We start from the raw sequence: 72,089 nt of genomic DNA, 5'->3' as shown, positions 1-72,089 counted from the left end.
TTTCTTTTAGAAAGGGTCTAAAGAAGCACCCTTTCTTTTAGAAAGGGTCTAAAGAAGCACCCTTTCTTTTAGAAAGGGTCTAAAGAAGCACCCTTTCTTTTAGAAAGGGTCTAAAGAAGCACCCTTTCTTTTAGAAAGGGTCTAAAGAAGCACCCTTTCTTTTAGAAAGGGTCTAAAGAAGCACCCTTTCTTTTAGAAAGGGTCTAAAGAAGCACCCTTTCTTTTAGAAAGGGTCTAAAGAAGCACCCTTTCTTTTAGAAAGGGTCTAAAGAAGCACCCTTTCTTTTAGAAAGGGTCTAAAGAAGCACCCTTTCTTTTAGAAAGGGTCTAAAGAAGCACCCTTTCTTTTAGAAAGGGTCTAAAGAAGCACCCTTTCTTTTAGAAAGGGTCTAAAGAAGCACCCTTTCTTTTAGAAAGGGTCTAAAGAAGCACCCTTTCTTTTAGAAAGGGTCTAAAGAAGCACCCTTTCTTTTAGAAAGGGTCTAAAGAAGCACCCTTTCTTTTAGAAAGGGTCTAAAGAAGCACCCTTTCTTTTAGAAAGGGTCTAAAGAAGCACCCTTTCTTTTAGAAAGGGTCTAAAGAAGCACCCTTTCTTTTAGAAAGGGTCTAAAGAAGCACCCTTTCTTTTAGAAAGGGTCTAAAGAAGCACCCTTTCTTTTAGAAAGGGTCTAAAGAAGCACCCTTTCTTTTAGAAAGGGTCTAAAGAAGCACCCTTTCTTTTAGAAAGGGTCTAAAGAAGCACCCTTTCTTTTAGAAAGGGTCTAAAGAAGCACCCTTTCTTTTAGAAAGGGTCTAAAGAAGCACCCTTTCTTTTAGAAAGGGACTAAAGAAGCACCCTTTCTTTTAGAAAGGGTCTAAAGAAGCACCCTTTCTTTTAGAAAGGGTCTAAAGAAGCACCCTTTCTTTTAGAAAGGGTCTAAAGAAGCACCCTTTCTTTTAGAAAGGGTCTAAAGAAGCACCCTTTCTTTTAGAAAGGGTCTAAAGAAGCACCCTTTCTTTTAGAAAGGGTCTAAAGAAGCACCCTTTCTTTTAGAAAGAGTCTAAAGAAGCACCCTTTCTTTTAGAAAGGGTCTAAAGAAGCACCCTTTCTTTTAGAAAGTGTCTAAAGAAGCACCCTTTCTTTTAGAAAGAGTCTAAAGAAGCACCCTTTCTTTTAGAAAGTGTCTAAAGAAGCACCCTTTCTTTTAGAAAGAGTCTAAAGAAGCACCCTTTCTTTTAGAAAGTGTCTAAAGAAGCACCCTTTCTTTTAGAAAGAGTCTAAAGAAGCACCCTTTCTTTTAGAAAGGGTCTAAAGAAGCACCCTTTCTTTTAGAAAGGGTCTAAAGAAGCACCCTTTCTTTTAGAAAGTGTCTAAAGAAGCACCCTTTCTTTTAGAAAGAGTCTAAAGAAGCACCCTTTCTTTTAGAAAGGGTCTAAAGAAGCACCCTTTCTTTTAGAAAGGGTCTAAAGAAGCACCCTTTCTTTTAGAAAGTGTCTAAAGAAGCACCCTTTCTTTTAGAAAGAGTCTAAAGAAGCACCCTTTCTTTTAGAAAGGGTCTAAAGAAGCACCCTTTCTTTTAGAAAGGGTCTAAAGAAGCACCCTTTCTTTTAGAAAGGGTCTAAAGAAGCACCCTTTCTTTTAGAAAGGGTCTAAAGAAGCACCCTTTCTTTTAGAAAGGGTCTAAAGAAGCACCCTTTCTTTTAGAAAGTGTCTAAAGAAGCACCCTTTCTTTTAGAAAGAGTCTAAAGAAGCACCCTTTCTTTTAGAAAGAGTCTAAAGAAGCACCCTTTCTTTTAGAAAGGGTCTAAAGAAGCACCCTTTCTTTTAGAAAGCGTCTAAAGAAGCACCCTTTCTTTTAGAAAGCGTCTAAAGAAGCACCCTTTCTTTTAGAAAGGGTCTAAAGAAGCACCCTTTCTTTCAGAAAGTGTCTAAAGAAGCGCCCTTTCTTCTAGAAAAGGTCTAAAGAAGCATCCTTTCTTTTAGAAAGGGTCTTAAAAAAGCACAATTTCTTTCAGAAAGGGTCTAAAGAAGCTCCCTTTCTTTCATAAAGGGGTCTATAGAATCATCTTTTGTTTCAGAAAGGGCGTATAGAAATGGTCTATGGATGCACCCTTTCTTTCAGCTTGATCCTTTCCTTGTTGGTTTCTTTTAAGGATGGGGTATTAAACCGGCGGTCTGTGGTCTGATATACATATACCTTTAACGCCTGTTAAATGTTATCCAAATTTGCGATTTAACCCAGATTTGTTACATTATTCTCAATACAACTTTATTTTACTGTTCCGTTTTTTAGGTTTGGGATCCTCGGGTCAATGCCTCGGATCGTTATCATTTAATGCCGATTATAACACCAGCATATCCCCAACAAAATTCCACATTTAATGTATCTGAATCAACAAAGAAGGTTATTTTAATGGAATTCAATAGAGGCATGACCACCACTGATGAAATCATGTTGGGTCGAGCCTCCTGGGACAGATTATTTGAAGCTCCCAGTTTCTTTTATAGGTAAGTTTTTAATAAAACCGGCACACATTGGTAAATAATTAACTAATTTCTTCCCCCCTTTTCTCAGATATCGCCACTTTATTGTGCTCCTGGTAAATTCACAAACCGCTGACGATCATTTGGAATGGTGTGGTTTGGTCGAATCTAAAATTCGTTTACTTATAGGCAACTTAGAACGTAATCAACACATTTCATTGGCCCATGTCAATCCAAAATGTTTTGAGCACAAAAAGGGCAACAGTAACAACAACAATAACAACAGTTCATGCTCACAGAACAGCAGTGGCAATGAAGAGGACAAAACCGGTGGTGGTGCTTCGCAACAAACATCAACGGTTACCAGTTCACCATTCTGTTCAATGTGGTTTATAGGTTTAGAATTTGAACGCACGGAAAATCTCAATGTAGATTTAACGGAAAGTATACAAAACTTTACGGAACATGTTATACAGCATGGTGTAAGTATACAATATAAGGGACCAAAGAAAAGCAAGAGGAGAGGGAGATGATGCAATATTAAAAATTATTAAATATTGTTTGATTTTTTTTTGTAGGTAAATATTAAAATGCTTAAGGAGGGCATGTCCATTGAGGCACGTCATGTTAAACGCAAACAGTTGTCGCAGTATTTGGATGCCGATTTCCTTAAGAAGGAACGGAAGTCCATGGAAAGCCACAACAATTTCAACAATCAGATTATGGCCAATCGCAAAAGGCTTTCCACAGAAATGCAAAAGGATGGCAGTAATGGTAGTACCAATGTCAAGAGATCGCGTGTCAGTGAGTCGGTATGTACAGTCAGAAATATATCAAATATATTTGGTTTAATAAATCTTTACTTTATATTTGTGTTTAGAATGAGGAGAACTCAAATGCATCAAGTGATGCTGGTGGCGCAACAACTCCCACAACACCCACCTCTACCCAACAGACGCCACCAACATTTAGCAATGCCAACAGCAGCAAACAGGCCACACCTGTTGAGGATCATTCAGACAACAGCAACAGTGGTGGTGGTGGTGGCAGTGCTAATGGCAACAGCACACCTAGCAGCAACACAGCAGCAGCTTCAGCTCAACCCGCAACCGAAGTTGCTTGTTCGTGACCGCCGCCGCCGCTTACGACGACAGCGACACCGCATCCGCATCTCTATCCTCCCACACATACATTGCTGACCCATGGCTCTTCACATCCTCTGCTACATCATAATACACAGAAATTTCGTAAAAACAACAATGCCGCTGCAGCTGCCAATTCCAATAGCATTTTTTGCCAACGTCTAACATCCAGCTCCTCGTCAGTGTCATCGTCGTCGCCTTCATCTTCGTCATCAGTGAATCCCACGACATTGTACAATCGTCATGCAAGGCGTCTCTCCAACTCTTACAGCAACAGTAACCACAACCACAATCACAACCATAGCCACAGCCATAAGCAGCAACATCTACAGCATCTCCACCAGCAACATTTATCCATCAATAAAAATGCGAACAGCAACAACAACAATAGTAACAACCACAATCTGAATCACAACTTATCTGACCACGAAACTTCGGGAAGTACTATGGCAACAACTCCAACACCAACCACTACCATAACTTGTAAGTTTTTATTTCAAATCAATAATAATTTCTCATTTTCATCATTTTTTCTCTCTGTCTGAATCTTTTATGGGCTTTAATCTTTAAAAAGAGTACTGATATTACAAAAAAAAAGTACGCCCATCCTCCATCTCCTACCTTCTTTACATCATCAAAATTCATTAACTTGCATTATAAAAAACAGTCTTCGCTTTTACTAGCAGCTTTATAACTGTCAATATGTGTGTTTGTATAGCTGGCAGCACTATACATCCACCCTTTTTTAATTCTACTTTACAATTTTTTAGGAAAAATTTTTACATACTATTTTTATAATATATAACTACTACTACCTTATAGATATTTATACAATTTTTCTTTATTTTTTAGAAAAAATAAAAATAAAAAAAAATCAAAATTAAAAAAAAAAAAGAAAATGATAAAAAGAAAAAGAAGAAAGCAATATACTATTTAAAAATAATTTATATATTTTATAAAACAAAGAACCAACAAAAAAATAAAAAGAAAATCTCAAAAAAAAAGAAAGAAAAAAAATTATAAAAAATATACAAAATGATTCAAAAAAATATTTATTTTTAATTTAAAAGTCTTTATTTTTTTCTTTCCAAATTTACACTTTTTTGTTTCTCACTTGGTTTTGGGTTTCTTCATTCTTTCTATTTTAGAAAACGAAATTTTTTGAGTGGCTATATTTTCTATGCTTGTTATGGGCAAATTATGCAAAGACATTTCGCGTTGCTTTGAATTAGTCATTAGGATTGAGAAGTCTTTTTCATAGATTTAAGGGGTCGATTATGGATAGCAACTCAACTTTAGTTGCGTTGCCAGAAGAGAAAATCATGCGACTAAAACGAGCAAAAAGACGGAAATTTTTGTCAAATTCAATCAATATCAGTGTTTTAAACCTTCAGCTATTAATTTATTTGTAAAAAGTATAAATTTTAATGCGGAAACAGAAAATTCTATTACTAAATTTGCTGTGGGCAACGCAACTGGAGTTGGGTGGCTATCCATAATCGACCCGTAAGTTGTTGGGGGGTTCACTTTGTACACAAAATGTGGGCGAGTAAAGAAATAGAATACACTACATATAAGGGGGATTTTGATGTTTTATCAGTTCGAATATTAAAGAGGGCAAAGTTCACGTTTAAGCGAAAATTTGAAGACGTTTGTGAGGAGGGGTATCAGAAAGATTAAATCTAATTGTTCCACCTAGAGATCCTCCATTTATATCCAAGTATATTTTTGTTATATTCATTACGAATGGACTTTGACGAAATGCAATTTTATTATTTTAACACAAGAACGTCCTGCAGTACAAATTCCAAGAATATCCAAGACATGCAATTAAACTTAAAACAGGCACAAACAATTGGTACTTTTGTGCCAGAAATTTCGAAGCCTATAGCTGCGAAAGTATACAGTTGCAATTAGGACCGAAGGACCAAACTCCATCTTGGTCTATGCTGTTAAGACAACATCACTTTTGCAACGATGACAAAATACACCCATCGGCCACATTTCCTGAGTATTTCAGCCATGTGAAACAACTATACAATGTCTTAAGACACATTGTTCGGATGCGGTCATGAAATAACTATTCCCTTGGGGTAATAAAGAGGCACCCATGTTACGGTTGCCTTAAAGTAGCTACTTACTTTGAAGACCTTAGGTCCATTTTTTAATCGTAGAGTAAAGTACTACAGAATGATTGAAAAAGAGAGAATTTATGGAGACTTATGAACTATCAATTAGTAAAATGTTGTAAAAAATAATTGTAATAGAATTCGATATCGTACTTACCAAAAAATTGACACACATTTGCCTTTGAAACACGGCACCTACGACTAGAGTATGTACAATTGTCTCCAACTTTTCTCCATCTATGCTAACGAGGGTATAAACACTTTAGTACGGTCAAAATGTGCCTCAACGAAATAATGGTTTTAGATCCCAAGTTTATTTGGACAATTTGTAGTCCATTTACCAATGACCGTCCGTCCGTCTCCTTGTCTGGCTGGCTGGAGCGCACGGTAATTCTCGAAAAGTTCAAAAATTTTCGCAAAAATTATGCGCACGATAACTCTTCAAGGGACTTATAGATTCGCCTCATACTATGCACATCGTAATATGTCTACCAGACATAGATCAAGTTCGATTATGAACTATATCGGTCCATTCCTTCGGGTAAGCCCCACACAAAATGTCGAAAAAGTGCAGTTTAAGACCTCCTCTCGAATAGTTATACCCTCACCATTTATGCTAACGAGGGTATATACACTTTCATACGGGCAAAATGTGCCTCATCGAAATAATGGTTTTAGACCCCAAGTATGTTTGGACGAAATGTGTTTCAGACAATTTGGAGTCGATTGAGCAGTGTCCGTCCGTCCGACCGCACGATAACTCTCGAACGGATCAATCGATTCGATCCAAAATTTGGCTTTCGTAATATTTTGTCCAAACTTAGTTTAAGTTCGAAGATGGGTTATATCGGTCCACTCCTTCCGGTACCTCCCCCACAAAAGTTCGAAAATGTTCGGAAAATTTGTACGTACGATAATTCTTGAAGGGAGTAACCGATTTATTCCATACTTTGAAAATCGTGAAATGTCTACCAGACTTAAATGCGTTTCCAATATGGACTCAATCGGTCCACTCCTTGGGGTACCTCCCACACAAAATTTGGGATAAGTTCAGTTTAGGACCTGATCTCGAATCGCTTTGATTTTTGTTTTAGCAACTTGTATTCACTGCCCCCTATACGACGGTACAAGTTTCATCAGGGGCAAGTCCACACTTCCTGAGAAAATAGACCTAAAGTGGCAAAAAAACCCTATGACACCGTGTGAGGTGGTTGGAGCGCAAGATAACTCTCGAATGGATCTGCCGATTCGGTCCAACATTTGGCGTTAGTAATATTTTGTCCAAACATAGATTAAGTTCGAAGGTAAGCCATATCGGTCCACTACTTCAGGTACCTCCCCCACAAAAGTTCAAAAATGTTCGGAAAATTTCTTCGTAATATATCTACCAGATATAGATCAGGTTCAAATATGGACTATATTTGTCCACTCCATCCGGTACCTCTCACACAAAATTTCGGATAAGTTCACTTTACGACCTGCAATCGAATCACATTGATTTTTGTTGAAGCAACTTGCATTCGCTGCCTCAATTACGATGTTACGAATTTTTTTCAGGGGCAAGTCCATACTTCTTGAGCAAACAGATCGAAGGGTGTAAAAACCCCCTATGGCACCATATGTAGTGGCTGAAGAACACTATAACTCTCAATCTGATCAACCGATTTTGTCCAAAATTTCGCTTTCGTCATATTTTGTCCAAGCTTAGTCTCAGTTCGAAGATACGCAACAACTTCCGGTACATCCCCCTCAATATTTAAAAAATGTCATTAAAAATGCAAAATGGAATGCACGATGTCTCTTGAAAAGGGCAACCAATTTGTTCAAAACTTTGGATCTCCTAATATGTTGTCCAAATTTAGTTTAACTTCCCAAATTACCGATATAGATTTTCTGGTCCAAAATGTATGCGATGACCCTCTGAAATGACTAGTGGGCGCGATATCTATCAAAAATAAGATCAACTTTCAGAATGGACTATGTCGGTCCATTTCTTTTAAGTACCTCCTCCCCCACAAAAGTTCAACATTTGTGTCCAAGTGCAGTTTAGGGTCTGTTCGGAGATCCTTTGGAAATTTATACCGATGATGTACAGCCATATTATGTTTTCCGTGGACAAGTCCATGCTTCCTGGCATACTATTCCAACAGGTGTACGATAACACACAGAAATGACTAGTGGGCGCGATATCTATCGAAAAGATATGACTCTCAAAATAAGATCAACTTTTAGAATGGACTATGTCGGTCCATTCCCTCCTTCGCAAAACTTTTGAACTTTAATCCTAATCCACATTTTTGTCGGCAAGTTCAAATGTCCAAAAAGGGCCACAAAATTCGAAAAGACCATAAATACATTCGATCTGACCGTAGATGATAGATTAAATACAGATAGGCTGAGGGTATATCTCTGTCGGCAAAGCCGACGGATACTTTTTTACTTGTTTTGATTATTTTTGTAAAACTTGTATTCGCTGCCCCCATTACAACGGTACACATGCAAGTCCCCACTTCCTGAGAAAATGACCCGAAAGCTGTAAAAACCCGCTATGACACCATGAGGTGGATAACTCTCGAACGGTAAACCGATTCGGTCCAAAATTTGGCAGTCGTAAAATTAAAACAAGTTCTAAAATTTGCCATATCGGTTCACTCCTTCGGGCACCTTCCCCTGAAAAGATCAACATTTTTCGCTAAATTGGTTCGCACGATAACCCTCGAAGGCAGTAACCGACTTGATCCATACTTTGCACATTGTAATATTCCTACGAGACATAAATCCGGTTAGAATATGGACTGTATATGTCAACTCCATCGGGTACCTCCCACACAAAATTTTGAAGAAGTGCAGTTTAGGACCTCTCCTCGAATCGTTTTTATTTTTCTTGCATGACCCGAAAGCTGTAAAAACCCCCTAACGCCAGCAAGAGGAAATCCGTTTCAGACAATTTGGAGTCGATTTAGCCATGTCCGTTGTTCAAACTTAGTTTAAGTTCGAAGATGGGCCATATCGGTCCACTCCTTCGGGTACTTCCTTCACAAAAGTTCAATTTTTTCGTTCTTTTCTAACTAACCGAATGGATCCATACTTTGCACATTGTAATATTTTTACCAGACATAGATCAAGTTCGCGACGGTATAAGGGACAAGGCCATACTTCCTGAGAAAGTGACCCGAAAGCTGTAAAAACCCGCTAAGGCGCCATGTGTAGTGGATGCAGCGCACGATAAGTAATTCGTTCCAAAATTTGGCGTAATGTTCTGCTCAAAATTAAATCAAGTTCTTAGATGGGCCATATCGGTCCACTCCTTTGGGTACCTTCTCCACAACAGTTCAAAACTTTTCGCTAAAATGGAGCGGACGATAACTCTCGAAGATAGATTGTGATATTTTGCAGAACGTGATATTTCTACGAAACATAGATCAGATAATGTGGACTATTTATCTGAACTCGTTCGGGTACCTTCCACACAAAATTTCGGAAAAGTGCTGTTTAGGATCTCCACAAGAATCGTTTTGATTTTTCTTGCAACAGGTTGCACTCAAGGACGCTATTACGATGGTAAATGTTTTTTTGTGTGGCAAGTCCATACTTCCTGAGAAAATGACGCGAAAGCTGCAAAAACCCCCTACGGCCAGCAAGAGTAGCAGCTGGTGTGCACGACAACTCTCGAACCGTATATTACCTTTGCATATCGTAATATTTCTTGGAATATTAGATCAAATTAGAAGGTGGTGACTATAGGTCCACTCCTTCCGGAATAAGACCAACTTCCCAAATGGACTATGTCGATTCATTCCTTTAGATACCTCCCCTGCACCTTTCGAGCTTTAATCCAGGTCCATATTTGTGTCGGTTCATATGCCCAACATTTTGAAAACCCCCTAAATACATAAGTTGTTAGGGAAAAAGTGTTTCAGTTCACACAGGCTGAGGGTGTATCTCTGTTGGCAAAGCCGACTGATACTGTTTTACTTGTTTAGATATAGACCTAATCATGCAGAGCCTGTAATGATACCATTGTGATTTCCATATCTAGCTTATCAAGGGGAGTTGGGTGCGTTTTATAAAATGTGAAATCACACGCCTGGGTATTTTATGTCCATTGGTGGCTTGTAGGCGGACACATAGGTTGGTAAATCTGTCGACTAAGAGAGTAACGCGAGTTATGCCGAGAAGCCAACAAGGCTTGCAAAATTGAGCATATCACGTAGATCCATTCTGCAATCATGATTTGCTCTCGAGTTTGTGGTCATAACTTGATATATGAAGATGGTAACAATTATGACTCCCAAATCCTCCAAGGGCTGGAATTATACAGGGCAATCATGAATTTCTCGCTCGGAAATTTTTTGCATGAACATTACACTGTACAACACAAAAAATAATTACAAGATAATTCGACCAGATTATGAAAGAATACCGAAAAAAAGAAGACACGTGTATCGGCGTTTTGAAAGTTTACGTCGGGAAGTAACCTAAATAGGCGTGGCAAATTCCGCCCATTTCTACAGGTTTTGAAATATTCGACATCAGATTCCTTGGAATCCTTGCATTTTAGGTATAAAGTGTCTTTGGCAATATTACTGACAACAATGCGGGGTATCTTTTTATGATATAAATTAACCCTCATCCGAATCACTAAAGGGGTCTTTTTGGCCCCTTTTTTAAAAAATTTAAAAACTCATTTTAAATGTGATCGTATCAGGTCAAAATATTCTACAAAATTATTTATCATAAAATTTTACTATAGGTCCCCGAATACACCAAAACTCTAAATCGTACCTAAAAGCCAGGAATCTGCCAAAAGTAAAATCACGTTTTAGGGTTAATGTTGTACTTAATTTGAGTTTATTAAGTTTTGTCCCACAAAGCTTCATTCTAGATAGAAGATGTCAAAGACTAAAATATTCTCCATTAAATTTCAATATAAGTCGCCGAATAAATGAAATATGTATTTGCAATATATATCAAGAAAATATATACATCAATTTTGGCAACAAAACACCCAATTATTTTTTGAATAAATTTGTTTTGTTCTTTTTTCGAGTTGATGCATGAAAGTAACATGAAATTTAGTCCAAGGCGAAAGATGTTAAAAGAAGAAATATTCTACACAAAATTTCATTGTCCTAGAACAAACTAGATATCTGAGTAAAATACTTTTTTAAGAAAATAACTTAACAAAATTAGATATTATAGGTAGAAATTATTTGTTAAACTTTTAGACTCTTAATTAAAATTTATTCCATACTGAGTCAAAATCTCCTAAAATACCTCACTTTTTGGGAGTTTTGTCAAAAGAAGAAATGTTCCAAATCAAATTTCATTATGAGTCTCTAAACAAAAGAAATTTATAGCTATAGTATTTAACATCTACAGAAGCATTCGCTTTTTATATATGATTTAGGACCATATTCTACCGTTTTTATTCACATTTTCGTTATCTGCGGTCACAAAATATATTTTATAGATGTTTTTCATAATAAATTCTTTCAGAAGATTATGTGTGCTCGATCCAAACTGTTTTTGAAATATCTATGGTGAATATATATAGGGAAAATATTGATAACCCAGATCGGACTTTGAAAAATTACGTATTTTAGTACTATAAACTAAAATAACGTCATCAGGATAAGTCATAGGTTCCTGATATTGTATGTGAAAATGCGGAGATAGTCTACGGCTATTGTCCAGTGAATATATAACTGACATACGAGTCCTAACATCCATGGTTTTGGCATGGTCCTAAATACTCTAATGATGGCAGCTACTCCTGCTCTGATAAAATTGACTGAATTATTGACTGAAAACGTGATTTTACTTTTGGCAGATTCCTGGCGTTTAGGTACGATTTAGAGTTTTGGTGTATTCGGGGACCTATAGTAAAATTTCATGACAAATAATTTTGTAGAATGTTTTGATCTGATACGATCACATTTAAAATGATTTTTTAAACGTTTTTAAAAAAGGGGCAAAAAAGACCCCTTTAGTGACTCGCATGAGGGTTAATTTATTTTATAAAAAGATATCCCGCATTGTTGTCAGTAATATTGCCAAAGACACTTTATACCTAAAATGCAAAGATTCCAAGGAATCGGATGTCGAATATTTCAAAACCTGTAGAAATGGGCGGAATTTGCGACGCCTATTTAGGTTACTTCCCGACGTAAACTTTCAAAACGCCGATACACATGTCTTCTTTTTTTCGGTCCTCTTTCATAATCTGGCCGAATTATCTTGTAATTATTTTTTGTGTTGTACAGTGTAATAGAATATTCTCGCCTAATCGACAAAAACATTCCCTTTTTCGACATAAATAGGGAAATAAAAAATTGTGAAATTTGGGAAAGGGAACAAATTCCGCACGGAATTTTTATTCATGATTGCCCTGATAGAATCACTTTCAGATCAGTCTGAAGATGGATTTTGATTACAACTCAGAATCTTGCATGCTTAGAGTGTCTAGAGTTTAATATGGTCTCGTTACATTTGTTTGCTCCTCAATATTTTGTCACGATAAACATTTAGTTGTTGGAGTTTTAAGGAAACAACTGTGACCGACGTTTGTGCAACATTTAGGTTATGCGCTCACTGTAAGTGTGAGTGGATGTTTGCTTTCAGGTTTAAAGCTCGGATTGATTGATGTGTAATACGCAGTTGTTTTCGAACTGCTTTATATCCACAAAATCTTTTATCAGGCACTGCTTGAGAGTTTTCTTCTAATGAGATATAAGAAGAGGTTGAAAATATTGTCATTATGATTTGAAATTCTAGGCATATGAACCCAACTTAAATACATCATTAACCTCACTTCTAAATATTAAATATTCTATTTGCCCTTATTATATGTGTTCTTTTACTATCTGATGGATTTGAAAACGCAAAATAAATTTTTACATTGAAAGTTATTGCCATGAGCTCCCCCTTGAAATTCGATCATCACTTTTAACTTTATGTTAACCGCAAAGCCATAAATCTGTTCGGTAAATCCAAACTATAACAAAAGAAGACTTATAATAATGGGAGGTATCAATAACTAAATTCCAATTTACAATAGTTGCAATAGGTCTTCCTCAGATTTTATTAAAATATCCTAGAACTGCATTTTATTTCTTCTACTCATTCCTTTCGCCCATATAGATTGTAAATGGTGCTCAATTGTTTGTTAATATACAGTAAAAAATACATATGTATAAGGATATTATACAAAATAATAGTAATAATGTTTTGTAAGTAAATTTTGAAACAATAATTAACCAATGTTTTCTTTTTTCGTTTTTTTGTGTCTTTTCTCTCTCTCTATTTCATTCTCCCCCTTCTTGTCCTCTTGTCTTTTTTTGCATAATCAACAGTGTTATAAGGCCTATATACCCTGTAAACATCATACTCCACAAACAACCAACCAACCAATCAACCAGACCCAATTTCATCTCCATCTCCTCTTCCTCCTCGTCTATAGTTTTAGGAATTTTAGTTATAAGGACGATTGGTTTAAAGCCACGCAAATAAAAATACAAATAAAAGAAAAATTGAGAAAAACAAAAGGAAAAAGGTTGGTAGCCAGCAACAATGATTGTGAATTATAATAATCCAATAATTTTTTACCTAAATTTCAGAATATCAATAATCAACTATAAGATGGGCACTGTTACATTGAAGAAAATCCAAAGCGCGGTGCAAGGGGAAATTGCCGGCAAACATGTGGCCACAGCAGAACAGTCCAGGATGCCAGAATTACACAATCTAGATACGACCAAACAAACAACAAACAATCCCATTATCAACATTTATGACAACAACAATATTATCTTCACAATAACAATGGTAACAAATAATTGTTATTAACATTTATATATTTTACAGCTTTCAAAAAGCTTATAAATTTGTACCCCCTCCCCCACTCGTCATCCATGATTGGTCATCATCCTTCATCTTAGATAAGTAATCTGATTGCTGCCGCCTGCTGCTGCTACTGGCATTTGGTATCATGTGTCATGAGTACATCCACCAAACTGGACATGGACGGACGGCCATTCCTCTTAGCTGCCCCCGCCCCAATCAATGCAAACAACAGCAACAACAACAACTTAAGTAAAATATCTTATTTTAATTTTTTCCACCATTAGATCTTAAAAAAGCTAAACTTTTTTTGATGGTTTATTATATTTACAACAATGAAAAACGAAAAGAAAGAGAAAAGCAAGAAAACTGAAAAAAGGTAAATCACAAAAATTTTTAAAAATAACAACCATTCTTTTTTTCCAATATAAAAACTAATTTAACCAAGAAAAAAAAAAAAATAAACAAAAATATAAAAATAAAAGCAAAAAAAAAAAAAAAATAAAGTGAACAAATAATACCAACAAAAACAAAACAAACCAAATGAAATGTTTTATTTTTATTCAGTTTATGTTAATAATATTCAACATGAAGTAAATAATTTAATGTGATTTTGGGTGTTATGTTGGAACAGCTTGAATTAAATTTATGTTTTTGTGTTAAAACTCCAAAGAACAGTTTGAGGTCATAGAATTCTGAACCCAATACCGTAGGTACCGTAGTACCGTAGTAGGTATTTTTTATAAAACTGCGATTCGTCTTTTAGTTGTGTGAATTAAATTATATTTTTCATAACTCGTACCCCCACTAGCAGTGACTTTGACTAGAATTTGTAGTAGTAGTTATCCACAGTCTATGGTTAGGGTCATCTAAGGCAGATTCTAATATGATCCCCTTACATATTGATCACAGCTCTAGAAAATGAACATCCCATAAGGGACAAGGAAGACTTCTCTCATATCAATGAGTGCACGCCGATTCATATTAGCTCAATGATATGGCGCCTACAGTTTATCGCCGAGTCCGAACGGCGTGTCTAAGACACCACTTTTGTAGAGAAGTTTTACATGGCTGGAATACTCAGGAAATGTCGCCAACATTACTGAGAGGTGTTTTGCCACCGTTGAAAAGTGTTTTGATTTTGCCTGGCCGGGAAATCGAACCCACGACCTTATGTGTGCAAGGCGGGTGTGCATACCATTGCACCACGGTGAAGATATCTATTCAAAAAAATATGTCAACATGGAAGTATCGAATTCTTTACCCCTGTGTTCGTCGTGTGATGTGATAAGCAAGCCTCCACTCAGCATTCGATCGTATAGAAGGACATAATTAAATTGTTGTTTTAATTGTTTCACCCCTCGCTAACAGTGAGCATATTTCTGAGTATTTTTATACCCTCCACCATAGGATGGGGGTATATTAAGTTTGTCACTACGTTTGTAACTACTCGAAATAATCATTGTAGACCCCACAAAGTATATATATTCTTGATCAGCGTGCAATTCTACATCGATATAGCCATGTTCGTCCGTCTGTCCGTCCGTCTGTCTGTCCGTCTGTGGAAATCACTCTAGCGTCAGAACGGATTGACGTAGATGGATGAAATTTTGGGAAAATCTATTATATGTACGTAGGACTTTTGGTATTGAAAGCGGGCGATGTAGGTCCACGCTTTCGTATAGCCCCCATACAAAATGACGCGTGACGCGTCGTCGTTTTAAGGAATTTTTAAGATATTTGTCCCATTTTACCACCGAATTGGTTGTAATTTGGTATTTTGTGTCTCCAGAGGCCAAAAAACATTCCTACCAAAGTTGGTTTATATAGGTCCACGTTTTGGTATTACCCCCATATAACGCCCCATATAAAGTACGCGTCATTTTAATATATTTTGAATGTATTAGTCCCATTTGACAACAGAATCAGTTGTCACTTTGTATTTTGCATTTCCAGAGGCTAAGAAACATTTCTACCATAAAATGTTTATATAGGTCCACGTTTTGATATAGCCCCCATAGGACGATATCTCCCGATTTTCGGTATTTTGAAGGTTTTGGCCTCATTATCACACCGAGATGGCTGAAATTTGGTATTTAGTCTTCGTTTGGGGTATAAAAATTTGTGGTGGAGGTTATAAAAAGTTCGGCCCGACCGAACTTAACGCTTTTCATACTTGTTAGCTATAAAAACACTTCTATAAAAGTTGTATCGAACGATGTTCTGTATTACACCGAGCTATATATTTTCTTTATTGAAATCGTGGGAGAAGAATTTCGACATACGAATTTTGCAATAACATATTGACCATCTTCTTTTTTATCTTCTTCCTCTTCTTGGTGTAAATGCATCCATCTTGTGGTGGTAATACAAAAACAATGCTAAAAGAAACATACCCGGAAGGTCATGGGAATATTTCTTCCATATCAATGAGTACAACCCGATTCCACTTGTTACTCAAGGATGGTGTCACCTTGCGATGGAAGCATACTACAATCGGCTTTGACTGGGAGGCAACCCACATGGGCGTCTAAAGGTTATTCGTGCTTCTTTGTCCATATTTACATTAGGCAATTTTCCTTGCGGCGAATGTCAGTTTGAAGGTGAGGCATATGGTAACCCTTTGCCTCTCAACACCCTCCCTCACCAAAAAACTGACAATTGCCTAATGTAAATATGGACTATGGATCTAAAAACAAAACTATTTCCAACGAACATATCCGAAAGACATGGGAATAAATCCTTCATATCAATTATTGCGGCCCGAATATATTTTTAGCTCAATGATTAGGACCTTCCGAGGTTGTTGCGTAACATAGCAGCAAACCCCTTGCAGAGTAGTTTCACAAAATGCTCAGGAAATGAAATATACAAGGATTTAACTATCTTAGAAAACTTTAATGTTGCATTTCCTGGGACCAAAAACTAGGCACGGCGGACATTTTTACCAAAGCACCAAAGCTGCATTTTATGAGTGCGAATCACTTGATAATTCTTTATGGGGGTTATCATGAACGGCAATTCCCCGTGAATTTTTTCACTTTCTCCCTTAAGTTGCAACGGCGGAAAGACGAAATTCACGGGGAAATTTCATTTATGATAACCCCCTATATCTGAGACATTTTCTTCACTAGAAGAATCAAATGGGTTTCAATTGCTTGATGGGTGTTATAACTCAATGATTGGGGCCGCATCGATGTATACAGCCGGTTCTGGGTTATTTATGACCTCCGCGGAAGGTTTTATGATCTTCAATTGGAATTTCTAGGGGTATTTGGATTACGGCCGGCTTAGTAGGGCCCGGATGAGGATCATATTGATATGTTTACCACATATAGTCTCTGGATTCCTGATGGTCTACTTGTGATCTTCTACAGGTTGCTTTATTAGTCATTTTCAGAAAGTCCTTGTGGTCTTCTATAGGAAGATCTGGTAGTCTTCTGGATTTTCTATAGGAAATCCTCTAGGTTCTATAGGGAAAACATATGGATCTTTTTTTATTTTATTCTGAAGGTATACCTCTGTGGTATACCTATTCTATATAAAAGCTAAGTAGGTTTTTATAGGAGGGCCTTAGTGGTCTTCTTTATGAGTCTTCTATTGTAAATACTTGTGGTAATCCATATGAGAGAATAATGATATGTTTTAGGGAGACCAAGGGGTCTTCAATAGGACATCTTTTAAATATTATTAAAGAAGTTTCTTGAATCTTCTATAGGAAGGCTAATGGGCCGATTCCGTACAGCGAGGCGAGTCGTGTCGCGTTGTCAAATGCAATTTTTCGATTCCGTATGGCAATATCGCCTGACGTCGTCAAATTTTGTCGCCGAAATGTTCATTTTCCGGCGACAACAAATTAGCTGTCGCCATACATTTTTACTAACGAATAAAAATAAAATAAAAAAAAAATAAAAATAACTTGTTATCGACGATTATTTTCTATCGCTGTACGTAGTGCATTTTTTAAATTTTGTCACAGAGACGATAGACGACGCGACATGACTCGCCTCGCTGTACGGAATCGGCCCATAAATTGTGTTTATGGGTCTTAGGATCACCTAATTGTATTATTTAGACAGGTTTATTGGGCTTCTAGAGGCCAATATGTTCGGCCTTCTTTAGGAAGACCTTTAGTATTTTCGAAACGTCAGTTTCTTTGTTGTCATGAAACAAATCTTATGAAATTAGGAAGGTACTTGTGGTAATCCATATGAGAGAATAATGATATTTTTAGGGAGACCTAGGGGTCTTCAATAGGACATCTTTTAAATATTATTAAAGAAGTTTCTTGAATCTTCTATTAGGATGGCCTAGTGGTATTATTTAGACAGGTTTATTGGGCTTCTAGAGGCCAATATGTGCGGCCTTCTTTAGGAAGACCTTTAGTAGGAAGGCTTATTTTCGAAACGTCAGTTGCTTTGTTGTCATGAAATAAATCTTACGAAATTAGACGTTCTTAAATCGAGTTCTATACTAGGGTAATTTTATGAAATTGCAGTAGTGGGGGAACTCGATCTAAGAACGCCTAATTTTATAAGATTTGTTTCATGACAACAAAGCAACTGACGTTTCGGAAGTCAGACTATGATATACAGTTTAATTACACTGTGCAACCAAATGGAGGTGAAAGTCTGGGGCACGGAAAATTCCTCTTGGGGAAGAAAGGCCTTGGTGATTATATTAAGCACCCCGAAGGACAGATTCGCCGTGAGTCGAACTTCCGCGTTATGGTGTGATGACGCGACAAAATCGATTGGTTCTCAATGAGAGTCATACCTAAAATTTTCTGAGCGACATTTTTGCAGAACATTTTGAAGCTAAAAAACGCCATCTTGTGGTACTTTTATAGCGGCTCTTAAAATAAAGGACGAAAAGGACATTGAAGAAAGCGAGTTAGAAGGTCGAAGTGCTCTACGAAAATAATCCTCATTCGATTTGACTGAAGACATGTTATCTCAAAAATAAGCTAGAGCAACAGTGAACAAAGATATAACGCTAATTCCTGATGGCTTAGAGGGTCTCTAGCAAAAACTTCGTCACGCCATAACGCGGAAGTTCCACTGACGGCGGATCTGTCCTTCGGAGTTCTTACTATACTCACCAAGGGCTTTCATCTCCAAAAGGAATTATCTCTGCCCCCAAATTTGTGTTCACAGTGTTATAAGTGTTCATTTGTGCGAGATTTCTCACTTCCGCTATTTCGTCATATTATAAAGGAACAGGGAGCTACCGTGGTGCAGTGGTAAGCACGTCCGCCCTTGCGTTTAGAGCATCAACAATTTTGGCGGTGGCAAATCCCCTCTGTAATGCCGGCTTACGTTTACTTCAGCCATGAAAAATTCCTCTACAAGTGGTGGCGTCGCAAAAAGTAGGTTCCATATTATTGAACCAATATAGATCGGCGTGCACTCATTGATTTGAGAAAAGTCTCAATTGTCCCTTCGAAGATGTTGTGGGAACATGTATGTATATACAAAAGAACAGGGAAAAGCCATAATAGAAACCAAAACATTTTTGAGATTAAAATATGGAAAGTGGAAAATCTCGCTTCCGTGAATATTTATAATTGTCTTTCGATGACGTCTCAGAACTGGGAACAATACAAAGTTGAATTGTATTAATTCTATTTTTTTATGTTAATAATTTATTAATGTAATAAATTGCAAAAAAAACATTTTTCAGTTTTCTTACTTTGCATTTTGTTATGGCTTTTGTTTTGAATACAGAAATTACCATTTTAGGTAGGTAATTATATAAACATATGATAACTAACTATGTATATTCCCAATATCAATTCAGATCATCGCTCCTAATACCACAACTTCCTTTACATTAAATAACTTTATTTATCATCTGACATAACGGAATGTAACTGAACAGAATAAGTCGCAATTTAAGTATTCGCAACGATCAGGACTTTTAAAAAGGAGTCTCTAAATAATTACTACTGAACATTAAGACATTAATAATAACACTGTACAACACAAAAATAATTACAAGATAATTCGACGAGATTATGAAAGAGGACCGAAAAAAAGTTTGATAGTTTACGTCGGGAACTAACCTAAATAGGCGTGGCAAGTTCCGCCCATATCTACAGGTTTTGAAATATTCGACATCAGATTCCTTGGAATCCTTGCATTTTAGGTACAAAGTGTCTTTGGTGATATTGCTAACAAAAATACGGGCTATCTTTTTATGAAAAAAATTAATCCTCATGCGAGTCACTTTATGGTCCATTTTTTCAGAAACGTTTAAAAACTCATTTAAAATGTGATCGTATCAAATCAAAATATCAAAATATCATAATTCAGTAAATTTTATCAGAGCAGGAGTAGCTGTCATCATTATAGTATTTAGGACCATGCCAAAACCATGGATGTTAGGACTCGTATTTCAGATATATACTCACTGGACAATAGCCGTAGACTATCCCCGCATTTTCACATACAATATCAGGAACATATGACTTATCTTGATCACGTTATATTAGTTTATTGTACTAAAATATGTAATTTTTCAAAAGTCCGATCTGGGTTATCAATACTTTCTCTATATATACACCATAGATATTTCCAAAAAGTTTAGATCGAGCACACATGATCTTCTGAAAGAATTTATTATCAAAAAACATCAATAAAATAAATTTTTTGACCGCAGATAAGGAAAATGTGAATAAAAACGGTAGAATATGGTCCTTAATCATATATAAAAAGCGAAAACTTCTGGAGATGTTAAATATTATAGCTACAAATTTCTTTTGTTCAGAGACTCATAATGAAATTTGATTTGGAACATTTCTTCTTTTGACACAACCCCCAAAAAGTGAAGTATTTTAGGAGATTTCGACTCAGTATGGAATAAATTTTAATTAAGAGTCTAAAAGTTTAACAAATAATTTGTACCTAATTGTATTTTGTATCTAATTTTGTAACGTCATTTTCTTAACAAAGTGTTTTACTTAGATATATAGTTTGTGAAATTTTGTGTAGAATATTTCTTCTTTTAACAACTTTCGTCTGAAACTAAATTTCATGTTACTTTCATGCATCAACCCGAAAAAAGAACAAAACTAATTTATTCAAAAACAAGTGAGCAAAGGCTATAGTCGGGACGGGGCATAAGCTTTTCATTGGTAAACATTTCTTTTAGGGAATATAAAGCGACTACCACCAAAAATAATATGCCTCTCTGTCTCTGGGACCCCCATAAGCAACCAAAATTTAGTGACCATCCGATCAAAATTACGACCTGTAGCTTGATTGCAAAAAAATGGAAGAATTGGATGCATTACCGACTATTGTGGTATCTCCCTTGTTTGACCACCTTCGCCAACCTGCTTTACACCAATGTAAAGGTAATATTTTCTTCTTCCATTGACAGGCTTTGTTGTTGGAATACTCCTACTAGAAGCCAATATATTCACAAAGAATAAAACTTTGAATTTGTCTCCAAAGGAGTTTTTCCCCATTCCGACCCTAAATATTATCCGGCTATCACCAAAATCAATAGGCTTCTTCCTATGTGGGACCCGCATCAACATCCAACAAAATTCGTGACTATCCGATTAAAATTGCGACCTGTAGCGTGATTACAAACAAATCGGAAAATGGGATGCATTACCGACTATTGCGATATCTCTGTTGTTTGAGTAGCTACGACAACCTACTTTACATCGTTGTAAAGGTGATATTTTCTACTTTCCTTGCCAGGTTTTGCTTTTGATATACCTCTTAAAGAAACAGAGATATTGGCTCTGAAATAAAACGTTGACCTTTTCTCCAAATAAGTTTTTGCCCATTCCGACCCTTGAATATTATCCGACCATCATTACAATCAGTAGGCTTCTTCCTCTGTGAGACCCCCATTAACCCCTAAACTTTCGTGACGATCCGATCAAAATTGCGACCTGTGGCGTGATTACAAAAAAAATCGGAAATGGGATGCATTATCGACTATTGCCATATCTCTGCTATTTGACTACCTATGACAACCTAATTTACATCGTTGTAAAGGTGATATTTTCTACTTTCCTTTCCAGGTTTTGCTTTTGATATACCTCTTAAAGAAACAGAGATATTGGCTTTGAAATAAAATGTTGATTTTTTTCCAAATAAGTGTTTGCCCATTCCGACCCCTAAATATTATCCGACCATCACCAAAATCAAAATGCTTCTTCATCTGTGAGACCCCCATTAACCCTGAAATTTTCGTGACGATCACATCAATATTGCGACCTGTAGCGTGATTTCCAAAAAAATAGAAAAATGGGATGTATTACCGACTGATGCGATATCTCCGTTAGTTGGTCACCTACGCCGACCTAGTTTGCATCATTGTAAAGACGGGATCCTCTACTTTCATAGTCAGGCTTTGCTTTTGGAAATTTTTCAACCAAAGCTGTGATATTTGTCAATATAATTAAAATCGCAAAAATGAAAATTGGGGTTTTATTTGCTACTATTGCGATATCTTCGTTGTTTGATCACCTGCAGTAACCTACTTTACATCGTTAGAAAGGTGATATTTTCTGCTTTCATTGTCATGTTTTGCTTTTGGTATACCCCATATAGAAGCTGAGATATTGGCTTTGGAAAAAAACGTTGTCTTTTTATTCACCTAACGTTGTCTTTTTATTCACCCATCACCAAAATCAATAGGCTTCTTCCCCTCCGGGACCATCATCAACATCAAAAATTTCGTGACGATCCGATCAAAATTGCGACCTGTAGCGTGATTACAAAGTTTAGATGGACAGACGGACGGACGGACGGACTGACGGACGGACACACATAGCCAGATTCAGCTCGTCGAGACATTCATTTTGATATATATAAGTATGGGTCTACGACCATTATTTCGATGCGTTACAAACTTTTTGGCCAAAACCAAATTATAATACCCTCCCCACATAGTGGTGTAGGGTATAAATATTTGGGTGTTTTGTTGGCAAATTTGATGTACATATTTTCTTGGTATATATTGCAAGTACATATTTCATTTATTCAGCGACTTATATTGAAATTTGATAGAGATTATTTTTGTCTTTGACGTCTTTTATCTAGAATGAAGTTTTGTGGGACAAAAGTTAATAAACTCAAATTAAGTACAACATTAACCCTAAAACGTGATTTTACTTTTGGCAGATTCCTGGCGTTTAGGTACGATTTAGAGTTTTGTTGTATTCGGGGACCTATAGTAAAATTTTATGACAAATCATTTTGTGGAATATTTTGAATTGATACGATTTCATTTTAAAGAAGTTTTTAAACTTTTTTGAAAAAATGGACCAAAAAGACCCCTTTAGTGACTCGCATGAGGGTTAATTTCTTCATAAAAAGATACCCCGCACTATTGTCAGTAATATTGCCAAAGAAACTTAATACCTAAAATGCAAGGATTCCAAGGAATCTGATGTCAAATATTTCAAAACCTGTAGAAATGGGCGGAACTTGCCACGCCTATTTAGGTTACTTCTCGACGTAAACTTTCAAAACGCCGATACACGTGTCTTCTTTTTTTCGGTCTTCATTCATAATCTGTGCGGGGTTTCTTGTAATTTAAAAAAAAGTTCGATTTTGTTGTACAGTGTTATTTATCATCTAACATAACGGAATGTAACTGAACAGAATAAGTCGGAATTTAAGTATTCGCAACGATCACGACTTTTAAAAAGGAGTTTCCAAATAATTATTACTGAACATTAGGAAATTAATATAATCAGCGCAATCATGAATATTTCCCTCTGAATTTTCCGCAAGGAAAATAATTTTAAAAGTGAAATTCTTTTAAAAAGCAACATTTTAAAATTCGAGAACTACTAGAATAATTTAATTATGGAATATTCTTACTGATTGGACAAAAATATTCGCTTTTTGGGCGTAAATATGGAAATAAAAAATTGTGAAATTTGGGAAAGGGAACAAATTCCGCTCGGAATTGTTTCATGATTGTCCTGAATTTCTTTAATTAGAACCTCACACTTAGAGATAAACTTTGTTACATATTTAACCTATCATGTGGACAATTTCCACCCTTTCAGGATGTATGAATCAACATTTTTAATAACAAACCTAACCTCTATCAAAAATTTCATTTCGTTTACACTTATATGTATGAATATTTGTTATATTTCTTTTTCCATATATTTTTTCACAAATAATAACCAGGAAAAGATATAAAATAAAAAAATAAAAAAAATATCATCAAAGCAAAGATCGGTAGCGGTGGTCACTGCAAAAAAATGGAATGTGTTTTTATTTAAGAAGGTCTTGAATAAGGTAAGTATTAAATATATATGTATAACATACTGTACCCCCACTTAATGCCAAACTCCAGTCGCATAGAAACCCCTCTACAACGATCGTTACGCTGTTGGAATCCGAATCCGATCAGGGGTGCAATATTGGGGATTTTCCTTAAGCCATTTTCTTTGTGCGTCCACACCAGCAAAAATGTAATAAAATTACGTCTCCACATTGCCTGAGTAGGTAGATATGGAATGTTTTTATTTCGTGTCATATGACATTGATAGATAGTGTAAACTACCTCTAAGTGATTGTTTGCATATGACAGAAGCAATATTTTAATTAAACCGCTCTTTTTGTTATGTCTGCCATCGGACGTTTATTGGAAATATATAATTTTTCAGAAAATAATACTTCACGAAAACCTTTCGACATTTCAAAGTCTCACAATTAACTACCTATTTGCTTCGTTTTGAGCTCACTTTGCCCTCAATTCTACACTTGCCCTCAATTTGCATTTAGGTAAACAACACTGTTCAAACATTTTTGGTATACCTGTGATTTTCGTAACGGCTGACGATACTTTTTGTTGTTGTTGTTTTATGCAAGATGTTTTTATTTGCGAGACCCTTTCGTCAACATTTAGTTAGCGTTAACCTCGCTACAACCGTTATGCACATTAATATCATGTCATACAAAAATACCTAGTCCTAGTTGTAGATTTACTTAATCCAAGTCATAAAACCGTCATAAAAGGAACATTGTGTTGTACCTTTGTTATTTCTATGGAAAAAGGACAAGCAAATAAATATATTGGGTTATTCCAAGGCTTTACTAATACTGCCTAGCCTGGCTGGCAAACAGCGACGTAGAAAATACTATGTATTTTGTCATATGCTTAAACTAAGTTAAACTAAGGTCCCAAAGAGAAGACGAAGACTTGGTGAGATTTGTTTCTTTTGCCACAATCCTTGTTGTAATCACTACACATGGGCATTGTATGCTGCTCAACGCGATTTCAACACCCACGGTTTGGGTCTTTTGTTACAATTGTGTTTGGACAACGTCAGCATCCTATGCCGACAATGATGAGCTGTTGCTGCTCATTGTCCACTGGCCTTGTTGTGTGTTTTTTGTTTTAACCTTTATTGAGCTGAGACATTTTCCTGGAATTCGGCTCATTAACAACAGCATGAGCCAGCCAGCAAACAACTAGCCAAGCTTTGACAGTCTTAAGATTTTCTTTGTGAATAATATTTGTTATTTTGTTTTTCTTGTGGCTCATAGTCTCAAGCCTCAATGTGGGAAATTTTTGTTGATTGTCTGTCTGTCTGTCTAGCTCAACAATACTTGATTTACTTTGTTTTTCTTTTCCAGTTACTAATGCATGTGAATTGCTGACTGGCTGCTTGCAAGGATGTACTAAGTTAGTAACGCTTAGTTGGACATTGTCGGTTAGGGGTATGTTAAGCAGCGGGTATTTTTTTGCTTAAGTAAAATGAGGGAGGTTAACAGCGACTTGGTGTGGCAAAAACAAATCTATTAGTTTAAGACATAGGTACATACATAACTACGTACATATTCTAGAATTCACGAAAAAAAACATTTAAAATTTAAATTGAATATTCCTTTGGAAAATGCAAATTGCGGAAATAAAATTTCATGCATAAAAATATTAGCACATGCCCCATTTTGCTAGGCGTATCAAGGTGATTCAATAAAAATAGTTTTTGTTATCATTAGTAGAAGTAGAAGTACATGCATACAAACATAAATATCAAATATTTAAGGCAAATATCTACTATTTAAAACATCTGTTTCAGCTGACCGTATAAAATTATGATTGAAGGAGAGAGTTTGATAACTTTTTTGGCCGGAGGTTTCTTCAAAAAAGAATTTCGTTTCTGAAATTTGATTTTCCAAAAAAACAAATAATTAAATCCGACCTATTAAGAATCCTTCCTTATTTCAATGAGAGTACCTTTCGATACTATAAACTAATCATGTGAACAATGGTGGATTTCCCAGTCTAAGGCCGCATTAAAATTGCCCAATTATTTGACCTATACATAATTGGCTACAATTTTATATGCTATTGGGAGTATACTTATTTCCATTTTTTTCGAACGGATCCACCGTGTTGTCCATCATACGAGCAACACTAAAAAACCTTCTAGCCTAGGCAAAACGCAGTGTCGCCAGGCGTCATTTGACATTTTTTACAGTATTTAGCCTAAGTGTACTCAGGACAGTTTGACATACGACCATGTATTGGGTTGTTTACAGTGACTTGAAAAAATCACTTTGCAAAAAAATGCACTTACGTGTGAACATTTTCGTCCGATAATTTTTCACAACATTCGACGTGAATAAAATCGGCAAGAATGCATCGATCAAACAAGTGAGCCAAGGCTATAGTCGGGTCGGGGCCGACTACGTGATACCCTACACCACTCTCCCTGAGTATAAGTTTTTGACTGGTAAAATTCATAATATTAAAATTGGGATAGCTTAGCGCCTTTCATCTGAATGTCTTCATTAATACAGTAGTGTGATTCTCTAACTCATTTTTTGAGTTACCGACAATTGTCGGTAAAATTAATATGCTTATAATTTCGGTAATTACCGATGTTTTTCGGCAAGTTAGCGACGAATAAAAATCAGTTGTAAAGTTCTAGCGATAGCAAGAGTGTTGTCAACTTTAATTTGAACTTTTCATTCATAATTTTGTGTTTTAATTTTACCGATTTTTGTCGGTAACTCAAAAAATGAGTTAGAGAATCGTACTACAGGTCAATTTTGTTGAAACGCAACTCAAATAAAACAAGTAAAAAAGTGTCAGTGGGCTTTGCCGACAAATATACGTATACCCTCAGCCAATGTGAAGCGAAACTTGCACCTCCGGACTGACCGAATGTATTTAAGGTCTCTTCAGAACTTTGTGGCCCTTTTTGGACATTTGAACTTGCCGACAAAAATGTGGATTAGGAATTAACTGCACTAGGACACAAATGTTGAACTTTTGTAGGGCAGGTACCCTTAGGGAGGACCGATATGGGCCATTTTAGAAGTTTAACTAAATTTTGATAAAATATTAGAAGATCCAAAGTTTGGACCAAATTGGTTGGCCCACTCAAGTGATATCGTCCTAGCATTTTAGTGACATTTTTAAATATTGGGGAGATGTATCGAAAGTTGTGCACCGGTATTGCCCATGAAACTAAGTTTGGTTATAATATAACGAACTCCAAATGTTGGACGAAATCGGTTGAACAGTTCGAGAGTTATCGTGCTCTCCGACCGCCACATGTGGTGACATAGGAGTTTTTTACACCTTTCGGGCTGTTTTCCCAAGAAATATGGACTTGCCCCTGAAAAAAACGTTTACCGTCGAAATGGAGGTAGCGAATGCAAATCGCTTCAACAAAAATCAAAGTGATTCGAGAGCAGGTCTTAAAGTGAACTTATCCGAAATTTTGTGTGAGAGGTACCATATTCGAACCTGATCTATATCTGGTAGATATATTAGGATGTGTAAGGTATAAATTACATCGTCCACTCCCTTCAAGAGTTATCGTGCGCAAAATTGTTCCGAACATTTTTGATGTTTGGTGGGGAGGTACCTGAAGGAGTGGACCGATATAGCCCATCTTCGAATTTAAACTATGTTTGGACAAAATATTACTAAGGCCAAATTTTGGACGGAATCGCCAGACAAGTTCGAGAGTTATCTACCTCACGCGGTGTCATAGGGTTTTTTTTTGCAGCTTTCAGGCTATTTTCTCAGGAAGTATGGACTTGCCCCTAATGAAACTTATACCGTCGTATGGGGGGCAGTGAAAACAAGTTGCTAAAACAAAAATCGAAGCGATTCGAGAGCTGGTCCTAAACTGAACTTATCCCAAATTTTGTGTAGGAGGTACCCGAAGGAGTGGACCGATTGGGTCCATATTAAAACCTTATCTAAGTATGGCACACATTTCACGATTGGCAAAGTATGGATCAAATCGGTTACTCCCTTCATGAGTTAGAGTGTGCACAAATTTTCCGAACATTTTCGAACTTTTGTGGGGGAGGTACCGGAAGGAGTGGACCGATGGGCTATATCTTCGAACTTAAACTAAGTTTGGGCAAAATATTAGGAACGCCAAAATTTGAACCGACTCGGTTCATTCGCTCGAGAGTTATCGTGCGCTCTAGGCAGCCAGACAAACAGACGGACGGACATTGCTCAATCGACTCCAAATTGTCTGAAACACGTGATTACCAAAAAATTAAAAAATGGGATGTATTACCGATTATTGCGATATCTCTGTTATTTGGCAACCTACGCCAACCTACTTTGCATCATTGTAAAGATGGGATTTTCTACTTTCATAGTCAGACTTTGTTTTTGGAAGGTTCGCAACCACAGCTGTGATATTCGTCATTATAATTAAAATCGCAAAAATGAAAAGTTGGGTTTTATTAGCGACTATTGCGATATCTTCGTTGTTTGACCACCTACGACAACCTACGTCACATCGTTGCAAAGGCGATATTTTCTACTTGCATTAGCAGGTTTTGCTTTTGATATACATACCCGTTATAGAAGCGGAGATAATCGCTTTGAAATAAAACGTCGACTTTTTCTTCAAATAAGTTTTTTGCCCATTCCGACCCCTGAATATTATCCGACCATCACCAAAATCAATAGGCTTCTTCCCCTCCGGGACCCTCATCAACACCCATATTTTGGTGACGATCGACGGACAGACGGACGGACGGACACACATAGCCAGATCGACTCAGCTCGTCGATCAAGTTCGAATATGGACTTTATGGGTCCACTCCTTCGTGTACTTCCCACACAAAATTTCGTAAAAGTGCAGTTTAAGACCCCCTCTCGAATCGTTTTGATTTTTATCGCGACGGTACAAGGGACATGGCCATACTTCTTGAGAAAGTGACCCGAAAGCTGTAAAAACCCGCTAAGGCACCATGTGTAGTGGATGCAGCGCACGATAACTCTCCAACGGATAAAATAATTCGATCCAAAATTTGTCTGTCGTAATATTCTGTGCAAACTTCCTAGAATGCCATGTTTAAGAAGACAGCAAAGCCATTTCATAAAAGACAAGAAGGTCTTCACATGTAAGACCAACAGGTCCTCTTATAACAGGCGTAAAGGTTTTTTGAGGACCTGACAATTAGCTCAACGGACATAAGGCCCAACATTAATAGTGGGCGCTACGACCGTTCAGAACGCAGGCATAAAGTCCAATTTAGGGCACCCGTTTTTAGTGAAAATAATACTATGATACGGTGATTTTTGAGCGTGTCCGAATTTGAATTTAAATAAGGTTAAGGATGTTTCACACACGTCGCCAGGTTTGCATCTGTCCAAAACACTTTATGTTATAAACCAAAATATTGGGCACCGTCTTCTATTTAATTTGGGCTTTGTGAATATTGATAGAAGGTCATAACGTCCAAAGTGATTTGGGCCTTATGAACGCAGTTTAAAGGTTCATAACTCCCAAATTTTATTTTTGCCACCCTCAGCCACTGACCAATATACCAAATCATTGACCAGACATTTTTAGTAAACAAACTTCTTCATAAAGGACTCGAAATATGAAATTACGTTAAACAAAGTTCGGAAGAAATTTTTGAAAGAGTTATCTTGCAAAATAGCCATTTTTGTATGTGCCGGCAGGGTTTTGGAGCTTTTGGGCCATCATCTCAGGAATTATTGACTTACTCCTGAAAAAACTTGTACCGTTGAAAATGAGGCCGCCAGAAAACTAACTGAAAAAAAACCATGCAAGAGGAGCTCCTAAACTTCACTTTTTTCGAATTTTGTGTGGGAGGTACCCGAAGGAGTGGACCGATATAGCCCATATTCCAACCTGATACATGACTGGATAAAATAATATGATGTGCAAAGTCTGCACCAATCAGAAACTCAGGGTTTCTTAGAACCTGAAAGCCAATATCTCAGGATGTATGGATTTGCGCAAGAAAAAAAAAATTATACCACCATAAAGGGAGTCGCAAGGACAACCTGCTGAAAAAAAATCAAGGCGATCCGAGAGGAGCTCTTAAACTTCAGTTTATCCAAATTTCGGGTGGGAGGTACTCGATGAAGTGGTCCGATATAGTCCATATTCTAACCTGATACATGACTGGATGAAATATTATGATGTGCAAAGTCTGCACCAATCAGAAACTCCCTGCGAGAATTACTTGCGGATTTGCCATTTTGGTTGGTGCCGTCATTGTTTCAATATTTCAGGAAGTATGGACTTGCGCAAGAGAAAAATTGTACTCTAGTAAAGGGAGCCGAAAGGACAAATTACTGAAACAAATTTTAAAACGAGCCGAGATCAGCTCTTAAACTTCACTTTAACCGAAAATTGTGTGGGAGGTTCCCGAAGCAGTGGACCAATATACTTCATATTCGAACCCGATCTATATCTAGAAGGAATAATACCATGTGCAAAGTTCGGACCAAATCGATTGCTCCCTTCGAGAGTAATCGTTCACACCATTTTACAGACAAATTTTGAACTTTTGTGGGGAAGGTACCCGAAGGGGTGGACCGATGTGGCCCATCTTCGATCTTAAACTAAGTTTGGACAAAATATTACGAAAGACAAATTTTGGACCGAATCAGTTGATATTTTCGAGAGTTGTCGTGAGCTCCAGCCAGACAGACAGACGGACGGACGGACATGGCTAAATCGACTCCAAAGTGTCTGAAACTAATTTCGTCCAAACATACTTGTGGTCTAAAACCGTTATTTCGATGAGGCACATTTATGGTCGTATCAGAGTGTATACTCTTTCTAGCCTAAAGGCTGAGGTATAATGCAAAACCATATAAAAATATATATAAATATATACAAGGATTTGTGGTCTAAATATCCCACCGAAATGGCTGAAATGTGGTATGAAACTTAGGGGTATGCAACTTTACACCTGAAATTTGTCCGCATGGGTTCATGTCTTCATATAGCCCCCATAGAACGCTACCTCCCGATTTCGATATTTTGAAGGTTGTGACCTCAACATGACACTTAATTAACTGACATTTTGTATAAAGTCTTCGTTGGGAGTATAAAACTTTCCACATGAAATTTTTTCAGTATAAGTCCACGTCTTCATATAGCCCCCATAGAACGGTACCTCCCGATTTTCGGTATTTTGAAAATTGTAGCCTCAATATCCCACCGAAATTACTGAAATTTGGTATTTAGTCTTCGTTGGGGGTATAAAACTTTCCATCTGAAATTTGTCGGAATAAGTCCACGTCTTCATGTAGCCCCCATAGAACGGTACCTCCCGATTTCTAGTATTTTGAAGATTGTGGCCTCAATATCCCTCCGAAATGGCTGAAATTTTTTTTCGGGTATCTCCCACACAAAATTTCGGAAAGTTTAGGACCTCCTTACGAATCGTTTTGATTTTTGAGAAAATTACGCGAAAGCTGCAAAAACCCCCTATGGCCATCAAGTGTAGCAGCTGGTGCGCACGACAACTCTCGAACGGAATACTGCGTTGGTCCACACTTTGCATATCGTAATATTTCTTCGAATATTAGATAAATTGCGAAGGTGGTGCTTATAGGTCCACTTCTTCCGGTACCTCCCCTACAAAAGTGCGAAAATATTTCCTAAAGTAGTATGGGCGTTATTTCATAAACGGAGCAACCGATTTGGTACAAACTGTGGATCTCAAAATATTGTGCCCAAACTCAGGGACGTACTCAAAAGGGGGGGGGGGGGTCACTTTTGGAACATTTTGCTTCGAAAGAGTCATATTTGGTTTAGTGCCCCCAAAATAAGACCCACTTCCAAAATGGACTATGTCCTTCCATTCCTTTAGGCACCTTCCCTACAAAACTTTTGAGCTTTAATCGAAATCCATACTTTTGCCGGCATAGTTCATACGCCCAAAATTCTGAAACCCCTCCAAATACATATTTTTTTTAGGAAAGAAGTGTTGTAATTCGCACAGACTGGGGGTATATATCTGTTGGCAAATCCGACTGATACTTTTTTACTTGTTAAAGGCTAGAGGTCTATCTCCTATGACTTCTGGCCATCTATAGTTATGGAGATGCATCCATTTCTTTAAAAATTAGATCTTCTCGTCTTCCACAAAATTACTTCGATTTCTTCTATGAAAGAATTTTGAGAGCTTCCATGAGAGGATCTCTGATTTTTTGGTATCCTTTAAGAATTTCGTTTGTTCTTTTAAAAATGCCTTGTGATCTTCAAGGTGAATATTCCCAGGTCTCTTTATTGTGTGAGAAAATTTATTGTCTGATATCGGTTGTTCCATACAAACACCTCTGATCTACTCTAAGATGTTACCTAAATTAAGGTCTAAAAGTCGACTAAGAGCAGTACTTCTTCTAAAAGAATACCAAAAGGACTTCCTAGAATGCCATGTTGAAGAAGACAGCAAAGCCATTTCATAAAAGACAAGAAGGTCTTCAGACGTAAAACCAACAGGTCCTCTTATAACAGGCCGAAAGGTTTATTGAGGACCTGACAATTCGCCCAACGGACATAAGGCCCAAAATGAATATTGGGCGCTACGACTGTTCAGACCGCGGGCATAGAGTCCAATTTAGTTTTGGGGGCCCGTTTTTAATAAAAATGTTACTACGGTATGGTGATCTTTGAGCGTGTCCGAATTTGAATTTAAATAAGGTTAAGGATGTTTCACACACGTCGCCAGGTTTGCATCTGTCCAAAACACTTTATGTTATAAACCAAAAATATTGGGCGCAGTCTTCTATTTAATTTGGACATTGTGAAAATTGGTAGGGAGGCCATAACATTCAAAGTGCAATTGGGCCTTGTGAACTCAGTTTAAACGTTCCAAAAATAAATGTTGGCCCTTATGTCCGTTGGGCACCATCTCAGGTCGTTGGTTTTATTACGTGTAGGGAGACTAGGAATCATTCTGAAAGAAAACCAGAAGGCCTTATCATAGGAAACTGGAACGCCTTCTTATGGAAGTATGGAACTTCATACTATAGAAGACTAGAACATTTTCTTATGACTAGGACACATCCATAGAGGAGATTAGATAGTTTACTAATTAAAGATAAGTTTGTTTCCATGTGAAGATCAATAGGCCTTCTTATAGGCCTTACTAAACATCAATTTATAGAAAACTGGGGCCTTTTGATCTTCTATGGTTATGAGGATACCTCCAGTCCTTTAAAGATAAGATATCGTGACCTTGTAGGGAAATTGAAAAAAATATTTTTTTATTTAAAAAATCCACGTTGCTGGAAAAATATTTTAAAAAAGCTTGCTTAAATATTTTTTTAAATATCCACGTTGCTGCAAAATATTTTTTTTTTAAATATCCACGTTGCTGGAAAATATTTTTTTTTAAATATCCACGTTGCTGGAAAATATTTTTTTTTTTTAAATATCCACGTTGCTGGAAAATCTTTTTTTTAAATATCCACGTTGCTAGAAAATATTTTTTAAAAAATCGACGTTGTCTGAAAAGGTATTTTTTTTTTTTTAAAATTCACGTTGCTTGAAAAAATATTTTTAAAACAAGTGAGAAAAGGCTATAGTCGGTACGGGGCCGACCATGTGATACCCTACACCACTACCACTGTGAATAATCTTTTCACTCGAAAACATTTCTTTTATGGAGATACGAAAGTTTTCACCTATCTGGCTTTTATACCAAATGACTTAAGGCGAACTGAACCAAAATAATAATTAATATTTAATTTTATATTTGCCTACTGTCGACATCACCAACATCAATAGGCTTCTATCTCTCTGAGAAAATTTCGTGATGATCCGATCAAAATTCCGACCTGTAGTGTGATTGCAGAAAAAGTGGAAAAAGGGATGCATTAACGACTATTGCGATATCTCTATTATTTGACTACCCACGCCAACCTACTTTGCATAATTTCAAAGATGGGATTTTCTACTTTCTTAGTCAGGCTTTGCTTTTAGAAGGTCCCCAAACCAAAGGTGTGATATCCGTCATTATTATTAAAATCGCAAAAATGAGAAGTTGGGATTTATTAGCGACTATTGCGATATTTTCGTTGTTAGACCACCTACGACAACCTACGTTACATTGTTGTAAAGGTGATATTTTATACTTTCATCGCCAGGTTTTGCTTTTTGTAGACCCCTTATAGACGCCGAGATATTTACTTTGGAATAAAATAAAATAAAGTTTTTGCTCATTCCGACTCCTAAATATTATCCGACCATCATCAAAATCAATATGCTTCTTCCTCTATGAGACCCTCATTAACCCTCGAATTTTCGTGACGATCCGATCAAAATTGCGCCCAGTAGCGTGATTTTCAAAAAAATGGAAAAATGGGATGTATTATCGAATATTGCGATATCTCCGTTATTGGGTCACCTACGCCGACCTAGTTTGCATCATTGTAAAGGTGGGATCTTTTACTTTCATAGTAAGGCTATGCTTTTGGAAAGTTTCCAGCCAAAGCTGTGATATTCGTCATTAGAACTAAAATCGCAAGCATGAAAATTTGGGGTTTATTTGCGAATATTGTGATATCTTCGTTGTTTGAACACCCACGAGAACCTACTTTACATCGCTAGAAAGGTGATATTTTCTACTTTCATTGTCAGGTTTTGCTTTTGGTATACCCCTTATAGAAGCTGAGATATTAGCTTTGGAAAAAACGTTGTCTTTTTATCCAAATAAGTTTTTTGCCCCTTCCGACCCCTAAATATTATTCGACCCTCACCAAAATCAATAGGCTTCTTCCTCTTTGAGATCCCCAATAACTCTCTCCTTCGTGACGATCCGATGAAAATTGCGGCCTGTAGCGTGATTTCCAAAAAAAATGGAAAAATAGGATGAATTATCGACTATTATGGTATCTCCGCTATTTGGTCACCTACGCCGACCTAGTTTGCATCGTTGTAAAGGTGGAATCTGCTACTTTCATAGTCAGGCGATGCTTTTGGAAAGTCCCTAGCCAAAGCTGTGATATTCGTCATTAGAGCTAAAATCGCAAACATGAAAATTTGGGGTTTATTTGCGACTATTGTGATATCTTCGTTGCTTGATCACCTACAAGAACCTACTCTACATCATTAGAAAGGTGATATTTTCTACTTTCATTGCCAGGTTTTGCTTTTGGTATACCCCATATAGAAGCTGAGATATTGGCTTTGGAAAAAAACGTTGTATTTTTATCCACATACGTTTTTTGCCCAATCCGACCCCTAAATATTATCCGACCATCACCAAAATCAATAGGCTTCTTCCCTTCCGGGACCACCAACAACACCCAAAATTTCGTGACGATCCGATCAAAATTGCGACCTGTAGCGTGATTACAAGGTTTAGATGGATAGACGGACAGACGGACGGACGAACGGACTGACGGACGGACACACATAGCCAGATCGACTCAGCTCGTCGAGACATTCCTTTTGATATACATAAGTATGGGTCTACGACCATTATTTCGATACGTTACAAACTTTTTGGCCAAAACCAACTTATAATACCCTCCCCACATAGTGGTCCACGATGCTTCAAAATTTATTTTTTAAAATATCCACGTTGCTGGAAAAATATTTTTTAAGGAGTAAGAAAGCATCAGTCAGCTGTGCTGACTTAGATATACCCTCAGCCACTAACCAATATACCAAATCATTGAACAGAAATTTTTAGTAAACAAACTTCTTCATAAAGGACTCGAAATATTAAATTACGTTAAACAAAGTTTAGAAAAAAATTTTTAAAAAAAGTTCAAGAGTTATCTTGCAAAATAGCCATTTTAGTACGTGCTGGCAGAGTTTTGGAGCTTTTGAGCCATTATCTCAGGAAGTATTGACTTACTCCTGAAAAAAATTGTACCGTTGAAAATGATGCCATTTTGATTGGAGCCGTCGAACATGAAGGCCAATATCTCAGGAAGTATGGACTTGCACAAGAAAAAAATTATACCGTCATAAAGGGAGTCGCAAGGACAACCTGCTGAAAAAAATTCAAGATGATGCGAGAGGAGCTCTTAAACTTCACTTTATCCGAATTTTGTGTGGGAGGTACACGAAGAAGTGGTCCGATATAGTCCATATTCTAACCTGATACATGATTGGATGAAATAATATGATGTGCAAAGTCTGCACCAATCAGAAACTCCCTGCGAGAATTACTTGCGGATTTACCATTTTGGTTGGTGCCGTCAGGGTTTCTTGGAACTTTTAAGCCAATATCTCAGGAAGTATGAACTTGCGCAAGAAAAAAATTGTACCGTCGTAAAGGAAGTCGCAAGGACAACTTACTGAAACAAATTTCAAAACGATCCGAGAGCAGCTCTTAAACTTCACTTTAACCGCATTTTGTGTGGGAGGTACCCGAAGCAGTGGACCAATATACTTCATATTCGAACCCGATATATATCTAAAAGGAATAATACGTGCAAAATTTGGACCAAATCGATTGCTCCCTTCGAGAGTCGTCCTCCTCGTTCACACCATTTTACAGACAAATTTTGAAATTTTGTGGGGAAGGTACCCGAAGGAGTGGACCGATGTGGCCCATCTTCGAACTTAAACTAAGTTTAGACAAAATTTTACGAAAGCCAAATTTTGGACCGAATCAGTTGATCTGTTCGAGAGTTGTCGTGCGCTCCAGCGGACGGACATGGCTAAATCAACTCCTAAATCAATACTTGGGGTCTAAAACCATTATTTCGATGAGGTACATTTTGCCCGTATGGAAGTGTATATACCCTCGTTAGCATAAATGCTGAGGGTATAAAGACCCCTGGTCTATTGTAAGAGGTTTCTGAAACAGTGTATAAACATGAAGTGCTCGCTCCCAGACACGTGGCCGTTGAGGGAGGAATCGGTCAATTTCTTTTGGTCATTTCTTTCATGTTTTTGTTGACAAACTTCGTCAGGATTTTTTCTTTGCTTGTAAACGCAAGGAAGTGTTTAGAGAGCCCTTCACTCAAGAGAAGTCTCCCTTGTCCCGTCTGGGATGTTTGTGGAACAATTATTTTATTATTAATATCTTGTTACGGCTCCTGATATGGCGGCGCTAGATTGGACCATCCGGACTAGCTTGCGGTCCCAAGGTCAGGTTCTCAACCATCCACTCTAGCCCATCAGGGCGAACATAAATTTGTTAAGCAAAAAAAAAACAAACACAAACACTTTATACATTTACGAGACCTGCTATTGATAAAGGAGGATTGTTGTTGCTCTCCTGCACTCGCCCTCCCTTCCATGGTTTCCAAATTGTCCACGAACATACTTTCATTGGAAACCCCACACGACACACACACTCACCTCATCACCTTTTTAAGGAGGACCCCCCTGAATAATTGACTAACACATGATAAATTTTCTTTTCTACAACCAAGACATTAAAACATTTATTATTATAAAAGGATTCTTAGAACTAAGTAAATTTAATAATATTGTCTGTTTTCTTTGAAGTTAAAACTTGGGATATCTAACACCAGTAAATGTACAGAAAAATAACTGAATAAAATGTCAACGCAGATTTCTTGTTAGTACTCTAGAGCTGCGGGGTTCACTGCTATCTAGCAATCATGAAATCATAAATTATTGCCTACCCTAAGAGAGCTCACTTAAGATGGTTTTCAGGCTAATTTGGCCTAACGAATTTAAATTTCGCTTCTCTAGCGTTCTACTGAAACCCCAAAATTTATCTGGTTTTAACTGGCGTTAAAAGACCCTTACAAATGCAAATTACTTATATGCTAGGACAGACACCAGGACAACACAACATTAACATACATAAATTTATCTTTTGATTAATATCATTAGTTATTTTGAATCATTGACAGAATTAAATAGGATCTCAAAAAATATCATTTAAACACGTTTTTCGATAAATTTTAGTTGCCTTTATCTTAAAGATTTTGCATCTGAATAATGTAAATTTTCTCTTCTCTTTATTTTGCAGATAACCGCCACTGGGCCTTTTGGTTGATTCTAAACACATAAAATGTATGATACTGGTTACCTCTCTTTCCGGACAATAAGGTAATTTTCTGGCACTTCAGCGTACCACCAATAACTCACAGAGAAACGTTTGTTATACCAATGGTAGCAAGGAGAATAATGCATGAGGCAACAGACCAGATTCAACGCAAAACGACATCTGAAGCCCACCAGTTTTTTTTTTTTGAATATTCGGCAGCTGCACAATAAGGACAAAAGCTGCATCCCACAACAAAATGATGATAGCTGCACCAATTATCGAAAAGATACACTGGCCCCAATTATGGATAACCTGAGGCCAGTGAAATTGCGGATTCGTTTCTATGTTTGGGAAATCTACAAAAAAAAACCGTCGTCAGCATAAACGACCATAACCAGCTAGCTAAACACAATCGTCACTCACTTTTGATTTTTGTTTCCACCAACAGAATAAATAAACGTTACACACAACTGTCTTTTCTTTTACTTTAGTCGGCAGATAAATGATTTTTTTCTACGCTTTGTCAGGCAATCTAAATGGCGGTTATAGAGCAACTGATCTCTTAAATTTTCCGCGAATTCCCTTATATAGCGCCGTCTTTTTCCACCATTTTCTTAAATTTTCCAATATATTTTTTTGTTTACTCATACATTAAAGATACTACCCTCCTAAATGGCTGACCTCCAGTGTTGACATATTGGGTAGTATTTATTTCTCATTGAACATACCCTCTCTGTGTTTAGGGCTGGCAATGCCTCTTGTTTCCTCTTTTCAGTTTTCTCAGGTTTCACATGATGTGCAGACGCGTACAATTTAATTGAATTCCAATTAAATTATTTCATTGCTTTGGGTTCAGAATCACAATCTACATTGTGTTCTTTATTATGGTAAGCATTTTGGCCCCCAGCCACAATAATAAGTTCTAATATCATCTGGAATAATGGTGTTCCTGATTTAGCAGCAATAGCGCCGCCATCAACAACCAACTGGCCCACCCCAAATTTTCGCCCTTCCGTCCAAAAACACGCAACAAAACATCGGCCATTGTTGAGTTATTTTGCAAGGGACGATGTGCGAGTTTGTAAATTTTCCCAACGTGGGGAACTCCCACTCCCTGAAGTCTCAACGCCGGGCATATTTTTGGAATCCAGGTAAGTACAAAACGGAGAACCACGAGGCTCCATTGGGAAGCAACGGTACATCTGTGGCGTCATTAATATGTTTGGTGTCTCACCACACATATATGCGCATCTGTAGCTGAACGTCGACGTCCACAACTACTATCTCATTCATAGCGTATGATTTACACATATGGCAACATTTTGCCGCCAACTGATTGTACGTCATTCGTGTCTGCATGAATGAAATCAGGAAGAAGAAGACATTGTTTTCATTTTTTGTTTTCATTCATACTTCGTAATCCCAGTCTAATTGTATTTCTTCCAATTCAGTGTTTTTTTAGTTTTTAGTCGCTGCCACTAGAAATATGGAAACACAATATAACGCTGCAGACTAAGGTACTCCTAGTGATGCCGACAATAGTGCAAGATATTCCCTCCATTTCTAACTCTCGGAATATGTTTCTTTCTCGTCACCACCTGTCATGATGTCATAACAAATAAATGGAACTGCATGTCGACTGATTCGGACGTTTAGCGGTTTTTACGTGGACTGCTATTTGTGTCAAATAGTGAGTATATTTTTTTGTTCTCTACCTCCACACTCCCAATAACACATCTTTCTTTTTTTTCAGGCGACGTCCCAGCCGTAAACAGCACTCACGATTTTATTTCCCATTCCTTAGAATGGACTAAACTACGCCTTTACCAAGTAGTACTATACAAGGACGAAATATAGCTTTTTCCGGTAAGTGCATTTTAGTTGATTGGTATGTGTGGTAGGGTCTCTAAGTATGTCTTTTGGTTTATCCTATAGGTGAAACAGTTTTTCCTGGGAATAAAGGCATATTCAACCTCTCTCGTCAATAACCTACTGGAAATTATTCAACGCAGATTGTTTGGTTTGGTGTAGCGCAACACACATGATATCGACTAGCAAATTAGTGGTGCGTAGTGGTGGGGATGGTATTCCATCCGAATTATTCGGATAAAATGGTTTCATTGCCATTTCCCAACGAAAAACACAATTATATCTTGTCATTGTTCTTATGACGTGAAGGTGGTCAACATGTGACTTTGGTAATAGTGTGTATGGACCATTTTTTTACCAATGTTAATTTTGTTTCCTTCTTCCTAGATGACCTGGGTGGACCTCGTGATTATGTGAGCTTTTTGTGTTTCCATTTGGGATTGGATTTTTTTGTGGTTCTTGCCTCATTTTTTTATACTGGTAAGTTTTCGTCCACGATTATTCTTTATATATTGACAGTATAAGCGGCACCAGCCAGTTTTTACTCCGAAATCATATTTTTGGACAGCAGTGAGTTTTTTTTTATCTGGGAATTTATCGTCGTTGTACCCGTTCCCGTTTTTGAGAGACCAACAGATATCAGGGCACCGATAATAAACCTGGATTTATATGGTATACAAAAAACATCAATTTATTTTCTTCAACCATATTTTGAGTGAATCTTTTCAGCCTAGATGTGTACTAGTGAAAGTTTTTGTTTTTTTTTTTTTGTGTTTCTATGGGTGTGAAAATCATCGTCGACTCGACAGTTAGCTTTGACCTGCCCATTCCATATCTACCACGATCATCCAGCCGAACAACCGTTTTAGTTAGTGCATGTTTTACAAAGATGTATGACACCACTCAATAACCTAGCTCCTACATACCAGTGATAGACAAGTTTTTCATGCCTTGAATTTATCAGTCAATGATACATCAAATACAACAGAGTAGCCGACCTACATTCTAATTTAATTTCATTTTCCTTTTATAGAACCAATTGTTGTATGCACATTTTAAGGGCGTTATGCATCACTACCACTACATCTTGCTGGATGTCCACAGTGGTAATTAAAAACATAAGACAAATAATTCACTGGTAGTGATAATCCAATCTTATTGCCAATTTTATTATTCTTGACAACCAGTTTCTCTATAAAAAAAAACAGACTTTATCGCTTATTTGTGTTTTTTTATTTACATACACAAAAAAAAACTATTTTGCAAGAGTGGAGTTATACAACATGTATCATTGTTTAATGCGGCCCATACACTGTGGGCATGCAGGACAGCATTTGTAATAGTATTAGTAAATTTTGAAGTTTTTGTTAATGTATGTGTGAGTATTTTAAGCAGGATTGAAATCAAAATAGTTTTGAATTTGTAAATGAACCTCTTTCAATCCGATGAATTTTGTTTATTTCCCAAGCAATCGACAGACAGTTTTTGAAAATAACAAATATTGCTTGTGAAGAAATTAAAAATTGTTGAAAATTTGAACTCAAAATCGTGCTTTTGGAGGAAAATTCATCATTTCTGAAAAATGGATTGAAGACATGCCACACACTATTCAATTACACACGTATACAAGGGGTTCATTTGGCAGTGCAGTTTGGCAGTTAGTGTATGGCCGGCATAAAACTGTTTACAGAGAAATTATAAATATACCCCATTTCTCGGTATGAGAGGGATATATTTTGAACATCAGATCATATTTTGTTTTTCATCCCAAAACCTTCTGACAAGCATTTTTACCAAATAAAAAACCGAACACCAGTGCCGACAGCTTGATTTTGTCGAGGTCATTTCAGATTTTGTAACATGGGTAGTGAAATATGAAATTTACATCACCTCGCCGCCTTATGAAAGCCACATTCTTACAGAAAAATGTAAATTGGTAAATAAACCAAACATCGTGAACTTTTTTGAATGCTACTCTATTTTGGTTTCTTTTGCATCCTATGACGTTTATATGCAGGTAAACGATTATACTTGGTACACTTCATCGATGTGTAAAAAAAAAACGAGCCTGTTACACCGTTGTGTAGGTGAAAAACAATAAATATGTCGGGCTTTTGGATTTGCAGCCTATACCATTATGGCAAATAGAATTATAGAAACAAACGGAAACTAAACAAATCTCCAAAAAAAAAAAACTCTTGAACTAAATTTGACATCGTGAAGGTTTAATTTCATTTTTCTTTTGGTATTGACTTTAGAGTTGGGTACGCTGCTGGGACAATACTTTTGGTTTTGACTAATGCCTGACACATGCTCTGTTGTATTATCTACCATTTATAACTATTTTCAGGTGATTACGGTATGTATTATTTTATCCTTGAATAAATTTATAATATGAAGATATCTGTTTATGGGAGAGGTATTGGGAAAAGTTATTCTTTCGGGGAGCATCCTTAGTGATTTGATTCTTTATATGGAGAATTTTAAATTGATTATTCTTCGCTTGTGGGTTCATCGTATCTTTATTGTTGGTATTGGCTAGAACTGTTACGTAATTTGAATCTAACTCTCGTACCTGCCACTTTGGTCTCCCTCAGTACGCTCGGCACCGGTTCCAATCAGCTACATATGTTGGAGCCATTTCAGTGGTAAGGTTTAGCTACACAGCCCTGGCCGTAGCCTTGTTAGAATTCGTAATTACCTACTTTGTTCTAGCTTTACCACAGTACTGATAATCAGCAATCCTCAAGTGTTATACTTTAATATCTTTTACATGGCAAGTCCCCAACGGCTTCCCTTGCATGTCTTCTATTTCGAACATGTTATTCCCTATGGGTTTAACAATCCTACATTTCACATATTTTCTGCAAAATTTTGCATTGATGTTCTTTCCAAAATCACTCAAGACATGGTTTCGACGGAAGACTTCCTGACCCGGTAAAAATTTCACTATGCGTGCCCGTTGGTTGTAGCGTTTAGCACTCCGCTCATACGCTTCGTGTAGGTTTTTGGCTATCTTCTCCCTAATGATTTCTAGCCTTTCTTTCCGACCTAAGTCATTGATGGTATGATCACATAGAGATTTTAGTTTTCTGGCCAGTTTATAATCGCTGCCGTTAGTGTACATCTCGTACCCAAACAGTGCAAAAAATGGGGTAACACCCGTAGCTGTATGAATCGATGATCGCAATGCACATTCGATTTCTGTTAGATAAGTATCCCATTCTCTATGATCTTCTCCCAGATAAGCTCGAATCGCTGCCAAAACGGACTGGTTTACCCTTTCCGAGGCATTCGATTGGGGCGAATAAGGTGCTGTTTGCATGTGGTTGATTTTAAACATTTCGGTCATATCTTTGAACCCTTTGGCCGTAAACTGCGCGCCATTATCCGTATGAATGGTCTCGGGCACTCCGAACTTTCTAAAAATTTCTTGTATTAAAAATTGTACTACGTTCGACGTTGTAGCTTCTCTCATTGCTTTCAAGAATACAAATTTTGAAAAATGGTCAACAACTATAAAGATATAGCTGTTGCCAGATTTCGATCGGGGATACTTCCCTAAAAAATCCATGTATAGTTTTTGAAATGGACGTTCCGTCACGACTTCACACCCTATTGTCGGTTGTGTATTTTTATTGATCGATTTAGTTTCTTTACATGTCTGGCAATTTGCTACATATTGTTTTACCTGTGGGACCATTTTCGGCCAATAATAAAATTTTTGCAAGCGATGAAGTGTCTTAGCAATGCCTCCGTGTGCGGATGTTAGATCATCATGAGCTTTCTGGATTAATACATGGGTTAATAATTCTGGAATCCAAAGTTTCCATGGCATTTCATCCGATTCCAAACCATTTTCAGGCTTTGTTCGCTTGAAAACTAATCCATTTTCTATTTTCAAATCAGGCAACTTTTGCTTGTTTTCTTCTATGTGCGCAATAATTTCTTTGTATTGGGGACTTTCGAATTCTGTTGTTTCGAAATCGAACAAGTCGTCTATTACGTCATATTCTTCGACGACTTCTAGGCGGGATAGCATGTCTGCCACCACGTTATCCTTGCCTTTTCTGTGCTCGATTTCGAAATTAAACCCCTGCAACATCAAAGACCATCGTGCGAGTCTCCCACTCAAGTCTTTTACTCCCATAAGCCATTTCAAACTAGCATGGTCCGTTATGACCGTGAATTTCATCAGCTCCACATAGGGTCTGAATCTTTTCACAGCCATAACGGCCGCCAAGCACTCTTTTTCTGTTACACTGTAGTTCTTTTGGCAACTATTCAGCTTTTGGGAGTAAAAGGCTATGGGGAACTCTTCATCCTTTTCTCCCTTTTGGAACAAAACTGCCCCTATTCCATGCTCTGATGCATCGCACTGTATAAAAAATTGTTTGGAAAAATCTGGGTGCTTGAGGACTGGAGCCGTCGTCAATGCTATTTTCAATGTTTCAAATGATTCTATCGCTTTGGCATTCATATTGAATTTAGGGCCTTTCTTCAGAGTATCCGTCAATGGAGCGGAAATACTCGCAAAGTTCTTAATAAAACGGCGGTACCACCCCGCGGTACCCAAGAAACTCCTAACATCTCTAGGACTTTTCGGTATTTTTAGGTTCTTGATCGCTTGGACCTTCTCTGGGTCGGTTTTTAAAACCCCACCTCCAATAATGAAGCCTAAGTATTTTAGCTCTTTGAAACAAAACATGCTCTTTTTGAGGCCTATAGTCAGATTCGCATTTCTAAGACACTCTGCCACCTGTTCTAGTAACTTCATATGTGAATTGAAATCTTCTGATATTACCAGCAAATCATCTAAGTAGATGAAAACATTCGATTTAAGTCGAGCCGGTATAACCTTATCCATAAGGCGACATAATCTCTGTGCGGCATTACATAAGCCGAATGGCATCATCCTAAATTGATAGAGCGGACGCCCCGGCACAGTAAAGGCCGTGTACGGTCTAGATTCCTCGTCCAGCTCTATCTGCCAAAAGGCATGTTTCAAATCTACGCTGCTTATGTATACGGTCTGATCAATCCTACTAAGAATACCATCAATATTTTGCAATGGATACGCGTCCTTTATTGTTACTGCGTTTAATCGGCGCGCATCCAAGCAAAATCTGTTCTTTCCCGGTTTTCGTACGATGGTTGTTCTATTATTCCACGGGCTGTCGCTTTCTTCTATAACCTTAAGTTCTAACATTTTGTCCAACTCCTCATACACGATTTCCTGCATAGCCGGCGAAATCGGATAATGCCTGTCTTTAATAGGGTTCGTTCCTTCCACAAGCTTAATCGTGTGTTTTTCAAGAGACGTGTGACCTAGACCCATTTTTTCGAACGAAGGAAATTTATCTATAATATTTTCTAACTTCTTTTGCTGTTCAGAAGTGAGGATATGCATCTCTTTTTTCTGGCTTTTGTTGTCATCCGCAAATTTTGATTGTATTTTTTCTATGTCAACTTCGTTTACTTCCACCACGTCTGGGGCTAGCTTAAATGCCTTCCAAAAATCTATCCCTAGGTATAAAGGTTGCTCCAGATCGGGACACAGGAAGAAACATATTTCTTTTTCTAGATCTTTATATTTGACCTTTACTCTAATTTTGCCCAAGATTCTATGTAGTTGGCCTGAAGCCGTTCTTATATTGGTGTAGTACGTTTCTGGACCCATTTCTAATTCTTCTACAAGTTCTCGACACCCTTTTCCTAATATGGAGACTGTGGCTCCAGAATCTAATAGGCCTCTGATCTCCTTTTCACCAATTTTTATCATGGCATACGGCCTGGGATCAGACGTTTCGTTGAATTTTCTCACCGATTCTGTAACCATGTTTCGAATTATCTTATTTTCTTTTTTTCTTTGCCTCAGTTTCACAATTCTGGCAAACTTTTTCGGATTGTGTTTTGGTTTTCTTCCTAGCTGTTCTGTCGTTTGAGTTTCTGGAATAGTTTTCTGTTCTACCATAGTGTTATTTTCTTCACCCTCGAATATTCTCTTCCTCGCAATCTCATAGTTTGCCTTTCGAATTTCTACAGGGAGATAGTGTCGTATAGAAGTATAATTGTTGTTTATTTTGGTTGTTGCTAGTTGGACGTTGCGGGTTTGTCCACCGAATATGATCTCCCCGCCGACATCATATTCTTCCGGCCGTTTTCCGGCTTACATTTCGGGCAACGAGGTGTCACGATCTTCGGTTGACCACAACGGTAGCAAAAAACAGATCGATGCGTGGAAAGGCAATCCATAAACCTATGACCAGGTTGGCGACAGTTCCAACAAACTGGTTCCTTACTAACCTCCGATATCTCTGGCATCTTATCGTCTTCACACTCTTGTTGGTCATAGTTATAATTGCTCCCGAAATTGATGCAATTTATTTCATTTACCCTCGCCTGGCGAGGTGGAGCTGTCGGTGTTACTCTGAATTCCCGTTTCGAACAGGTTTTCTCTGCTAAAATGCACTCCATTCGCAATTGCTCCATGGAGTAAATACTCATTGGATATACCATTCGGAAAATATCTCCTTTTAGATTCCTTTTGACGATCTGAATTAATTCCGCATCCGATATGGGCTGAACCAATCTGGACCTCATGGTATTTATTGATTGGAAATAACTGTCGATATCTTCTCCTGGTTTCAATTTCCTGTCGACTATATCGCTAAGGATTTCGTAATTGGTTCGTGTATTACTATAACGCCTGTAAAGTGCATCTTTTAGTGAAGGCCAATCCTTAACGATACCTGTCTTTACTTGCAGCCAATACCACTCATAGGCTCCGCCCGAGAGTAGTGTCTGGAATTCTGCGTAAATTTCCTCCCATGACACATTGTACTGATTTTTCAAATATTCCAGCCGAAACACAAAGTCTTCAACAGACATGCCTGACTGACTCCCATCAAACTTTAGCTTAAATTTTTCTACCTTGCTGTGTTTTTCCCAGTGGGAACCTGAGGGGCCAAATAACATATGGTTTGATGGCCTCTCCGTAGGTCTGTGTGAATCAATCGGTGGTGGTGGATTCGGAAATAACAATGCAGTATTATTTCTGGTATTATTCGCGGGAGTTGGGTTAACGTTTAAGTTTTTCACAATATCCCCTAGTCTACCTATTGCTTCATAGACTTTCTTCATCTCATCTCCGATACATTCTTGCACTAACGGCCGTAAGTTCAACTGCGCATTCGCTACACTTCCATTCACCATTTCCCGTAATGCCTCATCATTCACGGTGTTAGAATTGGGTGGAGCTGAGCCACTTTGGTTGCCATTGGGTACCGTATTATGTGGAGTCGAATTATTGTTAGAATGATTATTGTTTATCGTCTGGGACATATCAATAAATGATGTATCCATCCCTGCCGGTGGATTTACCATTCTGCCCTTTTTATTATATTTCCTATATTTTGGCAACGTTTGCACATATATTCTACTACTGTCAAAGGACTCAGTGCGGTTTCTTTTGCTTCTACGTAAAGTCTGTAAATAATTTTCCTCAGTCATTGGCAAATGCCTATGATTCTACCAAGACTAGACAATGATTTCAGCAATATTTGGCTTGCTTCTAAGTGTGTATCAACATTCAGTTGTGACCAACAAAACAAATCACTTGGTAATAAAAAAAATAAAATATCATATAAAAGGTTAAAACAATCGATTTCAATCAAAACAAATAAGACAATTACAAACATATAGGGGTTTTCCTTAAGATGGGTATGTGAGGTGTGTGTTTTCATTAATTTCTTCATACATCTTTAAAATGCCCTTTCGGTTATCAATGCAGGTAGAATAAGACATACACTAACAAACAAAAAAAAATGATTCTCTAATACCTACTTTCGACACTGTTTCTACGGCAATTTTTCAACATTTCCAAAAAAAGATCTCGTAGATAGGATTTACGCTTAACATCTGAATAACAATCATTCAGACGAATCTGTAATTTTCCCTTTGCCGAAAATTCTATCTATTGCTTTTACTCTACATCAAACAAAAAAAACAACATACTAGTCATTCACAATACAAACATTGTTACACACAAGACGAACAAGTTATTGCACTGACTTTTTTCCGAGTGGAAGTACTATACAAAATATCCTAATTTACCTTAAACTAATATTGCACATTAACATGTTTTCAATAGAAAACATGGCTCAATATCAGCCAGGACAAAGGATATCGCTATAATACTTATGTCTATTTAATTCCCTATGGACTATGGTTATTGCACTTCGGTGTTATTGCACAATAATATTGAAATTATGGTTCTACGGAACCTTATTTTAGATTTGGGCGCCATCTGTTACGGCTCCTGATATGGCGGCGCTAGATTGGACCATCCGGACTAGCTTGCGGTCCCAAGGTCAGGTTCTCAACCATCCACTCTAGCCCATCAGGGCGAACATAAATTTGTTAAGCAAAAAAAAAACAAACACAAACACTTTATACATTTACGAGACCTGCTATTGATAAAGGAGGATTGTTGTTGCTCTCCTGCACTCGCCCTCCCTTCCATGGTTTCCAAATTGTCCACGAACATACTTTCATTGGAAACCCCACACGACACACACACTCACCTCATCACCTTTTTAAGGAGGACCCCCCTGAATAATTGACTAACACATGATAAATTTTCTTTTCTACAACCAAGACATTAAAACATTTATTATTATAAAAGGATTCTTAGAACTAAGTAAATTTAATAATATTGTCTGTTTTCTTTGAAGTTAAAACTTGGGATATCTAACACCAGTAAATGTACAGAAAAATAACTGAATAAAATGTCAACGCAGATTTCTTGTTAGTACTCTAGAGCTGCGGGGTTCACTGCTATCTAGCAATCATGAAATCATAAATTATTGCCTACCCTAAGAGAGCTCACTTAAGATGGTTTTCAGGCTAATTTGGCCTAACGAATTTAAATTTCGCTTCTCTAGCGTTCTACTGAAACCCCAAAATTTATCTGGTTTTAACTGGCGTTAAAAGACCCTTACAAATGCAAATTACTTATATGCTAGGACAGACACCAGGACAACACAACATTAACATACATAAATTTATCTTTTGATTAATATCATTAGTTATTTTGAATCATTGACAGAATTAAATAGGATCTCAAAAAATATCATTTAAACACGTTTTTCGATAAATTTTAGTTGCCTTTATCTTAAAGATTTTGCATCTGAATAATGTAAATTTTCTCTTCTCTTTATTTTGCAGATAACCGCCACTGGGCCTTTTGGTTGATTCTAAACACATAAAATGTATGATACTGGTTACCTCTCTTTCCGGACAATAAGGTAATTTTCTGGCACTTCAGCGTACCACCAATAACTCACAGAGAAACGTTTGTTATACCAATGGTAGCAAGGAGAATAATGCATGAGGCAACAGACCAGATTCAACGCAAAACGACATCTGAAGCCCACCAGTTTTTTTTTTTTGAATATTCGGCAGCTGCACAATAAGGACAAAAGCTGCATCCCACAACAAAATGATGATAGCTGCACCAATTATCGAAAAGATACACTGGCCCCAATTATGGATAACCTGAGGCCAGTGAAATTGCGGATTCGTTTCTATGTTTGGGAAATCTACAAAAAAAAACCGTCGTCAGCATAAACGACCATAACCAGCTAGCTAAACACAATCGTCACTCACTTTTGATTTTTGTTTCCACCAACAGAATAAATAAACGTTACACACAACTGTCTTTTCTTTTACTTTAGTCGGCAGATAAATGATTTTTTTCTACGCTTTGTCAGGCAATCTAAATGGCGGTTATAGAGCAACTGATCTCTTAAATTTTCCGCGAATTCCCTTATATAGCGCCGTCTTTTTCCACCATTTTCTTAAATTTTCCAATATATTTTTTTGTTTACTCATACATTAAAGATACTACCCTCCTAAATGGCTGACCTCCAGTGTTGACATATTGGGTAGTATTTATTTCTCATTGAACATACCCTCTCTGTGTTTAGGGCTGGCAATGCCTCTTGTTTCCTCTTTTCAGTTTTCTCAGGTTTCACATGATGTGCAGACGCGTACAATTTAATTGAATTCCAATTAAATTATTTCATTGCTTTGGGTTCAGAATCACAATCTACATTGTGTTCTTTATTATGGTAAGCATTTTGGCCCCCAGCCACAATAATAAGTTCTAATATCATCTGGAATAATGGTGTTCCTGATTTAGCAGCAATAGCGCCGCCATCAACAACCAACTGGCCCACCCCAAATTTTCGCCCTTCCGTCCAAAAACACGCAACAAAACATCGGCCATTGTTGAGTTATTTTGCAAGGGACGATGTGCGAGTTTGTAAATTTTCCCAACGTGGGGAACTCCCACTCCCTGAAGTCTCAACGCCGGGCATATTTTTGGAATCCAGGTAAGTACAAAACGGAGAACCACGAGGCTCCATTGGGAAGCAACGGTACATCTGTGGCGTCATTACTATGTTTGGTGTCTCACCACACATATATGCGCATCTGTAGCTGAACGTCGACGTCCACAACTACTATCTCATTCATAGCGTATGATTTACACATATGGCAACATTTTGCCGCCAACTGATTGTACGTCATTCGTGTCTGCATGAATGAAATCAGGAAGAAGAAGACATTGTTTTCATTTTTTGTTTTCATTCATACTTCGTAATCCCAGTCTAATTGTATTTCTTCCAATTCAGTGTTTTTTTAGTTTTTAGTCGCTGCCACTAGAAATATGGAAACACAATATAACGCTGCAGACTAAGGTACTCCTAGTGATGCCGACAATAGTGCAAGATATTCCCTCCATTTCTAACTCTCGGAATATGTTTCTTTCTCGTCACCACCTGTCATGATGTCATAACAAATAAATGGAACTGCATGTCGACTGATTCGGACGTTTAGCGGTTTTTACGTGGACTGCTATTTGTGTCAAATAGTGAGTATATTTTTTTGTTCTCTACCTCCACACTCCCAATAACACATCTTTCTTTTTTTTCAGGCGACGTCCCAGCCGTAAACAGCACTCACGATTTTATTTCCCATTCCTTAGAATGGACTAAACTACGCCTTTACCAAGTAGTACTATACAAGGACGAAATATAGCTTTTTCCGGTAAGTGCATTTTAGTTGATTGGTATGTGTGGTAGGGTCTCTAAGTATGTCTTTTGGTTTATCCTATAGGTGAAACAGTTTTTCCTGGGAATAAAGGCATATTCAACCTCTCTCGTCAATAACCTACTGGAAATTATTCAACGCAGATTGTTTGGTTTGGTGTAGCGCAACACACATGATATCGACTAGCAAATTAGTGGTGCGTAGTGGTGGGGATGGTATTCCATCCGAATTATTCGGATAAAATGGTTTCATTGCCATTTCCCAACGAAAAACACAATTATATCTTGTCATTGTTCTTATGACGTGAAGGTGGTCAACATGTGACTTTGGTAATAGTGTGTATGGACCATTTTTTTACCAATGTTAATTTTGTTTCCTTCTTCCTAGATGACCTGGGTGGACCTCGTGATTATGTGAGCTTTTTGTGTTTCCATTTGGGATTGGATTTTTTTGTGGTTCTTGCCTCATTTTTTTATACTGGTAAGTTTTCGTCCACGATTATTCTTTATATATTGACAGTATAAGCGGCACCAGCCAGTTTTTACTCCGAAATCATATTTTTGGACAGCAGTGAGTTTTTTTTATCTGGGAATTTATCGTCGTTGTACCCGTTCCCGTTTTTGAGAGACCAACAGATATCAGGGCACCGATAATAAACCTGGATTTATATGGTATACAAAAAACATCAATTTATTTTCTTCAACCATATTTTGAGTGAATCTTTTCAGCCTAGATGTGTACTAGTGAAAGTTTTTGTTTTTTTTTTTTTTGTGTTTCTATGGGTGTGAAAATCATCGTCGACTCGACAGTTAGCTTTGACCTGCCCATTCCATATCTACCACGATCATCCAGCCGAACAACCGTTTTAGTTAGTGCATGTTTTACAAAGATGTATGACACCACTCAATAACCTAGCTCCTACATACCAGTGATAGACAAGTTTTTCATGCCTTGAATTTATCAGTCAATGATACATCAAATACAACAGAGTAGCCGACCTACATTCTAATTTAATTTCATTTTCCTTTTATAGAACCAATTGTTGTATGCACATTTTAAGGGCGTTATGCATCACTACCACTACATCTTGCTGGATGTCCACAGTGGTAATTAAAAACATAAGACAAATAATTCACTGGTAGTGATAATCCAATCTTATTGCCAATTTTATTATTCTTGACAACTAGTTTCTCTATAAAAAAAAACAGACTTTATCGCTTATTTGTGTTTTTTTATTTACATACACAAAAAAAAACTATTTTGCAAGAGTGGAGTTATACAACATGTATCATTGTTTAATGCGGCCCATACACTGTGGGCATGCAGGACAGCATTTGTAATAGTATTAGTAAATTTTGAAGTTTTTGTTAATGTATGTGTGAGTATTTTAAGCAGGATTGAAATCAAAATAGTTTTGAATTTGTAAATGAACCTCTTTCAATCCGATGAATTTTGTTTATTTCCCAAGCAATCGACAGACAGTTTTTGAAAATAACAAATATTGCTTGTGAAGAAATTAAAAATTGTTGAAAATTTGAACTCAAAATCGTGCTTTTGGAGGAAAATTCATCATTTCTGAAAAATGGATTGAAGACATGCCACACACTATTCAATTACACACGTATACAAGGGGTTCATTTGGCAGTGCAGTTTGGCAGTTAGTGTATGGCCGGCATAAAACTGTTTACAGAGAAATTATAAATATACCCCATTTCTCGGTATGAGAGGGATATATTTTGAACATCAGATCATATTTTGTTTTTCATCCCAAAACCTTCTGACAAGCATTTTTACCAAATAAAAAACCGAACACCAGTGCCGACAGCTTGATTTTGTCGAGGTCATTTCAGATTTTGTAACATGGGTAGTGAAATATGAAATTTACATCACCTCGCCGCCTTATGAAAGCCACATTCTTACAGAAAAATGTAAATTGGTAAATAAACCAAACATCGTGAACTTTTTTGAATGCTACTCTATTTTGGTTTCTTTTGCATCCTATGACGTTTATATGCAGGTAAACGATTATACTTGGTACACTTCATCGATGTGTAAAAAAAAAACGAGCCTGTTACACCGTTGTGTAGGTGAAAAACAATAAATATGTCGGGCTTTTGGATTTGCAGCCTATACCATTATGGCAAATAGAATTATAGAAACAAACGGAAACTAAACAAATCTCCAAAAAAAAAAAACTCTTGAACTAAATTTGACATCGTGAAGGTTTAATTTCATTTTTCTTTTGGTATTGACTTTAGAGTTGGGTACGCTGCTGGGACAATACTTTTGGTTTTGACTAATGCCTGACACATGCTCTGTTGTATTATCTACCATTTATAACTATTTTCAGGTGATTACGGTATGTATTATTTTATCCTTGAATAAATTTATAATATGAAGATATCTGTTTATGGGAGAGGTATTGGGAAAAGTTATTCTTTCGGGGAGCATCCTTAGTGATTTGATTCTTTATATGGAGAATTTTAAATTGATTATTCTTCGCTTGTGGGTTCATCGTATCTTTATTGTTGGTATTGGCTAGAACTGTTACGTAATTTGAATCTAACTCTCGTACCTGCCACTTTGGTCTCCCTCAGTACGCTCGGCACCGGTTCCAATCAGCTACATATGTTGGAGCCATTTCAGTGGTAAGGTTTAGCTACACAGCCCTGGCCGTAGCCTTGTTAGAATTCGTAATTACCTACTTTGTTCTAGCTTTACCACAGTACTGATAATCAGCAATCCTCAAGTGTTATACTTTAATATCTTTTACATGGCAAGTCCCCAACGGCTTCCCTTGCATGTCTTCTATTTCGAACATGTTATTCCCTATGGGTTTAACAATCCTACATTTCACATATTTTCTGCAAAATTTTGCATTGATGTTCTTTCCAAAATCACTCAAGACATGGTTTCGACGGAAGACTTCCTGACCCGGTAAAAATTTCACTATGCGTGCCCGTTGGTTGTAGCGTTTAGCACTCCGCTCATACGCTTCGTGTAGGTTTTTGGCTATCTTCTCCCTAATGATTTCTAGCCTTTCTTTCCGACCTAAGTCATTGATGGTATGATCACATAGAGATTTTAGTTTTCTGGCCAGTTTATAATCGCTGCCGTTAGTGTACATCTCGTACCCAAACAGTGCAAAAAATGGGGTAACACCCGTAGCTGTATGAATCGATGATCGCAATGCACATTCGATTTCTGTTAGATAAGTATCCCATTCTCTATGATCTTCTCCCAGATAAGCTCGAATCGCTGCCAAAACGGACTGGTTTACCCTTTCCGAGGCATTCGATTGGGGCGAATAAGGTGCTGTTTGCATGTGGTTGATTTTAAACATTTCGGTCATATCTTTGAACCCTTTGGCCGTAAACTGCGCGCCATTATCCGTATGAATGGTCTCGGGCACTCCGAACTTTCTAAAAATTTCTTGTATTAAAAATTGTACTACGTTCGACGTTGTAGCTTCTCTCATTGCTTTCAAGAATACAAATTTTGAAAAATGGTCAACAACTATAAAGATATAGCTGTTGCCAGATTTCGATCGGGGATACTTCCCTAAAAAATCCATGTATAGTTTTTGAAATGGACGTTCCGTCACGACTTCACACCCTATTGTCGGTTGTGTATTTTTATTGATCGATTTAGTTTCTTTACATGTCTGGCAATTTGCTACATATTGTTTTACCTGTGGGACCATTTTCGGCCAATAATAAAATTTTTGCAAGCGATGAAGTGTCTTAGCAATGCCTCCGTGTGCGGATGTTAGATCATCATGAGCTTTCTGGATTAATACATGGGTTAATAATTCTGGAATCCAAAGTTTCCATGGCATTTCATCCGATTCCAAACCATTTTCAGGCTTTGTTCGCTTGAAAACTAATCCATTTTCTATTTTCAAATCAGGCAACTTTTGCTTGTTTTCTTCTATGTGCGCAATAATTTCTTTGTATTGGGGACTTTCGAATTCTGTTGTTTCGAAATCGAACAAGTCGTCTATTACGTCATATTCTTCGACGACTTCTAGGCGGGATAGCATGTCTGCCACCACGTTATCCTTGCCTTTTCTGTGCTCGATTTCGAAATTAAACCCCTGCAACATCAAAGACCATCGTGCGAGTCTCCCACTCAAGTCTTTTACTCCCATAAGCCATTTCAAACTAGCATGGTCCGTTATGACCGTGAATTTCATCAGCTCCACATAGGGTCTGAATCTTTTCACAGCCATAACGGCCGCCAAGCACTCTTTTTCTGTTACACTGTAGTTCTTTTGGCAACTATTCAGCTTTTGGGAGTAAAAGGCTATGGGGAACTCTTCATCCTTTTCTCCCTTTTGGAACAAAACTGCCCCTATTCCATGCTCTGATGCATCGCACTGTATAAAAAATTGTTTGGAAAAATCTGGGTGCTTGAGGACTGGAGCCGTCGTCAATGCTATTTTCAATGTTTCAAATGATTCTATCGCTTTGGCATTCATATTGAATTTAGGGCCTTTCTTCAGAGTATCCGTCAATGGAGCGGAAATACTCGCAAAGTTCTTAATAAAACGGCGGTACCACCCCGCGGTACCCAAGAAACTCCTAACATCTCTAGGACTTTTCGGTATTTTTAGGTTCTTGATCGCTTGGACCTTCTCTGGGTCGGTTTTTAAAACCCCACCTCCAATAATGAAGCCTAAGTATTTTAGCTCTTTGAAACAAAACATGCTCTTTTTGAGGCCTATAGTCAGATTCGCATTTCTAAGACACTCTGCCACCTGTTCTAGTAACTTCATATGTGAATTGAAATCTTCTGATATTACCAGCAAATCATCTAAGTAGATGAAAACATTCGATTTAAGTCGAGCCGGTATAACCTTATCCATAAGGCGACATAATCTCTGTGCGGCATTACATAAGCCGAATGGCATCATCCTAAATTGATAGAGCGGACGCCACGGCACAGTAAAGGCCGTGTACGGTCTAGATTCCTCGTCCAGCTCTATCTGCCAAAAGGCATGTTTCAAATCTACGCTGCTTATGTATACGGTCTGATCAATCCTACTAAGAATACCATAAATATTTTGCAATGGATACGCGTCCTTTATTGTTACTGCGTTTAATCGGCGCGCATCCAAGCAAAATCTGTTCTTTCCCGGTTTTCGTACGATGGTTGTTCTATTATTCCACGGGCTGTCGCTTTCTTCTATAACCTTAAGTTCTAACATTTTGTCCAACTCCTCATACACGATTTCCTGCATAGCCGGCGAAATCGGATAATGCCTGTCTTTAATAGGGTTCGTTCCTTCCACAAGCTTAATCGTGTGTTTTTCAAGAGACGTGTGACCTAGACCCATTTTTTCGAACGAAGGAAATTTATCTATAATATTTTCTAACTTCTTTTGCTGTTCAGAAGTGAGGATATGCATCTCTTTTTTCTGGCTTTTGTTGTCATCCGCAAATTTTGATTGTATTTTTTCTATGTCAACTTCGTTTACTTCCACCACGTCTGGGGCTAGCTTAAATGCCTTCCAAAAATCTATCCCTAGGTATAAAGGTTGCTCCAGATCGGGACACAGGAAGAAACATATTTCTTTTTCTAGATCTTTATATTTGACCTTTACTCTAATTTTGCCCAAGATTCTATGTAGTTGGCCTGAAGCCGTTCTTATATTGGTGTAGTACGTTTCTGGACCCATTTCTAATTCTTCTACAAGTTCTCGACACCCTTTTCCTAATATGGAGACTGTGGCTCCAGAATCTAATAGGCCTCTGATCTCCTTTTCACCAATTTTTATCATGGCATACGGCCTGGGATCAGACGTTTCGTTGAATTTTCTCACCGATTCTGTAACCATGTTTCGAATTATCTTATTTTCTTTTTTTCTTTGCCTCAGTTTCACAATTCTGGCAAACTTTTTCGGATTGTGTTTTGGTTTTCTTCCTAGCTGTTCTGTCGTTTGAGTTTCTGGAATAGTTTTCTGTTCTACCATAGTGTTATTTTCTTCACCCTCGAATATTCTCTTCCTCGCAATCTCATAGTTTGCCTTTCGAATTTCTACAGGGAGATAGTGTCGTATAGAAGTATAATTGTTGTTTATTTTGGTTGTTGCTAGTTGGACGTTGCGGGTTTGTCCACCGAATATGATCTCCCCGCCGACATCATATTCTTCCGGCCGTTTTCCGGCTTACATTTCGGGCAACGAGGTGTCACGATCTTCGGTTGACCACAACGGTAGCAAAAAACAGATCGATGCGTGGAAAGGCAATCCATAAACCTATGACCAGGTTGGCGACAGTTCCAACAAACTGGTTCCTTACTAACCTCCGATATCTCTGGCATCTTATCGTCTTCACACTCTTGTTGGTCATAGTTATAATTGCTCCCGAAATTGATGCAATTTATTTCATTTACCCTCGCCTGGCGAGGTGGAGCTGTCGGTGTTACTCTGAATTCCCGTTTCGAACAGGTTTTCTCTGCTAAAATGCACTCCATTCGCAATTGCTCCATGGAGTAAATACTCATTGGATATACCATTCGGAAAATATCTCCTTTTAGATTCCTTTTGACGATCTGAATTAATTCCGCATCCGATATGGGCTGAACCAATCTGGACCTCATGGTATTTATTGATTGGAAATAACTGTCGATATCTTCTCCTGGTTTCAATTTCCTGTCGACTATATCGCTAAGGATTTCGTAATTGGTTCGTGTATTACTATAACGCCTGTAAAGTGCATCTTTTAGTGAAGGCCAATCCTTAACGATACCTGTCTTTACTTGCAGCCAATACCACTCATAGGCTCCGCCCGAGAGTAGTGTCTGGAATTCTGCGTAAATTTCCTCCCATGACACATTGTACTGATTTTTCAAATATTCCAGCCGAAACACAAAGTCTTCAACAGACATGCCTGACTGACTCCCATCAAACTTTAGCTTAAATTTTTCTACCTTGCTGTGTTTTTCCCAGTGGGAACCTGAGGGGCCAAATAACATATGGTTTGATGGCCTCTCCGTAGGTCTGTGTGAATCAATCGGTGGTGGTGGATTCGGAAATAACAATGCAGTATTATTTCTGGTATTATTCGCGGGAGTTGGGTTAACGTTTAAGTTTTTCACAATATCCCCTAGTCTACCTATTGCTTCATAGACTTTCTTCATCTCATCTCCGATACATTCTTGCACTAACGGCCGTAAGTTCAACTGCGCATTCGCTACACTTCCATTCACCATTTCCCGTAATGCCTCATCATTCACGGTGTTAGAATTGGGTGGAGCTGAGCCACTTTGGTTGCCATTGGGTACCGTATTATGTGGAGTCGAATTATTGTTAGAATGATTATTGTTTATCGTCTGGGACATATCAATAAATGATGTATCCATCCCTGCCGGTGGATTTACCATTCTGCCCTTTTTATTATATTTCCTATATTTTGGCAACGTTTGCACATATATTCTACTACTGTCAAAGGACTCAGTGCGGTTTCTTTTGCTTCTACGTAAAGTCTGTAAATAATTTTCCTCAGTCATTGGCAAATGCCTATGATTCTACCAAGACTAGACAATGATTTCAGCAATATTTGGCTTGCTTCTAAGTGTGTATCAACATTCAGTTGTGACCAACAAAACAAATCACTTGGTAATAAAAAAAATAAAATATCATATAAAAGGTTAAAACAATCGATTTCAATCAAAACAAATAAGACAATTACAAACATATAGGGGTTTTCCTTAAGATGGGTATGTGAGGTGTGTGTTTTCATTAATTTCTTCATACATCTTTAAAATGCCCTTTCGGTTATCAATGCAGGTAGAATAAGACATACACTAACAAACAAAAAAAAATGATTCTCTAATACCTACTTTCGACACTGTTTCTACGGCAATTTTTCAACATTTCCAAAAAAAGATCTCGTAGATAGGATTTACGCTTAACATCTGAATAACAATCATTCAGACGAATCTGTAATTTTCCCTTTGCCGAAAATTCTATCTATTGCTTTTACTCTACATCAAACAAAAAAAACAACATACTAGTCATTCACAATACAAACATTGTTACACACAAGACGAACAAGTTATTGCACTGACTTTTTTCCGAGTGGAAGTACTATACAAAATATCCTAATTTACCTTAAACTAATATTGCACATTAACATGTTTTCAATAGAAAACATGGCTCAATATCAGCCAGGACAAAGGATATCGCTATAATACTTATGTCTATTTAATTCCCTATGGACTATGGTTATTGCACTTCGGTGTTATTGCACAATAATATTGAAATTATGGTTCTACGGAACCTTATTTTAGATTTGGGCGCCATCTGTTACGGCTCCTGATATGGCGGCGCTAGATTGGACCATCCGGACTAGCTTGCGGTCCCAAGGTCAGGTTCTCAACCATCCACTCTAGCCCATCAGGGCGAACATAAATTTGTTAAGCAAAAAAAAAACAAACACAAACACTTTATACATTTACGAGACCTGCTATTGATAAAGGAGGATTGTTGTTGCTCTCCTGCACTCGCCCTCCCTTCCATGGTTTCCAAATTGTCCACGAACATACTTTCATTGGAAACCCCACACGACACACACACTCACCTCATCACCTTTTTAAGGAGGACCCCCCTGAATAATTGACTAACACATGATAAATTTTCTTTTCTACAACCAAGACATTAAAACATTTATTATTATAAAAGGATTCTTAGAACTAAGTAAATTTAATAATATTGTCTGTTTTCTTTGAAGTTAAAACTTGGGATATCTAACACCAGTAAATGTACAGAAAAATAACTGAATAAAATGTCAACGCAGATTTCTTGTTAGTACTCTAGAGCTGCGGGGTTCACTGCTATCTAGCAATCATGAAATCATAAATTATTGCCTACCCTAAGAGAGCTCACTTAAGATGGTTTTCAGGCTAATTTGGCCTAACGAATTTAAATTTCGCTTCTCTAGCGTTCTACTGAAACCCCAAAATTTATCTGGTTTTAACTGGCGTTAAAAGACCCTTACAAATGCAAATTACTTATATGCTAGGACAGACACCAGGACAACACAACATTAACATACATAAATTTATCTTTTGATTAATATCATTAGTTATTTTGAATCATTGACAGAATTAAATAGGATCTCAAAAAATATCATTTAAACACGTTTTTCGATAAATTTTAGTTGCCTTTATCTTAAAGATTTTGCATCTGAATAATGTAAATTTTCTCTTCTCTTTATTTTGCAGATAACCGCCACTGGGCCTTTTGGTTGATTCTAAACACATAAAATGTATGATACTGGTTACCTCTCTTTCCGGACAATAAGGTAATTTTCTGGCACTTCAGCGTACCACCAATAACTCACAGAGAAACGTTTGTTATACCAATGGTAGCAAGGAGAATAATGCATGAGGCAACAGACCAGATTCAACGCAAAACGACATCTGAAGCCCACCAGTTTTTTTTTTTTGAATATTCGGCAGCTGCACAATAAGGACAAAAGCTGCATCCCACAACAAAATGATGATAGCTGCACCAATTATCGAAAAGATACACTGGCCCCAATTATGGATAACCTGAGGCCAGTGAAATTGCGGATTCGTTTCTATGTTTGGGAAATCTACAAAAAAAAACCGTCGTCAGCATAAACGACCATAACCAGCTAGCTAAACACAATCGTCACTCACTTTTGATTTTTGTTTCCACCAACAGAATAAATAAACGTTACACACAACTGTCTTTTCTTTTACTTTAGTCGGCAGATAAATGATTTTTTTCTACGCTTTGTCAGGCAATCTAAATGGCGGTTATAGAGCAACTGATCTCTTAAATTTTCCGCGAATTCCCTTATATAGCGCCGTCTTTTTCCACCATTTTCTTAAATTTTCCAATATATTTTTTTGTTTACTCATACATTAAAGATACTACCCTCCTAAATGGCTGACCTCCAGTGTTGACATATTGGGTAGTATTTATTTCTCATTGAACATACCCTCTCTGTGTTTAGGGCTGGCAATGCCTCTTGTTTCCTCTTTTCAGTTTTCTCAGGTTTCACATGATGTGCAGACGCGTACAATTTAATTGAATTCCAATTAAATTATTTCATTGCTTTGGGTTCAGAATCACAATCTACATTGTGTTCTTTATTATGGTAAGCATTTTGGCCCCCAGCCACAATAATAAGTTCTAATATCATCTGGAATAATGGTGTTCCTGATTTAGCAGCAATAGCGCCGCCATCAACAACCAACTGGCCCACCCCAAATTTTCGCCCTTCCGTCCAAAAACACGCAACAATCTGTAAACCCTATTCTCCAAGTACTTCGAGTTGGCTCTTACAGATATTTTGGTAGTGCTGCAGGTATTTATTCCATGCAACGGAATAAGGTTATACCACCCATAACAAAAATATGAAGTCATATGGTCTGTTCCAGAACTGCAAGAATCTACTAATTTTTACTATTTTTGTCGATAACATAAAGGAAAAATTGTTATCGTAGTAACAATTTGTAGATTCTTGCAGGTTCTGGAACAGGCATATAATTGAATTCCAATTAAATTCATAATTTTTAATTGGCTCTAAATTTCTCTCAAATCTGCAAATTTTGTATATTAATTTGCAATATTTTGGCAGAACTCGTGCTAAAAAGATTTTGTGATAAGAAAAAAGGAACAAAATATCGAATTGAAATTACTATGGAGAATATTTGTCCTTGCAAATTCGAGGATCATTAAAATTGTGCATTACAGGTATGAGAAAAATGCGCGCGCATTTACTTAACGGCCACTAACACACACAAGCTGAGTGGAGAATTTGGCAATACCAACTAAATCCGTTTATGATCATGGCTAATGAGGAGCAAGTATAGGTAAAATTATCATACACCCACACTAGAACTAGTTGCAACAACAAAGGTAATTACGTATAGGTGAGGAGTGTTAAGGAATTCCAGGAATTTTAAGTTTCTAGGATAATCTACCTGCCTTGTCTGCCTGCAACGGTTAGAAAATCACGGTTAATCAAAGGTTGAGTTATTTTGTGTATAAATATTGAGCGAAATTCAAGTAAGAGTATCAGTCATCTTCCGTTCATTCTCAAGAGAACAACAGCCAATCCAAGGCAAAGAAATAAAGTTATGGAAAAAAACATCCTCATCATTTCCTTTCTTCATCTTCGTCTCAAAATTTTTGATGGAGATTGACAATTATAAGACAAACATCATTCAGCAGTTTGATGATGATCCTACAATACATTTCCTTGCATCACTGGGTGAAGTTTGTCTTATAATAACCAACAATAACTCAAAACATAAAATAATGTGAAAGAGTGAGAAAGAACTATGTGTAACAAAAGGAGGAAACACAAATTATCTTAAAAGAAGAGAGTGTCTTAAGAAAAAGGAAACTATCTTATCATCATTGGGATGCAATTTGTTCAGTTTGTTGTCGGCTTTCCAACGGTAAACATGCGCCCTAATGGACTCAACACTGGGCAAAGTGTGTCTCAATGCTGATGGAGTTAAATCAGCCCTAAAGGTGAGTGTGAGAGAGTGAACGAACAACGAGCAAAAGAGAAAGTGAAAGAGAGTGTTAAGCTGCAGTGTGTGTGTATACGAGAGAGGGAGAAAGTAAACCAAGTGACGCCAACCAAACCAGAATTTTTAAAATTAAATGGCGATTGTCGGTATAGTCTCTGTGTTTGTATTAGAAGTCAGTGACTAGACCGAACACTCGTGCTATAATTTTAGAACAAACAGCAAAAATGTACAGCCAAATACAAAAGTGTTTTGAAAAAAGAATTTAAAAATTATGAAAATAAAAGATTGTGAGAAAAAAAATAAAGCAAAAGCAATTAGTCTCAGTGGTCGTTTAGGCTTTAGTGATGATTTCTAATGGACTCATAAAGCTAGACAACCATTGAAATTCGTTGTTTATAAAGCAACTGAGAATCGGCAGTTTTGTGTAACAAGCAAGGTGTACTAAAAGTGTCTGCAAACCTACCTCAATAAAGTTTGTAAAGTTCCACGGCCAATAATGTTTCTTACTTCGTTCCAGCAAATGATCAATTCAATCAAAGGAACGATCGTTGTGATATGCTAACAATTTAATCTTTTTAAAGGATATATCACAGTTATGTTCCTTTAGTTATGTGAGATCAAGACAACAACAATTATATAAGTTACAATTTCCAAAAAAGGTCCTGAAACCAAAACCCGATCATTTCAATGAAAGGAACGATCGTTGTGATATGCTTCCCCTTTTTATAGACATATCACAGTGATTTTCCTTTATATTGCGGTGATTCCCAGACTCCTTTAAAAAAGTGTCGCATGGTGTATATCAAAACAAAAAAGTGGCCTCATTTCCTGATCCCTGCATTTCAAATAAAGAGAATTGTTGCTGTGATGTATTTTTTTCCTATTCAACTATATCACAGTGGCTGTTCTTTTTATTTTTAATGTACAATCTTCCAAGGTGTTCTATATCTCTAATTGCATAGTTTCCAATGGAATTATTTTAAATACTGTGCCCTAATAAAAGAGAACTACTGCTTGTGATGTACTTTTTTCCTTCCCTTCTCCTGATATATCACAGTGGCTGTTCTTTTTTGTTTCACAGTAACAAATCAACCAATTCCAATTTTTGTGTGAAAAGTGCCATTAAAAAAGTGTTCCAAGCATGTTGCCATTTGTTGTTGCCTTTGTTTAAATCGAAGGGAACAGTGGCAGTGATGTATTCCATATATGATGAAATATTTATATCACAGTGGCTGTTCTTTTTGGGTTTAACAAGTTTCTGCTGAAAGAAGAAAAATAAAACCAAAACAAAATAAAACTAGAAATTGTATAAACTTGGTGATAACTACTTTGCATAAGTGACATGCATGGAGGAAGAAGTACTACTAGCAACCAATAACCACAAAGTGTTGTAGTACGTTCTACTCCTCCTCCATGTTTATCCTCTTAGTTTGTTAAATAAACCCTAATGTAAACATTGTTTTAATAAAAAAAAACTGAAGAAACTGCAAATTGTTGAATGTTTTCCACCAGCATTGCCACGCTACTCCTGCTGCTGTTGTTGATTTTTACGTGTGACGGCGACTGGTAAACCTAACGGAGAAGTACAAAAACTGAAGTAAAAAAAAAACTTTGTGTTAATGTAAATTCTTGTTTGTATGCACTTTTTCTTGTTTTTATTTTTCCAGCAATCTTATCTAAGATTTTGACAGGAGCGTCATTTCATGCAAAGGATTTTAAATGGGGGACACAATGAATAGCATTAAAAGGACAATTCCTAAAAAATACCAATGCCGGAGGAGGCAATGAGGAAGTGCCTTCTTATAACAGGAACATTACTCCATGTAAAGCATTTAAATGGACAATCGAAAGAGAAGATGTTTACAATCCCAGAAGAAATAAAGCGGAACTTCAACCATAACAAACAGCCATGCTGATTCTACATCCGTGTGATTTGGTACTAATTCCTAAATTCGAATGGCTTGAAAATCATGGAAGAAGGTTGAAGTAGTGGATAGAGGAAATAATTTGAAATATAAACGATTATTGAGGAGTTTCAATGGCTGATAAAAATGTGATGCTTTTGCAATGATGGGCACCCATTACCTTTGGTTCATTAAACCATATCAGCAGGACAACAAAAACATATGTAGCAATAAAATCAATATTAATTAAATTTATTTAATTTATTTATAATAATTTATTTTTTAATTTCGAAACAAATTTGAGTAACTACTCGGTGTCGGTCCAAAAAAAGGACTTGTTCTCGGAATTTTGTTCTATCAATGGCCTCGCTTCTATAATATATAACATAACTATGCAATAACTCAAATGGAATTCTATAAAGGATCATTAGGATCAACATACATTTTCCAGTATAAATTGAAAGGTTAGTAATAATGTGGTTTATTACAAAAAACAATTGTAATTTGTTTTTAAATTTCAGAAAAAACTGCTGATATTTGAGACTATGGTGCAGTCTCTCCAATAGATACTTGATTTTGTACCTTCTACTAAGGACAACAACAGCATTCCTGAGCATCTTCAAGTCTAATATGTTGACATCAATCATGGTCTGACATCTTTCAAAATCCCTTTAGGATTTCAAAATCATTGCGAAAAACTCTTATTTATTTTTATACCCTCAAAATTTATGCTAACGAGGGTATACATATACACATTCATACGGGCAAAATGTGCCTCATCGAAATAATGGTTTTAGACCCCAAGTATGTTTGGACGAAATGTGTTTCAGACATTTTGGAGTCGATTGAGCAATGTCCGTCTGTCTGTCTGTCTGGCTGGAGCACACGGATGAACCGATTCGGTTTAAATTTTGGCTTTCGTAATATTTTGCCCAAACTTAGTTTAAGTTCGAAGATGGGCTATATCGGTCCACTCCTTACGGTACCTCCCCCACAAAAGTTCGAAAATGTTCGGAAAATTTGTGCGAACGATAACTCTTGAAGGGAGTAACCGATTTGGTCCAAACTTTGCCCATCGTGAAATGTGAAGCAACTTACATTCGCTCCCTCAATTACGATGGTAAAAGTTGTTTCGGGGGCAAGTCTTGAGAAAACAGCCCGAAGATTGTAAAACCCCCCTATGGCACCCCCATGGTCTATGTCGGTCCATTCCTTTAAGTACCTTTTCCGCAAAATGTTTGAACTTTAATCCTAATCAACATTTTTGTCTGTTCATACGAGCAAAATTTTGAAACCCCCTAAATACATAAGTTTTTTATGAAAAAGTGTTTCAATTTGCACAGGCTGAGGGTATATCTCTGTCGGCAAAGCCGACTGATACTTTTTTACTTGTTAGAACAGCTGTATCTCAAGAATGGTTCCTTCTAGGAAAAAATTATGAAGACCAAACTTGTAAATAATGTTTCTGTCTACAATATTTACTTTAGTCACGTTTTGATTAGATCAACCGTTTTCAAAAAATAAATCCCAAAATCTTAAAAACCCCTTAAAATTTGACCTTTGACCCAATAATAACTTTTTTTGCACACATGTGATCGATGGGGACTTTTAGGGAGTTGCTTCTAATGGCAAACCCTAGCTTTCCACCAAAATAATAACTCTGGAACGGATTTGGTCCAAATTTGGCTTTCGTAATATTTTTACCAAACTTAGTTTAAGTTCGAAGATGGACCATATCCGCCCGCTTCCTCGGGTAGAACCCCACAAAAGTTCAAATTTTATTGCAAAAATTATGCACACGATAACTCTCGAAGGGACTAACCGATTTGGTCCATAATTTGCACATCGTAATATTTCTACCAGACATTGATAATGTTATATCCGTTCACTCCTGCGGGTACCTCCCATACAAAATTACGGAAAAGTGACTTTTGTTGTTACAACTTGTATTCGCTACCCCCATTACGGCGGTGCAAGTTTTTTTTAGAGGCAAGTCCATACTTCCTGAGAAAATGGCCTGAAAGCTGCTCAAACCTGCTATGACACCATGTGTTGTGGTTGGTAACTCTCGAACAAATAAACCGATTCGATCCAAAATTTGGCAATCGTAATATTTTGCCCAATGTTAAATTAAATTCTAAAATGGGCCTTATCGGTCCACTCCTTTGAGTATCTCCCCTACAAAAGTTCAAAACTTTTCGCCTATAGGGTGCGCACGATAACTCTCGAAGTCATTAACAGATTTGGTCTGTACTTTGAATATCGTAATAATTTTACGAGACATAAATCAGGTTAGAATACATCCCACACCAAATTTCGGAAAGATGCGGTAAATTCGTGTTTTTTTGGGAAAAAAGGTGTTTCAATTCACAAAGGCTGAGGGTATACCTTGTCGGCAAAGCCGACTGATACTTTTTTCCTGCGAATTTTGTTCTTGATGAAAATTATAGATGTAGACCCACATTTTGATTAATCTCCCAATAGAGTTATATCTCCCGATTGATTATGACCTAATGTTAATGAGCTTGAAAATATAATAGGCAGACTGAATGGACTAGAGTTTAACAACAAACATCCGGATTAAAGACCATTAGCAATGTTTTTATACCCTCCACCATAGTATGGAGGGTATATTCAGTTTGTTTTTCCGTTTGTAACGCATTGAAATAATCATTTGCGACCCTATAAAGTATATATATTCTTGATCAGGGTAACATTCTAAGTCGATCTACACATGTCCGTCCGTCGGTCCGCCCGTCTGTGGTAATCACTCTAGCATCCACAAAAATGGAGATAGGATGCCGAAATTTTGGAAAGATGCGTCTTTTGTTTGCAGGCAGGTCAAGTTCGATGATGGGCTATATCGGTCCATGTTTTGATATAGCCCCCATATAACGGTACCTCCCAATTTTCTGTATTTTGAGGATTTTAGCTACAATTCTTAACCGAACTACCTGTAATTTAACATTTGAGTTTCATAGTGGCCACGAAACTTCTCCACCAAACATCGTCAACATAGGTCCATGCTTTGGTATAGCCCCCATATAACGCTACCTCACGGTTTTCGGTATTTTGAGGATTTTAGCTAGAATTTTTAACCGAACTAGCTGTAATTTGACATTTGAGGTTCTAAGTGGCCACGAAACTTCTCCAACAAACATCGTTAACATAGGTCCACCTTTTGGTATAGCCCCCATATAACGGTACCTCCCAATTTTCTGTATTTTGAGGATTTTAGCTACAATTTTTAATCGAACTAGCTGTAATTTGATATTTTAGGTTCTCAGTGGCCACGAAACTTCTCTACCAAAAATCGGCAATAAGGGTCCTTGTTTCGGTATAGCCCCCATATAACGTTACCTCCCTATTTTCGGTATTTTGAGGATTTTACCTAAAATTTTTGTCCGATCTACCTGTAATTTAACGTTTGAGGTTCCCAGAGGTCAAAAAATATCTCCACCAAAAACCGTTAACATTGGTCCATGTTTCGGTATAGCCCCCATATAACGGTATCCTTCCATGATAGAAAATAATTATTCCGTTTTAGTTCAGAATATTTTATGGTGGCTTTTTTACTTGTTCTTGTTAATTTCTTTTACGAATATTTTTACGGACAAAATTCAAAAAGTTTATTCTAACATTTCTGTAAATATCAGATTCGTCATGTAGCATCTCAAAAATATGTGTATGTATAATTTTAGTTTTAGTTGGGTGCCACCGTGGTGCAATGGTATGCACGCCCGCCTTGCACGCAGAAGGTCGGTGGTTCGATTCCCCGGCCAGGCAACACCAAACATTTTTCAACGGTGGCAAAATACCCCTCAGTAATGTTGGCGACATTTCCTGAGTAATTCAGGCTTGAAAAACTTCTCTATAAGTGGTGTCTTAGGACACGCCGTTCGGACTCGGCGATAAACAGTAGGTCCCATATCATTGAGCTAAATATGAATCGGGGTGCACTCATTGATATGAGAGAAGTCTCCCTTGTCCCGTATGGGATGTTGTGGAACAATGTTTTTATAATTTTAGTTTTATGTTCTGGCTTCTATGTTTTCATACTCAATAATTCTGCAAACGGGCTTCGTCCAACTTCCGCTGGAGTGGATGGGGTATAATTTCCAAATATGACATTCACAGAATATCGTGAATATGGTTCTTCCGTTTGAGTCTGTTGATCTAGAGGTTCATGTTTATCCCTTTGTCTTGAAGTACTTTTGTAGATGAAGTCTATCCACAAGATTGTGTCAAGGAACTGCATTGGTAACATCTTGTTCACCTGATGTAATAATAACTGTACAGTATAGCATACCAGAGAGGCGAACTCTCAAGCATGAGTATTCTCACAGGAGTAGGACTAAAGGCCTGCGTACATAAGCTGCCTTGCCTGATTGCCTTGCTTTCCTGCTTCATTTCTGACATAATAAATATAAAAGAATAAGGAAGGCCGAGCAAATTTCAAACTGGGTTGCCCTTTTCTTTTTTATTCTTTTATCAGAAGCAAGCAAGGTAAGCAATCAAGGCAGCTTATGTACTCACCCCTTAAAGGCCGCGACACACAAATAGCATGGCATTCTTGACACATTTGCCTAATGCAAATGTGAATCTAAAATCTTTTTATTAGGTCGAACTTGGTCTTTAGTCTTCTTATGTGTCGAGGACTTAACATTTTCATACCATTATGGCGCCCAATTGCTGCTGACAGTTACTTGAGGACCTTGTTCCTACCTCTGTATATATCTTATGGGAAATAGCAGTAGCATAACATAGCAGGGCAGAATGAGGATATTTTCATATTCCTCAGGCAAAAACTGCAGGGAACGCAACCTATTACAAGGGATATACACAAGCGAAATCACGAAATTGATTGCTAGTGATCGAATAACAACATCAATGAACGGAAACAAACAAAACGATTCCCGTACCAATCACACAAAGCCACAAACTTTTCAGCTTCTCTGAATCGTTTCATTCTCACGACCAAAACAAAAACACAAACTTTTCAATGTAAAAATATGGAAAACGTACGATTGCTGAAATTTAACTTCGGCTATGCTTTGCCGAGTTGTTTCATTCACCACCGAAACAAAAAGATTTTTTGGGAAACGTTTGCCGTGCGTATTGTCAATGACACACTCAGACACACACACACACACACACACATGTGATTGCTTAACAACTTAAGCAACATAAGTTAGCATCAGCATACCACAGTGAATTTTATCAACCACGAAACGTTTTTGATTTATTCACATGTGTTTAGTACTATTCCGTTTTCTATCTGCTCTTGAGGAGTTGAGTACTTTTCTCTTTTCGTTTTGTTCGCACTCACGAATGTAAACAAAACAAAACTAAACTAAAAAGCGAGCTCGGCCAACGTGGGTTATGTTTCGTTTTGTATTGTTCCTAAGGAAAATACGAAACGAAACGATTGGAAATGTTATTTAAAGTATTTTTACGTACGCTGAACAACATTAGTAGGATACTCGAATTCGAGTTCATCCAATCGGTAACCATATCATCACAAATTCTGCTAGGCCCCACTGTTTTGGATGATTTCACAATATCGATCGCAGAAAAACTGTAGTGTTATTTTCTATCCTGGGAGCCGTTTACACTAGAGTTGTGTAGTTCCGGAACGAACTAGTTCCAAGGAACTATTCAGAACAGGGAACTATTGGAACTATCTCCAGTTTTTGCGTTTATATAGTTCCTTTAGTTCTTTTCGTTCTTCTCGTTCCTTCAATGTAAAGCCTACATCGATCTTTCGTCTTTGCTGTTTTTTCGCTGCAATTTACTTGTTTTTTTTTTTATCATTCATCCACCAAACCATGAAAACATTTCGGTGTCAGAACTATTTGGAACAAAGGAAACATAAAGAGCGACGAAAGAGGAAGATTTGCTGAACTATTTCGGTATCGGAACTATTTGGAACTATGGAACTGTATTAAGAAACTAGTTCCTTTTGAGAAAAGGAACTAGAAGCATCGATCCGCTCTAGTTACCAGAGCGCCCAACTCTAGTCGAATGACATCTGCTCATCCAAGCCTCAATTTCTGCAAAAGAATAAAAAAATCAAGATTATATTTATAATAGGTAGTACCTGGGCTTTGTTCATTTACATGAAATTGAGCGTGAAGCAAGCAACAAAAGTCATTTTGTTTCTACCTTTAGGGTCTGTCACTATTAGAGTAACGCAGTTCTATGGTACATCCACATTTAACTTGTTTCTCTGCCAACGTTTCATTGGCGGTCGAGCTACTTTCTCCCATTGTTGTCTATTATTAGCGTTTTCACTTCGAGAGTACGTTATCTCTATCTCTTGGGCCCTAAGTGCACGTACGACAAAGGAAATTTGGTCTTATTTAGGTAACGGAATAACAGCCACATTTTCAAAGGTGGCAAAAATAACTCTCAACGTAATGTAGGCGACTTTCCCTTAGAATTTCAGCCATGTAGAAACTTCTCCAACTCGGTGATAAAAATGAAGTTCCACATCTTTGAGCTAACATAACCCCGGGTGTGCACTTATTGATATGAAATAAGTCTCTATTGTACTTTCTGGAATTTTTGTGGTATGTATGGTATATAGAGAGAGGTTGCCGAAGTTCTACCAGTAAGTTTTCCCAAGGGTCAGAGATTCTGAAGACGCGCGTTTCCAGGACTCTCTGTTTATTAGACCATGCGTCACAATAAGGGTACCAAGTTGGTGGTTTTCCCTCTACTTGTGGTGATTTTTGACGTACATACAAAAACCACTTTTTAGGAGTTGTAGTGATTTTTTATTTTAAATCGCTACAGTACCGTTTTTGCTGTTTAAGGTAGCGATTGTAGCGATTTTTACGCAACTTTGTTTACTGTCATTGCTTTTAAAGCAAACCAAAATTTAGTATAGTGAAATATTCATACATTTAGCAGGGATGGCCAAAACACACATTTGCAGATTATAACTTGCGCTAGTGTGAGTGGAAACGTAAACAATGCATCAACCGAACGAATGTGTTTATAGTGTACGTGTGTTTCGTATGCCCGCGGGCATAGGAAAGTTGTTGTTGGTGGCAATCTCTGATTTAGAGGCTAGATAGTGTTCAAAAATGCAGAAAAGCATGTGAATTGAGATATTTTATTGAAGAAATTGATAAAAACATGTATGTATGTGCTATTTTTTAAATTTCTCTCTTTGATAATTTCTGCCGCCTTTACACATTTTCGTAGTGCTTTTTGGTCCTAGTCAGTGGAGACTTGTGGTGGTTTTTAGCACAACTTTTCTGTAGCGATTTTTGTCTCGGAACAGTTGGCATCCCTAATCACAATAGTAATATCTTGTTCCTCATATCTCATACCTTCTTTTTTATCGTACAAGATGTGGAGCGATGTACCTCTATGCACCCCGAAACTTTGCATATCGTAAAATGTCTTCCAAACATACATTAAGTTCCAAGAGGATCTGTCGTGGAATACATAGTCGGGTACCTCCCTAACAAAAATTCAAAATTTTTGCTCATGTGCAGTTTGAAGGTGAGTACACACCGTCATTCAAAACTGACAGTCAATGGGATTTTATACGAGTTATCCCAGATCGACTGACGTATGGCTCCAGGTATTTTTGAATCCGTTTTGATAAGTTTCAACTAGAGGTGGGCGATTTTCCTGGCACTAGAAAACACTTTAACGACGCCTATGTACTAAATCCTTTGGCTTTGTTGTGTCGTGTTTTCTAGTGCCACGAAACATGACAATCGCCCAACTCTAGTGTCAACGAAAATTGACTTGAGAAATCTCGTTACAATTTTGACTTGTGTGTACCCCGGTTTTTAAATCATGGGTTCTAAAAATCAAAAATATCGAAATTGTGTTGAATAGACGACTTTTTG

At 37.2% G+C, this 72,089-nt stretch overlaps 2 protein-coding genes and 3 long non-coding RNA genes across 8 annotated transcripts in view; 4 read left to right on the top strand and 1 right to left on the bottom strand.

Annotated features, from left to right (window-relative positions):
• The window catches only part of hrg (poly(A) polymerase hiiragi), a 12,368-nt gene extending 8,279 nt beyond the window's left edge, over positions 1-4,089 (top strand). The window contains exons 5-8 of the mRNA XM_073992763.1: positions 2,274-2,488; positions 2,556-2,946; positions 3,043-3,276; positions 3,345-4,089. Coding sequence (XP_073848864.1) covers positions 2,274-2,488; positions 2,556-2,946; positions 3,043-3,276; positions 3,345-3,593 — 1,089 coding nt within the window. The 3' untranslated portion in view covers positions 3,594-4,089. The remainder of the gene's footprint in view (positions 1-2,273; positions 2,489-2,555; positions 2,947-3,042; positions 3,277-3,344) is intronic.
• Positions 3,594-13,289, top strand: LOC141386932 (uncharacterized; the record flags this gene model as incomplete). Its single annotated transcript, XM_073955831.1, has 2 exons — positions 3,594-4,089; positions 13,091-13,289. Coding segments are annotated over 2 exons (504 nt in total), but the record flags the coding sequence as incomplete, so codon positions are not given.
• Positions 13,290-37,203: 23,914 nt separating this feature from the next.
• On the bottom strand, positions 37,204-38,463 carry LOC141387771 (uncharacterized). Its single transcript, XR_012408633.1, has 2 exons — positions 38,234-38,463; positions 37,204-38,166 (listed from the first exon to the last, which is right to left on the bottom strand). It is a non-coding gene; the product is annotated as an uncharacterized lncRNA (long non-coding RNA).
• Positions 38,464-38,576: 113 nt separating this feature from the next.
• On the top strand, positions 38,577-49,395 carry LOC141387770 (uncharacterized). 3 transcript variants are annotated; one of them, XR_012408632.1, is made up of 8 exons: positions 38,577-38,697; positions 38,769-38,961; positions 39,262-39,500; positions 39,564-39,676; positions 39,746-40,008; positions 40,067-40,159; positions 41,938-42,038; positions 48,908-49,395. It is a non-coding gene; the product is annotated as an uncharacterized lncRNA (long non-coding RNA). The 3 variants fall into 3 exon arrangements; XR_012408630.1 differs by lacking the exon at positions 41,938-42,038; XR_012408631.1 differs by lacking the exon at positions 41,938-42,038 and having other exon boundaries at positions 38,585-38,697; positions 38,772-38,961.
• Positions 49,396-49,691: 296 nt separating this feature from the next.
• LOC141387769 (uncharacterized) lies at positions 49,692-60,510 on the top strand. Of its 2 annotated transcripts, none has more exons than XR_012408628.1 (7): positions 49,692-49,812; positions 49,884-50,076; positions 50,377-50,615; positions 50,679-50,791; positions 50,861-51,123; positions 51,182-51,274; positions 60,023-60,510. It is a non-coding gene; the product is annotated as an uncharacterized lncRNA (long non-coding RNA). The 2 variants fall into 2 exon arrangements; XR_012408629.1 differs by having other exon boundaries at positions 49,700-49,812; positions 49,887-50,076.
• Positions 60,511-72,089: the final 11,579 nt, after the last annotated feature.

This window comes from Musca autumnalis, unplaced genomic scaffold (assembly GCF_047663935.1).
Source record: "Musca autumnalis isolate F117 unplaced genomic scaffold, ASM4766393v1 scaffold_5, whole genome shotgun sequence".
Classification (NCBI taxonomy): domain Eukaryota; kingdom Metazoa; phylum Arthropoda; class Insecta; order Diptera; family Muscidae; genus Musca; species Musca autumnalis.
Note: the sequence above shows the minus strand (reverse complement) of the source record. Positions and strands in the feature narration are given on the sequence as shown.